This window comes from Rattus rattus, chromosome 16 (assembly GCF_011064425.1).
Source record: "Rattus rattus isolate New Zealand chromosome 16, Rrattus_CSIRO_v1, whole genome shotgun sequence".
Classification (NCBI taxonomy): Eukaryota; Metazoa; Chordata; class Mammalia; order Rodentia; family Muridae; genus Rattus; species Rattus rattus.
Genome location: NC_046169.1, coordinates 33,016,268 through 33,083,767, shown reverse-complemented (window position 1 = coordinate 33,083,767; position 67,500 = coordinate 33,016,268). Strand labels below are relative to the sequence as shown.

The 67,500-nt window shown below is 50.2% G+C and overlaps 4 protein-coding genes across 4 annotated transcripts in view; 1 reads left to right on the top strand and 3 right to left on the bottom strand.

Annotated features, from left to right (window-relative positions):
• Oas2 (2'-5'-oligoadenylate synthetase 2) overlaps nt 1-12,110 on the bottom strand; it is a 22,965-nt gene extending 10,855 nt beyond the window's left edge. Inside the window, exons 1-5 of the mRNA XM_032886750.1 lie at nt 11,734-12,110; nt 10,427-10,682; nt 7,783-7,961; nt 3,615-3,853; nt 1,913-2,054 (exon numbers count right to left, since the gene is read on the bottom strand). Coding sequence (XP_032742641.1) covers nt 1,913-2,054; nt 3,615-3,853; nt 7,783-7,961; nt 10,427-10,682; nt 11,734-12,015 — 1,098 coding nt within the window. The 5' untranslated portion in view covers nt 12,016-12,110. The remainder of the gene's footprint in view (nt 1-1,912; nt 2,055-3,614; nt 3,854-7,782; nt 7,962-10,426; nt 10,683-11,733) is intronic.
• Nucleotides 12,111-15,319: 3,209 nt separating this feature from the next.
• Oas3 (2'-5'-oligoadenylate synthetase 3) lies at nt 15,320-38,938 on the bottom strand. Its single transcript, XM_032886499.1, has 16 exons — nt 38,682-38,938; nt 34,854-35,136; nt 33,792-33,967; nt 31,891-32,126; nt 30,593-30,746; nt 29,788-30,291; nt 27,750-28,029; nt 26,370-26,545; nt 23,623-23,873; nt 23,187-23,331; nt 21,576-21,749; nt 20,577-20,862; nt 19,466-19,641; nt 18,563-18,801; nt 16,670-16,817; nt 15,320-15,436 (listed from the first exon to the last, which is right to left on the bottom strand). Exons 1-16 carry the CDS (start codon nt 38,853-38,855, stop codon nt 15,320-15,322), a joined length of 3,519 nt encoding a protein of 1,172 aa, XP_032742390.1. The 5' UTR covers nt 38,856-38,938.
• A 6,534-nt stretch (nt 38,939-45,472) lies between these two features.
• LOC116885293 (2'-5'-oligoadenylate synthase 1A-like) lies at nt 45,473-54,051 on the top strand. The gene is made up of 7 exons (XM_032886542.1): nt 45,473-45,711; nt 46,656-46,944; nt 49,589-49,773; nt 51,451-51,683; nt 52,310-52,463; nt 53,571-53,597; nt 53,744-54,051. The coding sequence occupies exons 1-6, from the start codon at nt 45,535-45,537 to the stop codon at nt 53,592-53,594; spliced, it is 1,062 nt and encodes a 353-aa protein (XP_032742433.1). The 5' UTR covers nt 45,473-45,534; the 3' UTR covers nt 53,595-53,597; nt 53,744-54,051.
• Nucleotides 54,052-57,436: 3,385 nt separating this feature from the next.
• LOC116885292 (inactive 2'-5'-oligoadenylate synthase 1D-like) lies at nt 57,437-66,429 on the bottom strand. Its single transcript, XM_032886541.1, has 6 exons — nt 66,225-66,429; nt 65,043-65,331; nt 62,774-62,970; nt 59,818-60,050; nt 59,021-59,174; nt 57,437-58,042 (listed from the first exon to the last, which is right to left on the bottom strand). The coding sequence occupies exons 1-6, from the start codon at nt 66,405-66,407 to the stop codon at nt 58,013-58,015; spliced, it is 1,086 nt and encodes a 361-aa protein (XP_032742432.1). The 5' UTR covers nt 66,408-66,429; the 3' UTR covers nt 57,437-58,012.
• Nucleotides 66,430-67,500: the final 1,071 nt, after the last annotated feature.

Sequence of the window (67,500 nt, the reverse complement as noted above, 5' to 3'; positions counted from 1 at the left end):
TTTGTCAGAGGACCCAGGTTTGATTCCCAGCACCTGGGTGGTGGCTCACAACTGCCTGTAAACTCCAGTTCCAGGGGATCTGATGCCCTCTTCTGGCTTCTGTGGGTACTACACAAATATGGCACAAAACATACACTCAGGCACACTGTAATGTGAAAACAATTTTTAAAAGGTGGGGTAGGAGAGAAACGAGAACTGAGCGTATCATGTGCCTATGGGTTGGAATGGGGGTCTAGGGGGTGCTCCTGGGGGTGACTGTCAGAATATGAACATGGTGCATATGTGTCTTATATTTCGACGGTACACGGACCTAAATTTTGCCTCTGACCACAGCCTGGTGGTTGTGGGAGTGAAGCACCCTCAAGCAGCCTGTGTGACACTCGGTCACCATCATAGTGATGAGGGTGAGTGGGCACACGTGCAGATGTCACCCAGCCAACAAGGGCAAGTTGCTGTGTGTGAAACCCGCCCAGGCATTGTCCATCCCTTTTGGCAACGATAGATTTTTGAAAGCTTGGATGGAGATGGTGGGAAGGGATCATCCAGTCCCTACCTTAGGATGCCAGGGAGGTTGTCACAAGGAAGTAAAAGACTCCCGTGAAACTGGAGACTGGGGTTGGGGACATAAGAGCCGATGTGGAGTCTATCTGGGGAGTGACCCCACTCTCAGGCTCTGCGTCCTTCTGTCCATCCCAGGTGACTGCATCGTAGTTACTGACTCCTCTGCAGATGGAAAGGGGACCCTGCCTCCCACACTTTGGAAATGAGCTTGTCCCTTGTCCATGAGGGCGCGTGCGTGCTCCACCGGCACACTTGCCCCTCTTCCAAGGTTAGCAAAGCAGACTTTGAATAGACTCACTGGTCTAACTTAGGGGTGCACTGACATCCTCCTCTGACAGATTTCCTCTGTTTTGCTGCTGGCTCATAACCATGGCCTGGGCTTCAGGGTTTGCTAGAGTGTCCCACAGGGTGTGGCTTCTCTGTGCTTCTAGGAGGCTCTGCCTCTCCTCCCTCCTCTCCTCCTCTCCTCCCTCGCCCCCTCCCCATCTCCGGATATCACTCCTGCTGAAGTAAATTCATCACTTTTCTGGGGTGGCGGGAGAACCCAATTTCTCTGCCCCCCCTTTTCTACCTGACACTCATCCTGTGGCCTCTAAGAGTTGGTTGAGTTGTGTCCCAAAATATATCGGGGTTTGGGTCTATAGTACCTATGACCATGACCTAATAGAAAATGGGGCTAATTAGGGAAGTCGTCATAACCGATGGACGAACAAGCAGGCATACAGGGTAGAGTGTGGCAGTGGAGGGAAAGGTAGTGTCATGGTTTGAATATGCCTTGGCCCAGGGAATGGCACTCTTAGGAGGTGTGGACCTGTTGGAGTGGGTGTGTCCCTGTTGGCGTGGGCTTTAAGACCTCCATCCTGTCTGCCTGGAAGTCAGTCCTCCACTAGCAGCCTCCAGATGAAGATGTAGAACTCTCAGCTCCATCCTGCCTGGATGCTGCCCTGCCTCCCATCTTGATGATGATGGACTGAACTTCTGAACCTGTAAGCCAGCCCCAATTAAATGCCATCCTTGTAAGAGTGGCCTTGGTCATGGTGTCTTTTCACAGCAGGAAAACCCTAACTAAGACAGGCAGGGTGATGGTGTCACAGGGAAAGGTGGGGTGGTGATGATGTCACAAGCCAAGCCAGGGATCGCTGCTGTCCCCTCGAACCTCCAGGGAGAGCCCAGCACTCTCCATTTCTTGCCATTGAAACTCTGGCATCCAGAACAGTGAGTGAATAAATTTCTGTTGCTTTAAGATACACTGACTGTGTGACCGTGTCACAGAGGTCATGCACAGGAAGCCAAGACACACTCTCAGATCAGTGTCGGGAGGTTCCTCCTTCCAACATGGAAACTCTCTTACCAGAACATCCCAACATGGTTCGTGTGCCGTATTCAGTCTGAGAGAGTTCAGCCACTCCTGGGCCTCTTCTGCCAGTAGCTGCCAGAACCAGTCCTCTTTGCCCACATTGTTGGTTGGGTCGGTTGGATCCAAGATGACCGGTCTAGAAATTTTATTAGATGAGAAAAAAAAAATCAGGGCTGGGCTTAGCAGCACACGTCTTTAATCCCAACACTTGGGAGGCAGAGGCAGGCCGGTCTCTGTGAGTTCAAGACCAGCCTGGTCTACAGAGTGAGTTCCGGGTTAGCCAGGGATACATAGTAAGATCCTATTTCACTCTCCCTCTACCCCCACAAGACAGGAATCTGGGACTGGGAAGATAGCTTGGCAACTAAGAGTGCTTAGTGAGCAACCATGAGGACCAGAGTTTTGGGACCCAACACCCATATAACAACATGGGTGTCCTTTAACCCTGGCTTTGAGGGGTGGGGTAGAGACAGTAGGATCTCTGGGGCTTGCTGGCTTCCAGCCTTGTTGGAAAAACACAGGAACTCAGGTTGAGGAAGAGAGATCCTGCCTCAGGGGGGATAGACGGAGAACACTTGATACCCTCTTCTGGTCTCTATGTGCAAAGCGGCACACACCCACTTCTGCACTCACACAGACACACAAATAAATCTTATTGGAGAGAGAGGGATTGGGCTGGGGGATGGGTCAGCAGGTGAAGTACCTGCTTCACAAACAGGCCCCGAGTCCCCAAGACTCACACAAAAAGCCAGACATTGGTGTGAGTTTGTAATCCCAGCAGAGACAGGTGGGTCTGGGGACTCCCTGGCCAGCCGGTCTAGCCTATTGGCTATTGAACATCGGTTGGGAGGCCCTGACTCAAAACATAAGGTAGGGGGTTGGGGATTTAGCTCAGTGGTAGAGCGCTTGCCTAGGAAGCGCAAGGCCCTGGGTTTGGTCCCCAGCTCCGAAAAAAAAGAACCAAAACAAACAAACAAACAAACAAACAAAAAACAAAACAAAACAAAACAAAAACACATAAGGTAGAAGGGCTGGGGAGATCCTTCAGTGATTAAGAGCACTGACTGCTCTTCTAGAGGACCCAGGTTCAGTCTGAGAACCCTAAGTAACCCATCTGTAACTAGAGACCCAGGGAATCTGACTCCCTCTTTTGGCCTTCATAGGCACTGCATGTGTGTGGTTCACCAACACAGGGAAAGCACCCCCCCCCCACAGTAAATGAATCTTTAAACACAGTGGAGAGTGAAGCACAGACATGAGGAGACACGTGATGCTAGCCCCTGGTCTCCACATGCATCTGTATACATACATTACAGACATACAGACAGACTCATAGGCTTGCATGCACCCGTGCGTGGTGGGGGAAGCTGGCAGCCCAGACTCTGAAGGCTATGGCCTCCCTAAGCTGCTGAGATATCCGCGGTACTCGGCACATACTGACTCCTCACCTTGTGTTTTTCAGAGACATTAGATCCCTCTGTTCCTTGCTGTGAACTCCTTTTCCTCTCCCAGCCCCCTCCTCCTGCCACCCATTGGTGGACAAAACCCGACCATGAGTTGGAACATGAAGTGCATTAGCTGAGTCTCCTCTGAGAGCAGATCCTCGGGTTCCCCCTGGCTCCCAGCAAGGGTTCAGAACTCGCTCTCAGTGGGGCCCTAGCCTGCGCAGCGGGAGAGATCTGGGGAAGCTGGGTACCTTGGGGAGTTGAGCTGGTGCAGAAGGTTGTTCCGGACTGTCTCATCCTCAAAGTTGTAATTGTCTAACCAGTAGACACACAGGTTTGTCGGCTGACTGATGAGTCGCAGCACAGTCCTGACACCTTGCGTGATGTCAAAGTCTTTAGTCTGGCAGCCCTGTTCCCAGGCATACACAGTAAGCAGCTCCAGTGCATATAGCAATGGCGGAGGTGAGGTTATTATCCACTTATCCTGCAACTGGGGCAAAAGACAAGACCATCAGGAAGCCAGAGTCAGCATCCCCCACACGTGGAAGTCAAGTTGTCTGTACCGTTCCAAACCGATGAAGGTGTGGAAGGAACCTCTGGAATGCTAACACTGCTTACCCAGAGTTTGTGTGTGTGAGTGTGTGCGTGTGTGTGTGTGAATGTGTATGTGAGTGTGTGAATGTGTGTGTGTATGTGTGAATGTGTATGACTGTGTGTGTGAGTGTGTGACTATGTGACAGCACATGTGTGTGTGAGAGAGAGTGTGTGAATGTGTGAGTGTGTGTATGTGTATGTGAGTGTGTGAATGTGTGTGTGTGTATGTGTGTGTGTGTATGTGTGAATGTGTATGACTGTGTGTGTGAGTGTGTGACTATGTGACAGCACATGTGTGTGTGTGTGTGTGTGTGTGTGTGAGTGTGTGTGTGTGTGTATGAGTGTGTGTGGTGAGTATATGTGTGAGAGTGTGTGTCTCTGTATATATGAGTGTGTGTATGTGTGGGTGGGTATGAATGTGTGTATGTGAGTATGTGTGTGTGTATGTGTTGTGTGACTGTGTATGTGAGTGTGTATGTGACAGCACATGTGTGTGTGAGAGTGTGTGAATGTGTGAGTGTGTGTGTCTGTGTATGTGTGTGAGTGTGTGAATGTGTGTGTGTGTGAATATGTGTGTGAGCGTGTGAATGTGTGGCTGTGTGTGTGTATGTATGTGTGAATGTGTGTGACTGTGTGGTGAGTATGTGACTATGTGACAGCACATGTGTGTGTGTGAGAGAGAGAGAGAGTGTGTGAATGTGTGAGCGTGGGTGTGTGTGTGATGGTAAACATAGGTGTCTGTGAATATGTGTGTGCATGTGCATGAGTGTGTGGTGTGTGTGCATGTGAAGATGTGTGACTGTGTGATTGTGGGAATGTGTGACAATGTGTGCATGTCTGTGTGAGAGGGTATAAATGTGTGAGTGAGTGTGTAGTGTGCAATTGCAAATGTGCGCGTGCATGAGTGCGTGGGTGTGAACATGTGTGACTGTGTGAGTTTTTGAGTGTGAGTGTATGTGAATGGGAGAATGTAAGTGGGTGTGTATGTGCATGAGTGTGAGTGGATATGTGTGGGACCATGAAAGGCAGCCTTGTTCCTGGTTGAGCTAAGGCTTGAAAACCCGGAGACCCTAAAGGGATGGTAGGAGTTTCACCTGTTCCTGGGCACCAGGCCCCTGTCATTAGCTGCAGTACCCACCCCACCTTGCCCAAATTTGTGGCTATCAGTCACATAAGAGCAATGCCCCAAGCCCCTCCACATGTAGAAGACATGGCCTGTGGTCATGTAGGCTCAAGACAGATCTCCCTTTTAATGACATAGCCAAAGGCCTGGAGGCTTAGCCAATAAACTTTCCTTCCCAGACACTCCTCCCTGCGAAAGGTATTTAATCTCAGGCCCATCCTGAGAAGGGAGATACGGTTTTACTCATCCATTTTCTGTCATGACAATAAATGCCTTAAAACCATGGACTGCCTCTTTTCATCAGGATCCGCCATGGGGAGCCATGGAGAAGGCCTTCACCTGTAGAGACAGTGTCTAATCTCCTGTAGCAGGACTCTGTGCCCCCAGCCATCGCTGCCACCAAGCCAAGCTCAAGCAAAGTCAAGGACTCTCACCGTGGGACAAGCCAGAGCTCCTCCTCTTTCTCCTCAGCCCCAGGCTAGATCCAGCTTAGGGTCCCCACCCAGTTCTCATCTCTTCGGCAGTCATTCAGCTGACTGAGATCCCCTCAGTCAGCTCCGGCTTTCCTGCACCTCAGACTGAGCTTCCCCATCCCTGGAACAGTGTCCAGCGGCCTCCCTATAGCCCGACACCCACCTGGCAACAGCATGGGGTAAGCGTGGTCAACTTCCCACTTCCTGCCTTCCTGAGCAGCTAAGCCCTATAGTAGAGCAGACACGGGACCCCCCCCTAAGCCTACAGATATGTGAGTATGAAAATGTGTGTGTGTGATTGCGTCCATGTGTTAGTGTGCAAGTGTGTGCATGTGATTGTGTCAGCATGTGTGTGAGGGTGAAGGCGAGTGTCAGTGTGTGAATATATGAATGTGTGCAGGTATGTGAGCGTGTGTGTGTGTGTGTGTGTGAGAGAGAGAGAGAGAGAGAGAGACAGAGACAGAGACAGAGACAGAGAGACAAAGACAGAGACACAGAGAGGAAACAGAGAGACAGAGACAGAGAGACAGAGAGAGACACAGAGAGAGACAGAGACAGAGAGAGACAAAGACAGAGAGAAACAGAGATACAGAGACAGAGAGAGACACAGAGAGACACAGAGAGAGACAGAGAGACAGAGAGAGAAGGCCAGAGATCAAGAGGTCAAGGACAAGTCTGTCTTTCAGTCATTCTCCACCTGGGACAGCATTTCTCCCTGAACCTGGAGTGCACTGAGTGCCTCCAGTAGCTGGCCAGTGAGCCCAGGGAATCCAGGGGATCTGCCTGTGTCTACACTGGAGTTGCAGGTGCAGTTACCCTTCTGGCTCTACACTGGTAGTGGGAAACCTCACTTGGGTCCTCGGGCTTAGCTCTCCAGCCTCTGGAAGAGTGGTTTAAAAGGTCTGTTTGGCACTCTACGGGAGCTAAATAAACACTCTCCAGTATGTTTCAAGTAGAGTCCATGTGTGTACACATAGACTTGTACGTACATACATGTTGTCCGGAGGTCAATCTGAGAATTTGGCAATTCTGTGGAGTCACCCAAGGAAAAGTTGACGTTCACAAAAGATAAAGTGGAGAACACCCATGACAATCCAATTCATAGAGAAATGACCCAAAGGCTCAACCCAGCAGAGAAGAGAGACACGGCTGTATTACCTCAACAGAATACAAGGGGAGGAAAAGTTACTGCTGTGTGATGACATGGCACAAAATTGGAGTTAAGTCAAACACCACGTGTGATGTGAGTCCATCTACAGTGTTCATAATAAGGGAGGGCCAGCAAGAGGGCTCAGTGAGGAAAGGTGCTTGCCACCAAGCCTGTTGAACTGAGTTCAATCCCCAGGACCAATACAGTGGAAGGAGAAAACCCACTCCTGTAAGCGGTCCTCTGACCTCCACACACATACTATACCCACTCCCCTTGTGTGGTGACTGATACTGGAATTTTAAAAATATGTTTAAAATATTTAAATTTTTTATTTTATCGTATGTGTATGGGTATTTTGTGTGCATGTTCTGGTACCTGCATAACCTGGAGGTGTTAGATCTCTCTGGAGTGAAAGTTGGTTGTGGGATGCATGATGTGGGTGCTGGGAATCCAACCAGGTCCTCTGGGAGACCAGCATGTGCCCTCTCTCTCTCTCTCTTAAAATATTTATTTATTTATTTAGTATATGTCAATACACTGTCACTCTCTTCAGACACAGAAGAGGGCATCAGATCCCATTACACATAGTTGTGAGCCACCATGTGGTTGCTGGGAATTGAACTCAGGACCTCTGGAAGAGCAGCCAGTGCTCTAACCAGTGAGCCATCTCTCCAGCCCACAATATGTGCTCTTAACTGCTGAACCATCTCTCCAGCTTCAGAACTTTTTTTTTTTTTTAATTTTATATATTTGGTTGTGAGCCTAGTCTTTAACGGCTGAGCCATCTCTCCAGCCCCCCCCTTTTTTTTAATTTTAAAGAAGAGTCTTACTATACAGTTAGGATTAGCCGGGTGTCTTCTCTTCTAGAGTGCTGGGACCACAGTCAGGCAGCCACCATGTCCTTGGGTTGAGAAAATAATATTCTATTCTGGTTTGGGGCTGAAGAAGAGATCAAGTAGTACTTGGGAGGCGGAAGCAGGGGAAGGTGGATCTCTGAATTTGAGGCCAGCCTGGTCTACAAGAGTGAGTTCCAAGCCAGACTGAGACCCTCTTTAAAACAAGGCAACAGCATACATTACCTGTTTATACCAGTGCTTGACCAATAGAATCAAATCCTTCAGTCTCCCGGGATATTTCTCGAAAAACCTCTGCTGCAGTGTGGTGAAGCAGTCTGAGAATTCCCCAGGTGATGCTTTTACTTGATCCATGGATCTTTTGAGATTCTGATAGACCTGGGCGCTGGGATTCTCACTGATGCCTGATGGGGAAAAAGCAGCAGAAAGGCTCAGCACGAGTTGGGAAGATCGTCTATTGTCTGATCTGCAAGAGGGCAGCTAGCTCTTTGGGAAGGTTAATGGTGCGGATATTCTCCTTGATAGGTAATAAAGGCTAAAATGAAGTCAGGGTGTGTGTGTGTGTGTGTGTGTGTGTGTGTGTGTGTGTGTGTGTGTGTGTGTGTTTGTGCACGCACACGCACGGGCACTCACCCAAGACAGAATCAGCGAGGCCACACAGCAATGAGGCAGTAAATTACCCATGAGAAATAAAGGCCTCAGATTAATACCAACACCAAGTATTTGTGCACAACTACATATGTCTTTGTCACAGAGTGACTTCTACTGATCCCTCTTACATAGCCTCGGGTACCTCGAGGTGACAGTAGCTGGGAATGGGAGAGGTGCAGGTACCAATTAGTTTCTATACTTGCTCGCTGAGTGCCGCTGTTTATAAATATATTTAGGTACCCAGCTTTGGTCAAGGAACCATATGGACTCCCCAGCAAGTCCCCAAGGTACTGGGCACATGCCCTTAGCATTTATTGACTGGTGACTTATACCAGACATAGTTGAAGTCCTTTATGCAACAATGTAACACATAAGTCTTATAAACCTCACAGGGGGCACGACTACCACAACTATAGAAACCATGGCAACAGCAGTCTACCTGACCTGGTAGAGACAAGTAGACCAGGTTGGTTGGCCTTTTATTTCGTAAAGGAAGAGGTTTCGGAGCCCCCCCCCCCCGTAGGGTCTTATTTTCTCAGCAACGTTTATTGCGTTCTTGTAATTGAGTCTTATTTTGGAAGATGCAAATCTATCGCCATCTGGTGGCATCATTCAGTACTACATGTGGAGAGTTCATTTTTCTCAGCATCTTCCTTGATTGGGTCAAGGCAGCAGAGGGTGGGCTGGGCTGGACTCCTACTACCAGGGCTCTGTGTAGGAGAAGAGAGAACCCAGAATTTCCTGCAGCCCTTTCAAGGCAGGCACGCAATTACAACTAAACGAACCTGTTAGCTGGTTGCTCTGATCTTAGATTTGGTGACAAGTGACCCATGGGGTCATGTGTCAGTCACTTTTCTGGTTGGAAGGGAGGTGTCTTTCTTATGGCTCACTGTTAGAACATATAGCCATCATGGTAGGGAAGATATAGCTGCAGGAGATGATGCTGCATGATCTAAGCAAACACAGACTGCAAGTAGGGTTGGAAGCAGGGTGGACTTACCACCCTCAAGGCTCACTTCCCAGTCCCCCACTTCCTGTCTACACTCTCTCAAATGAGTGCCACGAGCTGGGACCAAGTGTTCAAATACATGATCCTATAGGGACATTTCACCTTCAAACCCTAAGATAAGAAGGGCCCAGGGATGCTGCCTTTCTGGGACTGCCATCATGTGGGTGTATGAACATCTCCATCTTGTCAGAAAATGGTCAGGTGGGGGCTATTTAAGGGCCCAGTAACCCAGAAGCTTCTCAGAATTGTGGACAGCGAAGGGGCCCTCAGCTCAGAGGTCCTAGGCTGCCAGTCTAGTGGAGTCCCCTGTTGGCAGAGTAGCCATGATACTTTCCTGTGCTTGTTTTCCCATTTGTCTATCTGTCTATCCCTACATCCATACACTTTCCATATGTCTACACATCCATCTACCCATCCATCCTTTCATGCATGCATGCATCCATCCATCCATCCATTTTCCACCTGTTCACATATGCTTCCATCCATCCTCATACACATATATCTATCCCTCTATCCATCCATCCACACACATACACACCTAGTAGGACCCAGCTACCCACCTGTCCACTTTCTTTCCTGCCATTTGTTCATCTGCCCATCACTCATCCGCCCTCTCACCTATAAAAACTCCCCTTCAGGTTCAAGAGTTTAGAACATTGTATCCAAAATAAATGAGGTAGAACGAAGTTCTAGACAGAGTACACCTAGGGAAGGAGGCTCTTGTCTCTTGGGGGTTGTGATGGTTTGGATGAGAACGGACCCCAGAAGTTCATTAGATTTGCACACTTAGTCCCCAGTTGAATTGTTTGGGAAGGATTAGGAGGTGTGTCCTTGTTGGAGGAGGTGTGCTGCTGGAGGTGGGGCTTTGAAGTGTCAGAAGCCCATGCCAGGCCCAGTGTCTTCTCTCTCTTTCTGCCATCGGTATATGGATCAGGATATGAACCTTTCAACTACTGCTCCAACAGTATGCCTGTCTGTCTCCCACCATGATGGTAAGGGACTAACCCTTGGAAACTCAAAGCCAGCCCTTAGTTAAATGCTTCTTTTTATAAGAGTTGTCTTGGTCATAGTATCTCTTCATGGCCATCAACCAATGTCTAAGATAAGAATGTACAAGCCCCATTTTGGAAACAGCCTCAGCCCATGGGACCCCAGTGGCCTCCCAGGACTCCCAGAACACTCCCCCCCCCAAGTCCCCAGATCACTCACACAGAGGATTGAAGGTTGGAAGCAACTGCAAGAGTATACTCTGCCCTGGTATAGACACTTGTACTTCAAGGAGGCTAAGTTTACGTTTTACTGACTTCTTGTATTTCTCATGGCTTTTCAGCCGTTGTTCAATCAAGTCAAGGAGATTATCTTGGTATTTCTTCTGGTCTTGGAACTGTTTGAAGAGACCGGTGAAGAGAACAAGGGTACCATCGGAGCAGCCTCTTAGGACTGTTTTCCGACCATAGGAGCCACCCTGCAGGGAATGGAGGGGCAGTTGTGAGATCTAGACCTTCCATAGCTCCAGGTAGTGATATTCCTTTTTCTTTCCTCTTCTTTCTTTTTTATTTAAAGATTTATTTATTTATTTATTTATTTATTTATTTATTTATTGTATTCAAGTACACTGTCACTGTTTTCAGACACACCCAGAAGAGGGCACCAGATTCCATTATAGATGGTTGTGAGCCGCCATGTGGGCTGCTGGAAGTTGAACTCAGAACCTCTAGAAGGGCAGTTAGTGCTCTTAACCACTGAGCCATCTCTCCAGCCCATGACATTTTTACATCAAGTAAAATCCCCCAAATGTCACTGTCATTTTAAAGTCAGGTTGCCAGCACCAATTTGTCTCCATGTTTTGTATGCTAGCTCCAAACTGGAGTCAACTCGAAGGGCAATAAGATGAACAAATAACACAGCAGAATACCATGCAGGCATGAAAATAGATACAGTGGAGTACTATGCAGGCATGAAAAAAAATAGATACAGTGGAGTACTATGCAGGCACGAAAATAGATACAGTGGAGTACTATGCAGGTATGAAAAAAATAGATACAGTGGAGTACTATGCAGGCACGAAAATAGATACAGTGGAGTACTATGCAGGTATGAAAATAGATACACGAACAAAAATCTCACAAATGTGGAATCAAAGACACCATACAGCAAAGCCCAAATGCATGTAGTCAGTCTCTGGCAATTTACTGAGCACTGATCATAGCTGTCCCCGTGCATAGAGCACTGCATGCTTTACAACATCACAACACTATGAATTGGAGTCTAGGCTGACCTCATCCTGCAGATCTGGACACTGAGGCGCAGAGAGGTGAAGCACCCTGCCGGAGTCACGCAGCCAGGTGGAGGAAGAGCTGGCAGTAGCCTGGGCTCCTACACTGTGTGTCCTCAGAGGAAAGCCTTTGAAGTGCAATCCACGGGGCCTGGTGTGGAACATTGCTTAGCACCACCACCGGTGGGGACAGCAAACTTTCTTGGAATCCAGAGTCCTGAGCACCAACCCTGAGCCTCACCTTAGCCACTTTCAGCACATTGATCATCACATCATTGCACAGCAGGTCAGAGATGGCATCCACAGCCTGGTCTATCTGCTTCAGAGATTCTTCATCGGGTTTGAGGTTTGCCTGGATATATTCTTCTAGCTTCTGCGATGGCACAGAGGACACCTCGGTCTGACTCAGACATTTTTCATCTGGTTCAAGGTTTACCTGGACAGACTTTTCTAGCTTCTGCACTGGCATGGGGGGCACCCCCAAAGACCCACCGGATGACCAGCCAGGCAACCAGTTTCCCATAGTTGCTAGCTGGCCTTGTGAATGACAGAGGCAGAGCACTGTAGCTCAGGTCCTGGGGCTTCTGTCCTGCACCCGGGATTCTAGAAAGAGGAAATCAAGTCCAAAGCCCCACCCCCAACACAGCCAAGCCTGAGCTTAGGAAATCGAAACTCAAGTGCCCAGCAGCTGGTGTGTGTGTGTGTGTGTGTGTGTGTGTGTGTGTGTGTGTGTGTGTTTCCAGCTGACTGGTCAGTTCTAAGGACACCCCGGCTTAAACTTAAAGCCTCTAGAGCCTCAGGGGATACCTACACAGAGGCCAGTGTTTGCGTCCTTCAGTGTAGGACTGTCTTCTTGGTGCCTCCACCTATAGTTAGGAGAAGCTTGTCCCCCCAACCAAAAAAAAAAAAATCATTTGGCAGAAATCTGGGTGGCTAAAAGCTAAGCTAATTTGATTTTATTGAGGGTAGAGTCTGTCCATTAATGTAATGTCCTTTCCTATGTTTACAGTGGCCAGAGCATTCGGTGACAGACAGGGCAGACAGAAAGAGCTCAGAGAAGGCACTGACTTGCTCAAAGATGCACAGCAAGTCACAGGTGCCCTGACAGTCAGTTGTAGGCTTCCTTTTTGCCTTTGGGCGAACATAGGGCCCCAAAGGGTCAAGATTAGCGCGCGCGCGCGCGCGCGCACACACACACACACACACACACACACACACAGTGTTAACAAGTAAAATATTTAAAAACAAGGAGAAAGTTCACCAATTCAACACAATTATTTTGAGTTAGCATTGAGACAGAGCCTCGCTCTCTAGCCCAAACTGGCCTTGAACGGGTAATCCCCCTGCCTCAGCCTCTCATAAACTACTATGTAGAACATCCTCTTCCAAAGCAGGATGGCACATTGTGTGTGGCTGTCCTATGTGGCAGACGGAACCTTACTGGGAAAGGCACCATGACTTTGTATTGGGAAGTCACCTTGGACGGAGTCCAACGGAAGCACAGAATTCTTGCAGCAGCTCTGAGGGACCCTGCCTCAGCCTCCTGAGTGCTTGGAGTTGAATGCATGCATCATCTCATCAAGCCTTTGCTATGCCTTGCTTGGCCTCCTCCCCAGGGCTGTGGCCTGAATCAAGCTCAACTGTATCATTCCGTCATCACTGTGGGGGCTGCTCTGGGAGACTGTGGGGGCGGGGCAGGTCAGTAAGGCCTCTCTTTCTTCTGCTCTGATGGCCATCACCTCACTCCTCACTCTGACTCACAGTCACCCCAATTTTGGAGCCATTTTGACAAGAGAGCTCAGAGTCTGTGTAGTGGGGACAAGGGCTAGCATTAGACCTGAGGAGAAAAAAACATTCTTATTACTTCCTGGCTAAATCCAGTGCACAAGGGGACAGGCCAGATGAAGCCTTCCCCTAATTTGGGGTTTTCAGAGAGCAGCTCCTCACTGGTTTTTGAGGTCCCTTTTATGGGGAAGGGTTAGGGTTGATAGAAAACATCTGTTGAGTCAATTGGCTGTTAGCATTGGGACAGAAACGGGTGTCCGGACAGGGCTCAAAGCTGCCTGTGGGGTAGGTAAGTGCAAGAAGACATCACATGGGAATCATCGTGGGTGTTCAGGAGTTTAGCAAGGCAAAGGGATGGGTAGAAATCCTGGGCTTACAAGTTTGGCTTAGGTTGAAAACATGGTTTGTAGGATACATTAGGCTTAGGAAAACAAACTTCTTATAAGATGTGGAGACTTAGTAACAATGTATCACAATGTGGCTAAGGTATGGCGACTTAATAACAATGTATCACAGTGTGGCTCTTAACTTCCACCTGGATCCTCTTTTCTTTTCACACTAGGATGCTAGGCGGGTTCCCCATCTGCTGCCAGTCCCCATGGAAAAACCGGTCTCTGCTGGTCACATCAGTCTAGAACAGCGGTTTTCAACCTGTGGGTCTCTGCCCCTCTGGGAATCAAAGAATGCCTTCTTCACAGGGGTCACTGAAGATTATCTGAAAATGGTTAAGACCATTACTGAGATACCTCTCTTCTGTCTCCAAGTGGGTCGACCCACCTGCAGATAACACCCACCTGAGAGTACCCTGAACTATATTAGGAAGGTTGAGAACTACTGGTCTAGAGCTCTGAGAATAGCAGCCACCAGGAGACATAACACGGGGTCTGGTTCGAATCCTCACGAGTTGACGAGGCAAGATGAGGTTGGGACCAACCCTCGTGGGGTCTTGATGTTGCCTGGAGCCAAGAGCAGGAGGCACAAGTGGCGGCAGAGAGGGGATGTGGGAAACCCTTGGCCGCTCACTCAGGCTAAGCTGAGGAGACAGGAATGCATTGCAAGGACCAAGGCATTAGGAAGGCTCTGCTCTTCCAGCAGTCCTACATCCCTGTTGGTTTGTCCCCAGCAGTGGTCCAGGCAGAGCCCGGTTGTCTGAGATGCTCCTAGTGGGAGACGGGTTTGCACAGAGTCCTTTCTCTGATTCCTGTCACTCTCCTAGAGATGGATCAGTACCACGTCCACTCCTCAGGTGGTTCCTCTGGAAGATCCCGCTATGGCCACACTGCCCCTAGCATCTGCCACTTGCATTCTATGTCTCCGGGTTGAGACATTCATAGGATATGTCTCCCTGTCCTCTACTGTCCGGCCACTAGCTGTCGCTTACACACTAGAGGATTGGAGGCTTTTTCCCATGTAAGACAGACAAGTAGACGTTTGCCCTGGAGAAGTCCTGGTATCACTCTGGTCCTGATGGGGAATCAGGGAATGAGGGACAAACACTATCCAAAATCCACCCATAGTGTGGCAAAAAGTGAAAGTGAGAATTCTTGTTGGAAAGGGCTTGTAAACCCATTCCTTCTTGTCCCCCTCAGAACCCCTGTTTGCACTGCATTTGGGAACAACAGACATGAGGTGGGCAGGATGGTGTGGGGTGACCTTCCCTGGGGAGACATGAACAAATGTCTGTTTGTCTCAGACAGGGTACAATGACTGAACAAGGAAAAGATTCCACCTAGCTCTAAGTGGATGGCTGATGGGTTTATTAGACTTGCTTGTAGAGCATGGGTGGGGGGTTGCAGGGGTGTAGGTGACCTAAGCATCGTGTTATCCAAAGGCCTCTACTTTCACCAGCAGTGACTCAGGAAAGCTGCACTCTTGACTTCCTCCCGAGGGAGCTGGTGGAGCCACAGGCAAGGCCTGGGGACCCTTTCCTCTTCTTTGTTCCTGAGGCCCAGTTATCACAGGTTTTGCTCATTTCATCGTGGTGGCTGTGGGCCGGGGACTTTGTAATCATCATCACAACCTCAGCCCCAGGATGGCCATGGTCACAGCTGGACCTCAGCTGATGGGTCTCTGCAGGTGTAGGGGGTATACATGGGCTCGAGGGGCAGAGAGATGCCAGGGAGGAGTGTGGCTTCTTGGCAGGGTGGGGGCGCTGCTGACTGTGGGAATTGGAGCAGGGCTCAAGGTAGATGAACAGCAGACTGGCAGCTTTAAAGATGTCTGGTTCCTAGGATGTCTAGTGTGGGAGTCAGGGGCACTGGGATGAACACAGTAGAGGTCAATGAAGCCCCACGAAGTGGTTAAACAGTGGAAAGAAAGGGAGGGCCATGGCTGGGCAGGTGGTCAGAAGGGAGATGGTGTGAGAGAGCACATACATACATATATAACATATACACATACATAACATAAATACATATACATACATACATAACATGCATACATACATACCATACACACATACATTCCATACACACATATATAACATACACACATGCATACATACATATACATACATACAAACAAACATATATACACAGAGAGACATATAGACATACAAAGACATACATACATACACCTATAGACACACAGATACATCTACAGACACACTACACACAAACATACACATACACAGAGCCACATGAGCACACATACATACATACAATCATTTGGACAAAGCAAGTCACACACACACACACGTACATACAGACACACATAGACACCCACAGATACACAGACACACACCATAGACACACATATACACACATATACATAGACACACAGATGCACCTATAAACACACTACACACAAATACACAGACACATAAACACACATATAATCACACACACTCAGACACATATAGACACCCACAGATACACAGACACACACACACTCCACCACAAACACACACACTCATAAGGATACACCTATAGACACACTACACACAAACACACAGATGCACACACACAGAGACACATGAACATACATACATATATACATATATATTACATATATACAGACACATGTAGACACCTGCGGGTACACAGACACATACCACCTACAGAGACACACAGACACAGCACAGAAACACATATAGATAAACACAATACACAACACACCACACACACACACACACACACACACACATCTGGCCAGATATTCTGAGTATCCTTTGCTGAGGGCTGGTGTCACTTTTTGTCAGGTGTGTGACCACTGATCTTTCTGGAATTCACACAGCGGCCTGTGGGAAGGAAGACATACTGGTTACCTCAGTCTTTCCCTAGAGGTGAGACCACTCACCACACAGGAAGTGGAGGCACAGGGACCATTGGGGCCATGGCTGTCTTGCCCATGCCCACGTCTGCAGTGCCTCTGTCTGTCTCACATGCTCTCACCTTTACCGGCCATGGCTTGATGGGATTGCCGTCCTTGTCCATGCAGCACAGAGCAGATGTGTATGCTGCAGCCTCCTTGGCGAGCAGGTCCCAGCGGGCATTGTGGCCTAGGTTGCCTGTCGGGTCAGCTGGGTCCAGGATGATAGGCCTGCAATTGTATTTAGGGCCAGTCTTATCCCCACAGTATCCACCTGTGACACTGGGTGGGCTTTTCTCCACTCTCACCTAACACTACACGGGCCAGAGCCAGTACCTAAGGACTCCTCAGTGTCTCAGGTACACAGTCTAGGGTAGGGGTAGAAAAGAAGAAACATATGGAGTAGGACATAGTGGCAGAGGCAGGAGGATTGTGAGTTTGGAGCAGTCTGGGCTAAATAGTCTATTCAGAAAGGGTGGGGATGGGGGGACTGGAGAGATGGCTCAGTGCTTAAGAGCACTGACTGCTCTTCCAGAGGTCCTGGCTTCAGTTCCCAGCCGCCACATGGAGTAACCCACAACTTTCTGTGATTCCAGTTCTAGGGATCTGGTGCTCTCCCCCAGGCTCCATGGGCAACACACACACACACACACACACACACACAGAGAGTTTTTAAAAGAGGAAGGAAAGAAGGAAGGAAGGAAAAAGCAGTTGCACATGCACCACTTTTTTCATGCTGTGCCCAGGCAGACATTGCTAATCACTTTCTACAAGTGAAGACAGGCATTGCTAATCAACTACAGCACTGGCTCTTCCACCCTCCCTCCCAGCCTCCATGGTAGAAACTATTACCTAGCTAATGTATATCATGTACAACAGACTGTTTCTCAGTATAAACTGCTACTACCCACAAACTGTTAATGTAACATGAGTTCAGGGGACAATCTTGCTTACCTCCATCCCCATTTCAGAGGTGGGTAAGATGGTGAAAAATGTGTTTCTATAACCCAAAGGATGTAAAGCTTCCAGATCCAATGAATACAAATACTAGATGACCAGTTGAATCTGAGTGTCTCAGGACTTGTGAATACATTTAAGTTTTGAGGTGGGAAGCTTACGAGGTAGCTCAGGCTGGCTTTGAACTTGAAAACCTCCTACCTCAGCCTCTTGATTTCCTCTCATTCTTTTATGTGTATGAGTGCTTTGTCTGCAGGTATGTCTATACACATACGTGCCTGGTGCCATGAAAACCAGAAAGAGGACATTGGGTCCCCAGGGACTGGAATAACAGATGGTCCTGAGCCACCATGTGGGTGCTGGGAATTGAACCCAGGTCCTCCGGAAGAGCAGACTTAACTGCTGAGCCATCTCTCCAGCCCTTCTATCTCAGCCTCTTGGATAGTATGATTACAGATGTGCCTCATGGCCTCTGCAACTTTCTTTTTTTTTGGGGGGGTGTTAGGGTCTCACATAACCCAGGCTGGCCTTGAACTTGTTTTATAGCTGGGAATGATCTTGAACTCCTGATTGCCCTCTCTACCCCTACCACATCTACTATGATGTGGTGTGCATCATAGTCGTGCACCACCACACCCAGTTTATGTGGTGATTGGGATTGACCCCAGGACTTCTTGTATCCTGGGCAACCTTCTACCAGCTGAGCCATATCCCGGCTCTCATTAAATATAAAGAGCATATGCGTGCCCCAAATCCTGCATGAGACCCACTCAGACTAACACACTATTTGTTGTTTGTTCACACCTGAGCTGAACTTGGTGGCTTGTATTTATTTCATCTGGCAACCACATTCACAGGCGACCCAGAAACTGACTATCTCCTCAGGAACTAAAAGCACCACTCTGGGAAACCACCCAGTTCAAGAGAGTGGGCCCTGCCCTTTTGTCCTCAGCTTCTAGGAGGCAGAAAGAAGTGGGTACCATGGATCTGAGGTCGGGGAGTCTGGGGGGTGACCAAACCTGGGCTTCTGAAGCTGCATCTTCAGGAAGTCTCCGATGGTCTCGTCTTCTGCACTGTAGTTGATGGTCCAATAGACGCACAGCTGACGGTACTGGCCAATCAGCTCCAGAACTGTGCGGAAGCCCTCCGCCATGTTGAACTGGGGGTTCTGGCTGCCTTGCTCCCAGGCGTACACAGTCAGGAGCTCCAGCCCGTGCTGGGGGGGCAAGGCACCCTTCCCCTTGACTGTCTTGTTACACTGGAGAAGCAAGACACAGGAGACGTGTAGGTCCACGTTGGGAACACAATACCCAATGCCTCACACAGGTTAAGAGGGACCCCCGGACTTGACAGTCTAAAGCTTAACCGAACATCCCCGTGTGCCAGACGACTGGCTAGGCATCACCCTTGATACACGGGCATACTTCGTTAGCTCTACTCTTTGTTTGGGAGTGTGGGTGTGAGTTGGGGGTGGGGCTCAGAGCCTAGAGGCAAGTGCTCTATCAGCACCCCTCCAAGAATCTGTGTCCTGGCCTGTCACTTCTTATTTTGAGACAGGTTTTTGCCGAGTTGGCCAGACTAGCCTTGAGCTCACTTGCTCTGTAGCCCAGGCCAATCTTGACTTTTCCATCTTTCTGCCTCAGCCTCCTAAGTAACCGAGATGACAAGCCTGTACTAGACCAGGCTTGACCCCACTTCATGGATGGGAAAACCAAGGTCCTCCAGGTGGAATGTGACTGATCTCACAGGCTATGTTTGTGGCCAGACCCCTGTCTCCTCTAAGGAAATTACTTAGGGCACAGTAACTGGGACCCAGCCCAGCTGTGTGTGTGTGTGTGTGTGTGTGTGTGTGTGTGTGTGTGTGTGGCGGGGGGAGGGGGTTGGGGGTGAGGTAGGAGTGACCAACAGTCCCTGTGACTAACCTGTTGGTACCAGTGTTTCACCAGACGGATCAGACTCTTGAGTTTGGTGGGACGGGAGCTAATGAAGTCCCGCTGCAGCTCCGTGAAGCAGGTAGAGAACTCTCCCGCATTACTGTAGCTCTGGATGAGGTCCGTGTAGACCCGGGGATCTGGCCGAGAGCCGGACTTCAGCTGACCTGTAGAGAGGGAGAAGGCTAGAGTCACTCTGTCTCTCAGAGAGCCCAGGTGGGCCAGTTTAGAAAGCTGGTCTAAGAGACTCTTCATGTCCCTTGTCCAAGGGCGATTTGAGACCCTCTGGGCGATCACCAGGTGTTAGGGCGGGGCCATAGATATGGCACAGCTTAGCTTAGATCGCCCATGAGAGTGGGATTCTCTCCCTGGCTCCTTTTCAGCCAGCAGTCTATCCATCCTGGAGAGAGTTTAGGCTTAATGGTGTAATGTCTGTAACCCTCTCTGTTGCCTGCTCAGCCCTCTCAGGGAGGGGGCTCTGGTAGTCATAAGACAAAAACTCTTCTTTGGGTAACAGGGCTGCTGGGGTAGGGGCCCGATACCACCATGCTGGTCCTGTGGACCTAAATAGAAGCAGAGCAGACAAATTTGTGTAAGAAGAACCAGAACCTATATCATATCTAAATGCCTGCCTGTCTCATTCAATATGTAGGCGCTGGGAAGTGAACTTGGGTCCTGTGGTAGTTTGAATAAGAATGCCCTCCGTGGGGCTGGAGAGATGGTTCAGTGGTTTAAGAGTACTGGCAGCTCTTCCAGATGAGCCCGAGTTCAATTCCCAGCAAGGACGGGATAGCTTACAACCATCTGTAAGGGATCAGATGCCCTCTTCTGGCAGGCAGGTGTACATGCAGATAGAGCACTCATATAAATAAATAAATATTTTTAAAGACAATGCTCTCCCCACGACAGGGTCAAATATTTAAATGCTTCGTCTCGAGATGATGGAACTGTTTGGGAAGGATTAGGAGGTGTGGCCTTGCTGTTGTAGGTGTGTCCCTCGGGGTGGGCTTTAAAGTTTTAAATTCCCCCACTAAGCCCAGTCAGTTTCAATCTCTCCTGTCCTCTTCCCCTCCTCCCCTCCTGCCTACGTCTGGGACCTCACCAAGAGCATCGAAGGCTGGCAGCACATCAAAGTCCACGCTCTGGCCCAGCAGCGTCTTGGATGTCAGCGTGAAGCTGAGAACTCGGGGGTTCTTCCTCTTGGAGATCTCAAACTTGACATCGAACCTCTGCTTCTGCTGACACGCCTCCAGCTGAGCCTGGATCTCCGTGATGATCTCTGCCCGATGGCTACCTTGTTCAGAGAACTGGCGGAAGCAGCTGAGGAACACCACCAGGTCAGCATCCGAGCGCCCTTGTAGAGCAGTGCCTTTGGCAGAAGACCCACCCTGGGGAGGACATAGAAGGTGGCTTGAGGGGTTGGGGATTTAGCTCAGTGGTAGAGCGCTTGCCTAGCAAGCGCAAGGCCCTGGGTTCGGTCCCCAGCTCCGAAAGAAAAGAAAAAAAAAAAAAAAAAAAAGAAGGTGGCTTGAGCCCTGAAGGGCCCTTTACAACCTGTGTGTGTGTGTGTGTGTGTGTTCGAGCGCGCATGTGCGCATGTAGAGGCCAGAGGGCAACATTGATATCTCTTCCTCCTCCATTATCATATCATCATCACCACCACCACCACCACCATCATCATCATCATTTTGAGACAGGGTCTCTCCCTGAGCCTGGAGCTCACTAATACAGCTCTACTAACTGGCCAGCCGACCCTGGGGTCATCCTCTCTTGACCTCTGGAATTTGAGTATCACAAGCACTGCTCCAGCATGCCCAGTTCATACAGTTCTGGGGACGGAATCCAGGGATGCTTGGATGCTAGGTAAGCTCCCTACCCATCTGAGTGATGTTTCTCTCCGAGAAAAGCGAATCCTTTTGAGAGGTTTAGCACTACCAAGGGCTGCCACAAAGGGAGTCGTAGAAAGTCAATCCGGTTTTGCACATATTTGTGGAAATCAGATAGCTGGTTGTTGTCATTAGCGCTGCAGTTTTTTTTTTTTTTTGTGTGTGTGTGTGTGTTTTTTTGTTTGTTTGTTTGTTTTTTTTTTTCCCTGGGTCTCCTTGACCACCTTGAGCACCTTGAAGGTAGAGTTCTGGAAGCAGTTTTCTTTCAGGAAGGAACATATGGTGTCTACTGCTCTCTTCACCTGAGTCAGGAAATGGCGGTCAGGCTGGAGGAATTCACAGATGAACTTGTCCAGGTTCTGAGCCGGGGTCTGGTGAAGGAGGGCTGGCTGTGGGGAGAAACAGGTGGGGTTTGCTGAAGCAGCATGCTGGGGACACCCGCGTGTTGTCCTTCGGCATCCACGGAGGCTGATGCTCCCACAGTCTCCCACACCCCCTGTTCTTCCTCACTGGCTGGCATGTTGTGAGGCAGCCTCAGTTTCCCCATCTTTAAATGGGTACAGGCGTTCCTCTCCATCCCAGTGGATCTTACATGTTAAATGAAATAGCGTCACACAGGCTGTGGTCCAGATAGGATTTGTCTTTCAAAGGTTCGTGCACTGCATGCTGGGCCCTCTGTGGAGATGAGGGACCTTTAAAGACGGAACCTTGAGGAAGGTGCCTCAGGATGGGCTGAAGGTGGTCCTCAGAGAGCACTGCGTGTGTTCTGACAGGAAAATGTGACAAGAGCCAGCCTGGCCCTCGGTATCCCCGTAGTCTAGGTATCGCAGTGTCCTCTCACCTTGGAGCATATCTTATTTCAACACTTTTTCCCCCAACTGTGACAGCATCTATCATGGCATCCTCAACACAGCCCAGTTCACGCCAGTGCCATAACCTTGAGCTGCCTTCTCTATAAAGTTGCCTGGCTTTAGGTATTTTGTTAGAGTCACAGAAATGGATTGAGTAAGACAGTAGGCCTTTGGGAGCTGAAGGTGGCTTATGCCTTGGGTTTTTCTCCTCCAAATACAGAGCCTGACTATTTGACTGGGACTTTAGAAGATGGGGAATGTGTTGCTTTGTGTAGTTTGACTTTTAGTAGTCAGGTTTTGTCAACTTGATGAGCTAGGGATCATCTGAGAAGAGGGAACCTCTGCTGAGAAAAACGTCACTAACACACTGGCCATAGGCAAGCCTGTGGGGCATTTTCCCGACTAATGATTGAGGCTCGAGGGCCCAGCCCACCATAGGTGGTACCATCCCCTAGGCAGGCGGTCCTATGGTTCTGAGCAAGCCAGGAGGAATAAGACAGTAAGTAGGCTTTGCTTCCACTTCCTGCCTCCTGCCTTGGTTCCTGCCTTGTCTTCTCTCAGGGATGGGCTGCGATGTGGGAATGTAAGCCAAACCAACGGTTTGCTTTGGCTGTGGTGTTTATCACAGCAACAGAAAGCAAATTAGAACAGGGACACAGAAGAGGGCGAATGGGATGAGAAACCCAGGGTTCAGTCAGGCACAGGCTTTGGTCTCAGGGAGGTTGAAGAGTGGGGACTGCACCCCAGATAAAGGTAGTTGGGCACCCTTGGGCACCAGCTGGGATATGACCCACACACACACACACACATCACAGAATCACAGATCGTAAGTGGAGGTCAAAGGACAACTCTGTGGAGTCAGTTCTCCCCTCCCCCTTTCGCGTGTGTTCTGGGAACTGAACTCAGGTACTCAGGCTTGTGGGCAAGCACTTTACCCTTGGCTCATCTCAGTGGCTCCAGGGCCCGGTCTCTTACCATAACATCCCAGGGTGGCACCAGAGTCCCATCCCTACTCTGAAGGCAGACTTGTGACTCCAGGGCAGCCGCCTCCTGAGCCAGCAGCTTCCAGTTGCCCTGGTCCACGTTCCAGGTGGGATCTGCAGGGTCTAGGATTAGAGGCCTGGGGACAGAACAGAGGGGGGCAGGAAGGACAGTCAGGTGGAGTTCAGGGGCCAGAAGGAATGTTGGGTGGAGCCTAAACCAGCTCTTGGGGCCCTTGACTTTAATGGTGTTTAATTTTGTGCTAATCAAATGGGCCCTGGGGTAGCACCCAAGCCCATGCTTCTTCATCAGACTCCAGAGGCAAGCAGGGAGGGTGGGATGGGTGACTCAAAGCTTCCCACGGCCTCTTCCTCGGTCTCCAGGAGAGAGTAGGAAGAGGGGGCTGAGGTGGTTGCTGGGGAGTACGCACCTGGCTTTCCGAAGCTGGCGGAGAAGGTGTGCTCTGATGGCTGGGTCCTGCACACTGTAGTTGACTGTCCAGTAGATACAGAGTGACTGGTGCTGCTGGACCAGCCTCAGGACAGTCCGCAGGCCTTCAGCCATGCTGAACTTTTGTTCTCCGCAGCCTTGTTCCCAGGCAAAGACTGTCAGGAGCTCCAGGGCATAGGCTGGGGGCAGAGCAGCACCTGCTGTCTCTCCTCCTTCAAATCGAGCGGCAACCTGTCACCCAACCAGAGATCAGTCGATGTGGACACTTACTCTAGGCTGGCCCTTGGGACTTAGGAGGTGGTGGTTGGTTGTATGTAAAAGGGAGCCTCAGAAGAACTGGGTCACAGAGACTGCTGGATGATGCTGTGTGGTTTGCTGATGGGAAAGCTGAGGTCTGGAGGAGGCTTATGACCTATCCCAGGTCAGACCGTGAACAGGGAGGTGAGATTTGGGTGGTATTTTCTTTAAGGAGCGTGAGGAGCTGTACAGGAGTGGGGGCTGCAATGGGTATCGGGCACCATCTAGCAGGTGGTAAACATGGGTGCAGGAAGATGTTTGTAGAATACACAGCGATGATGAAATATGGCCCACCCTCAGGGCTGCTAGACCAATCAGAACTAAAGCCCGCCTTCAGGGCTGCTGGACCAATCAGAACTAAGGCTTTCAGGGCTGCTGGGCTTGCTGTGGGTCCAGAACTAGTCTGACTTAAGAATCCTTGCGCCTTGTCAAAAATCAGCTTTGACACCAGGGGTAAACTGAGGTAGGATATAGAGTCAGTGGACCAAAAGCTGGTAGCTCCTGGCATTTCGACTCTCTTATGCTCTTCTGGGGCCAGAGCTGATGGCTTCTGGCAATGAACTCTCTCTTACTATTCTGGGGCCAAGGCGGATGGTTTCTGGCAATTGACTTCTGCTGGTAGCAGCAGGGGATTATAAAAAGAAACTTAGTTACTTGGGCCTGAACTTCTCTGTGTCCAGGGAGACAATAATTTCACATATGCGCTATATACATATGTATGTGTATATGTGCACATGTGAAACATATTTACAGTTAAACGATAGAGCAAACCTCTAACAAGCGGGCTCTAACAACCTTTATTTTTTCTTTTAGCTTTTTATAGGTTTTCAAATGAAAGTTCTCTGTATAAGAGAAAAATTACCTCACAGATAAAGTGTTACACCAGAGAGAGCAAGGCGTTGATTAGAGTTCAAAGCAAGAGATGGCTCAGCGGTTTAAGAGTACCCTGACTGATTATGAGTTCAAAGCAGTCTGTTTCTATCTGAGACAGCTACAGTGTACTTATATAATAAATAAATAAATCTTAAAAAAAAAAAGTTCAAAGTTGTTTTATCTGCGACTCGTTTTATAAGCCCATTATAAGTTCAAAGCAATAGTTTTATCTATCAGTGGCCTTGCTCTCTCCTGGGGCACACCTGTGGCCTCTTCCTTGGACCTGACCTAGAATGAATGTTTTTCTTTGATAAAAAAAAATCTGTCCCGAGCCTATTTCTCTTCTTAGTACAGTTTACTTGCTTGTAGTGTATGAACTTACTGAACTGCTTATCATGCAAGTTTATTATTCTATGAAGAGGGGACACTTTCTATCCTTGAACTCCATTCTATCTTCCTGGCAAAACCACTAAAGCCATCTCCTTAGGCTTCCCATTAATTATTCTAACTTCCTAAAGTTATTTAAACCAAAGTCAGTAATCCTTGAAAAATCATCGATTCGTCTAAACACTATCAGCACAAGAAAGCATACCTTTATATCGATTCTGCAGGAAATCCGCCCAATAGAGTGTTAAAAACCCCAGGAAACAACAGGTTATGTTACGCAGTATGGGGAATGCAGCAGCGGCACATGTGGAAAAGCAGAGCAGCAGAGCAGCAGGAAGCGATCCCTGAGATGAAGTCCCTTAGGTCCATGCCTCTCCAGAGCTCACCCCTCGCTGCCAGGCAAAGCGGCGACCCATTTTCAGAAGGCTTACTCACCTGCCACAGTTTCCCTCGCATGGCTCCTGCCAGTAACCTCACAGGAAGCCCTTTGGGATGTGTCGACTTAACAGCTGGCTTCCACCAACCCGAAGGTTAGCATGGTATTGGTAGCAGGTGAGGCTAACGCAGAGCTCTCCTTTTTTTTTTTTTTTTTTCCCCATTGGGAGTCTCTCCTTTTGCTCTGTCATTCTCTCTCTCTCTCTCTCTCTCTCTCTCTCTCTCTCTCTCTCTCTCTCTCTCTCTCTCTCCCCCCCCCCCCCCCCTGTACTGTTTTTGGTACAGGGTCTCTCTATGTAGCCCTGGCGGTCCTGGGACTCACAGAGATCTGCCTGCCTCTGCCTCCTGAGTGCTGGGATTAAAGCTATGTGCCGCCACCCCTGGCTTTGTTTACTGTTAACCATAAAATGTCATGCATGAAACTGTCCCCACGGAACATGGGATTTGGTGACCTAAATCTGATGGTGTGTATTCCAGTCCATGTTAAACTAACTCCTACCCCTTTAAGGAGAGAGCTGGGTTTTGCTTTTGTTTAGGGGCACGGATGTGAGCTGGCCTTCAGAGAAGGGCTTGCAAGGAGGAAGGCTCTAGAAGCTGCCCACGGTGCAGTACAACTTGAAAAGAGGTGATGGCAGACCATCCTAGGCATTTTGGGGGGTGAAGACTGTGATGGAGGTGGCTTCCTGGGAAGGGGGTGAGGTGGCTTCTGGGAAGGGGGAGGGGGAGGGTGCTCACCTGGCGGTACCAGTGTTTGACCAGTAGCATCAGGCTCCTAAGTTTGGCAGGGCGAGTGTTTATGAAGTTCCTTCGGAGCTCTGCGAAGCAGGCTGCATGCTCCCCAGCCTGGCAGCCGCTGCTGAGGAGGGAGGAGTACGTCTCGGGTAGAGGTTTGGCGCCGGACTTCAGCGGCCCTGTGGAAGCACAGAACACCCATGACACCAGTTCACCCCGTACATTGATTAAGCTCAGCTTTAATGACTCAGTACTGGTGCCAGCTGTGTTAGCAATCTGTGTTAGCATTACTGTACTGTGTAGCCCAGGCTGGCCTGGAACTTGCAGCGGTCCTCCTGCCTCAGCCTTTTAAGGGCTGGGATTATAGGTATGTAGCATCTGGTTCACAGTTTGCACTACCTATCCCCACTCTGCAGTGAGCTCTGGTGCGAGACAGGCCTGGGTTCAGATTCATGCTGTGTGGATTGCCTCTCGGCCCCAGTCTTCTCTGTGTAGAAGGGGTTTATGAGGCTGGAGAGATGGCTCCGTGGATCCCATTTGCCCGTGGAGCTCTCAGTAACAAGTCACAAACGAGGGAGTGCACCAGTGGGACAGAGAAGTCTCAGGGATGGGGGATTTAACACTTTAATAACTTGAAACTGGGGACTGGAGAGATAGCTCATAAGTTAAAAACACTTGTTCTTGCAGAGGACTCAGGTTCCATTCTTGACATACACTGGGTGGTGCAAACCTTGTGACTCCAATCTTGGGGGATCTGGCACCGCCTTGTGGCTCCTGCAGGTACTGCATGCATGTAGCATTAAAGGTAAGCACACATGAAACAAAAATTAAGGGGGGAAAAAACCAACAATTCAAAACTGGTCCCACATCTATGATCCCGGAAGACTTGGGAGGCTGAGGCAAGGGGATGGCACTCGGCCTGCACATCAAGACCCAGTTTAAAATAAATAAATGAGTGGGTGAATCAAGAGAACAGTGGAGCTAGGGCTGATGGCCCAAGAACAGAGAAGAGAGAAAATGGGGCTGGAGAGATGGCTCAGTGGTTAGGAGCATTGGCTGCTCTTCCAGAGGTCCTGAGTTCAATTCCCAGCAACCACATGGTGGCTCACAACTGTCTGTAATGGGATCTGATGCCTTCTTCTGGTGTGTCTGAAGACAGCTACAGTGTACTTATATATAATGAATAAACCTTTGGGGAAAAAAGAGAGAGAAGAGAGAAAACAGAGTGGCAACATTCAAACAGCAGCACTAGGGGCTGGTGCTGGGGAATGTTTGATGATTGCTTTAAGATCTCTGAGAGGTGGTTTTCAGTGCTTGGTGAATCCCAAAGGAGTATGACAGGTGCCTCTTGTTCAATGGTTCCCGGTTCCACAACTGTCTTACCCACTGCATCAAAAGCGGGCAGCACACTGAGGTCTACCCGGTTGCTGAGGTCAGTGGGCACCAGCTGAAGATGCAGAGCGTTGGGCTTCTGTTCAATAAACTGGAGGCTCAGTCCAGGTGCTGGGTTCTGACACCAGCGCTGCAGCTGGGCCTTCATGTCACACAGGATCTCTGTCTGGTGTGAGTTCTGGCCCTTGAAGTCCCCGAGAGTTTTATAAAAGATGACAAGCTCCACATCACATTCGCCCCTGAGGTCTGTGCCACGGCCAAAAGAGCCACCCTGTGGAAGTAAATGCAGCTCAGACCTTGTACTCTCCAACCCTCCAGGAACCAGGAGCCTTAAGAGCCCAGGGGCCTTAAGAGCTCAGCGGCTAAGAGCACTGACTGCTCTTCCAGAGGTCCTGAGTTCAAATCCCAGCAACCACGTGGCGGCTCACAATGGGGTCTGATGCCCTCTACTGGTGTGTCTGAAGACAGCTACAGTGTACTCACATACATAACATAAATAAATCTTAAAAAAAAATAAAAAAGGAGCTGAGTTATATCTGTGGAGCCTCTCTCCAGGTCTGCTGTGTCAGACCAGTGTATGGCTGCTAACTCAGGTGGAATTGAGGCAGTGACCTATACCATCCCCTTCTAAGCACATCTAAGTAGCAGGAGGTGGAAGTCCATATCCTGGAGACCAGTGAGGCTGTGTGTGTTCTGTCAACCACTCAGCTTTCATCCACATATTCACTCAGGAATTTAATTCATTATGGTTGGTAAACAGAAAGTCCCTGGCTTTGGGCTTTGCTTAGTGCCTGCTAGGGCAGGATGGGTGCTGGACACTGGATACACTGGCTGGTGTATGTGTGTGTGTGAGAGAGAGAGAGAAAGAGGGGGGAAAGGGAAGAGGAGAGGGGAAGGGAAGGGGAGGGAGGGAGAGAGAGAAGAGAGAGAGAGAGAGAGAGAGAGAGAGAGAGAGACTCCATCTATGTAGTCCTTGCTGACTTTGAACTCAAGAAACCCCCTGCCCCTGCCCTTCAAGTGCTGGGATGAAGGCTGTATGCCACAAGGCTTGGTGAGACTAACATAAAAAAAATACCATGGCTAGACATTGGACAGGTCTTATCAGAGGGGAGGGGTGTGAGAAGCTAAGGCTGAGGGAGGGAGGGAGAGCATGTTCCAGGAGAGAAGACCTGTCCACAAGCCCCCTGACAAGCCTGAAACCTGTGAAGGAGGTCAGTGTGAGGCCAGAAAGTGTTAGAAGCAACCAGAACTGGCCCCACAGCCCTCAGGAGAAACACAAGAAGATTCTGAACTCAAGAGGGGAGGGATCCAATTGTTTTAACAGGGATTTTAAACAACAAAATGCTAGACACCTTATTGGTGTATGTGTGGCGGGGGGGCAGTTGGAGGGTAGCTCGGTGACAGAGCAGTTGCCTGGGACAGCAAGGTGCAGGCGTCAGTCCAAACCACACCAGGATGAACAACAAAACTGTATTGTTAAAAGCAGAACAAGCCAAATGTGGTAGGCCATACCTGCAATTCCAGTTCTAGAGGCAGGAGGAGTGTCTGGAATTTTGGGCTAGCCTGGGCTACATAGTGAGTCCCTGGATAGCCTGGGCTACATGGGAGACCCTATCCCTCCTCAAAAAGTTCCAAACATTGAAGAAGAGGACGAGGAGGAGGAAGAAGAAGAAAGTAAAAGCAAGCTTAACCGGCTTGGCTTTTGATGGCATGGAAACGTGGCCACAATGCTGGATGAACATGCACAGCATGGGAACACCAGAGGGCAAGCCAGGCTAGCCATGACATAGGATATAGGGAGTTGCCAGAAGTTACAAACAGAGCTTTGATTTACACTATTTCCAGCTTAAAGTAGGATGTGATGTGACTGCATTTTAACCCAAGGAGCGTCTGTTTGTCTATACCCAGCCAGCAAGCCACACCTAGGACATCTAGTTCCCCTGACCAAACTTGGCTCTGTTGAGGACCCTCCCTGACCACCGTGGTTCCCCAGGGGCATCCCAAATGGCACCTTCACCTTAGGACTTACCTTGCTGACTCTCAAGACTTTGTCTACACACTTCTCCCGGAGGCAGCACAGGATGGTGTCGATGGCCTGCCTCACCTGCTGCTGGAACTGGGAACTCGGCCTAAGGTGGTCCTGGATGAAGGAGTCCAGCTCCTTGCTGGGGATCTGTGACAGATCTGGGCCCATCTGTGACCCAGCGGTGGACATGCTAGAGTGGCCAGGAGGTGTGTTTGAGGATGCTGTACTCTGGGTGATCCAAACATGACTTGAGGGATTCACCACTGTTTCACTGACAGTCTTTGGGTGCACTGATTTTTTGAGGCTCTTGTGGGTTTCAGTGACCACTGGGTCTGGCATAGCGGAGATCTTGGTGGCTGTTTCTGGGAGTCCTCGGGCTGGATTTGATGGCTGTAGGCTCTCTTTCATCGGCTGAACAGCAAGGTGGCCATTGTTGTCTTCAAGGGCATGGTTAGCTCCTTGTTGGATAGGGTGACCCAAATCCAAGATCCCAGCACATGGAAGGCCCTGGAAGGTGGTAACCAAGCCTTATCAGCCAGAGCAGAGGTGTCTCTCACCACCTAGCCTTTCTCTCAGCCTGTCTGGCCACAGCTGAGGTACTTGAGGCTTGGGGAGGGGGAGGGAGTCATGAGAGATATGAACCTTGGTGTACAACAGGCCAGGCGCTCTGCTGGAGAGAGAGCTATGAGGAATTCTAGGTGGACAGACATATCCAGAGAGCCAAGGACACCACAGGCAGCCCCAGGTTGCCCACACAACCTTGGCACATCAGCACAAAGCCTGTGGTCCCCAGTGTTCCCTCACTCACCGGCCCCTCCCAAGGTTGCACAAGGGCTCCTGAGGCCTCCTTGAAGCACTGCTGGTTAAAGCTGTATTCAGCCTCCTTGGCAAGCACATCCCAGCACCAGGTTGTCCCATTGCCCAAGTCCCATGTTGGGTCAGCTGGATCCAGGATCACGGGCCTGTAATTCCAGAGACAAGAAAGCTCCAGGCAGTCTGAAGGGTCAGAGTCAGGGCAGATCTGACACTCATCTCAGCTTTGCCCTTCCAGACTCACGGGGAGGTTTCCTTATTTGCAAAAAGATGACATCACCTGCTTTACCGGAGCCAGGTCCTGAACTCCAATGTGGTGGTCTGAATGAGAACAGTTCCCCAGAGATTCACATATTTATTTAAATATTTAGTACCCAATTGGTGGAACTATTTGGGAAGGATTAGGAGGCGTGGTCTTGCTGGAGGAGGGGTATCGCTGGGCATGTAGGTGGGCTTTGAGTTCTCAAAGACTCTCCCCTCCTCATTCCTGTCCCCCTCACCCCCATCCTGCCTGTGGATCAGGATGTAAGCTCTCTGCTACTGCTCCAACACCATGCCTGCCTGCCTGTTGCCATGTTGCCTGTCACGATGGTTCCATCCCCTGGAACTGTGAGCCTCAATTAAATTCACTTTATAAGTTGCCTTGGTCATGGAGTTTCCTCATAGCAATAGGAAAAATAAAATAAAATAAAAAAGAACCCAAAACAGAACTATGGCTATGAAGCAGAGGTATGGGAGAACAAACAGCACCCACCCCAGGGACTGTAATTCATGACACATTCTAGGCCTGCACATTCATTCGTTTGGCCCATATGTACCGATGCTCACATAACTGTCTCTAACAGCCCTGTTCACGAATGGGACTCGCGGCGTGACAAATTCACACAAGAGAAATATTTCTCACGAACCACGAAAGAGTGAGTCACAACCCTACGGCTACATCACCGAGACTTAATGAGAAGGAAGACCAGCCAGGCCCAGCAGGGCAAGCTGCCAGATTCTCTCCACTATAGCTAAAGACCCACTAGGCAGGACTCTGATGACCGGGTGCGGTTGCCTGGGAGGGGCCCGCCAGCATGCTGGACATGTTTGGTGGCCTGAGAGGTGCCTTCGAAGGTGTGAACTGCCATTAATGTATGATTGTCCTGTGACGACTAAACAGGCACAACCACGTGATCCCTGGGTGTGGTTCTGTTTCTAAACTCCCCCAAGTGTTAAATTAGTCAGGACCAATTCGTTCCCCTAGTATAACAGGACAGGAGAGCAGACAGTGGGAGCTGAGGGAATGAATACCTGGGTCTCTTAAGCTGCCTTCGCAAGAACTCCCCAACTGCAGGGTCTTCGAAGCCGTAGTTTTCCGTCCAGAAAATGCAGAGATGCTTGTTGCGTTGGATCAAGGCCAGGACAGTCCGGAGTCCTTGGGCCAGGCTGAAGGCATCCTTCCTACAGCCCTGCTCCCAGGCAAAGATGGTGAGCAGCTCCAGCGCGGAGCTAGGGGGCAGTGTGGCTCTCACAACCTGCGTCTGCACCTGCGAACCCAACGGCAGAGAGGGCTGGGCTCAGTGAGAGGGGGACACAGCTGGGGCTCCATAGCACCCACAGATTGCTTCCTTAGCTAACCCCAGGACCCAGCAGCACCCCAACCCCCTACACCCAGTCTTTCCCGTCTGCCTACTGTGGGGTTTCAGACTGACATGAGGGAACCCGAAGGAATGAAAGTCAAGCCCCAGCGGAAAGGTGGCCAGAGAGGAGCCAGCAGGGAGACGGATGTTGGTTGGTTCACTTTTCCCCCAAATTAAAAGAGGCGGGTCTGGGGCTCAGTGAGATTGGAGATGGCGCGGTACCCAGGGAAAGGGTGCTAAAGAGCCATGCTCCTTCCTGTGACGCAGTGTAGACTGAGCGGCCGTGCTTCACACATTCCTCCGGGCCCTGTTTCTCACTTCTGAGTCTGTATTGCGTCCTTGGGACCCCACGCACTAGGGAGGGAGGAGCCCACACTCTTAGAGGAGACGAGGTGGCTCTCCAGACGCGACTTGTCTGGGTGGAAGCGCCCAGCAGCCCTCCCAGTACATTCCCCTCGTCTCTGGGTGTGTGGCACAAAAGTCGGGGCACATGGGCACCCACCACTCAGGTATTAGAAGAATCTTCTATGCCTAGCAAGCGCAAAGCCCTGGGTTCGGTCCCAAGCCCCGAAAAAAAGAAAAAAAAAAAAAAGGAAAAAAAAGAAGAATCTTCTAGAACCTAGGATGCCTGGCTCCATAGTTGCTCTGATGTTCTCCTCCCTTCCATCCTCCCTTCTTTATGAAAGAGGGTCCCAGGTAGCCCAGGCTGTTCTGAGGTTTACGATGGAGTCCCAGGTGGTCTTGTGCTCAAGGTCTTCCTGCCTCCCACTCTGAGAGCTGGGATTACACGTGTGTGTCATCATAGCTGGGTCTCTTTGTTTGTTTGTTTTTAAGAGAATCTTGCTATGTGGCCCACATAGGCTTCAAATGTCCAATCTTCCCCCTTCTCCTCCTCCCAAATTAGGGTTCAGAGCCATACATTTACTCATAGAGACTCCTCCTTATGTGTGAGGAACCCCAAGACTTGTATGTTCCTTTATGGGGAAGTGGCAAAAACAGAGGGCCAGAGGAGTCTGAGAATTTGCCCAACGTCAAAGAGCAAATGAAAATCAGAATTAGAACCCAGAATCTTCTCACACCCAGACCTGCCTACCACAAGTAGTTTACTGGAGCCAAGGTATGTGGCCCTGGATTTGAGGGGAGCTTGTTCGCTCCTCTCCAGGCGGAAGCACAACCCGCCTTTCCATCAGAGTTGCTAAACAAGCATGAATAGATCAGGAAGCCATTCTGAGTCTGGGAAGAATCTAAACTCATTCCTACAGAACGAATCATTCAGAGAAGAAATGATTATACCTGCTAACATTGAAATCCAACTATTCTCAGTGAGAAATGGTTTTTAAAGACAGCAGAGGTATAATCCAGACTTGGAGACCACATCCTCATTATTGTAAATAACGATCAACTCCGTAATACGTAAAGAGCACCCATAAATCAACAAGAAGTCAGCTCACAAGAGAAAACCACAGACAAAGAACACAGCAGGCACTTCCCAGAAACAGAATAAGATGGTCACTAAGAAAAATAAACCAACCAGTCTTAGGCTGCAGGAAGGACCCACCCAAGCAGCCTCACCTGGCGGTACCAGTGTTTGACCAGCAGGATTAAGTTCTTAAGTTTGACTGGGCGAATATTCACAAAGTTCTTCCGGAGCTCTGTGAAGCAGGCTGAGTGTTCCCCAGCCTGGCAGTGGCTGCTGAGGAGGGAGGAGTACACATTGGGTGTTGGCTTGACTTCAGAGTGGAGCTGTCCTGGGGGCATCAAGGACAGCAAGTTAGAAAGACACAGAGGACACTGTGGGCACTGAACTCAGCCCCTCTCTGGAGCTGGGGGCGGGGGGAGGGGCTTGGAGATAGGGATGTGGGGGCTGAAAGGAAGAATAGGACTTTCTTTCTCTTCTTCCTTCCTTCCTTCCTTCCTTCCTTCCTTCCTTCCTTCCTTCCTTCCTTCCTTATATGTAAGTACACTGTTGCTGTCTTCAGACGCACCAGAAGAGGGCACCAGATCCCATTACAGATGGTTGTGAGCCACCATGTGGTTGATGGGATTTGAACTCAGAAGCTCAGGAAGAGCAGTCAGTGCTCTTAACCACTGAGCCATCTCTCCAGTCCCAGAACAGGATTTTCAAGATGGCTAAACAGAGAGGAGCCTCTAGCTAAGGCATGGGTGTCAGGGGCCTGGCTGCTGTGGCCAGGAATTGGTCACAGCAAGGTACAGGCAATGGCCCCATACCTTTGTCCTCGTTCACAGATGGGGCCAGAAGTGTATTTCAGGATAAGCCTAGCATGTTATAGGTGGAGCATCTTAGAGAATTCCAAATTCTTAACAAAGGCTTCAAAAGAGCATTTTCACTGGGTCATCACAAAAACCTTTTTTGCTTTTAGGGCAGAGGGAGAGAGACTGGAGCTGCACGGTGAGGACCAGTCACCCACCCCAGGACCACAGAGCCAAGGGAACTGGGCCTTTCTGGCTGCTAGGTGTCTAAAATCAATATATTTAGGCAAGAAACCAAGAACCAGAGAGGGCTAGGGGCTCTCCTTGGTCACACAGCAAGTGGGGTAGAAGGTCAGAATGCTTGACCAGTCTTTCTTCTAGTGATGATGCCACCAACTCTGGACCAGGCCAGGGACCCCTTACCTAGGGCATCGAAGGCAGGCACCAGGCTAACATCTATCCAGTTTTCTTGGTCCGCCGATGCCAGGCGAAACTGTAAGATCCCAGACGCCTTTGGCCCAGAAAACTCAAAAGTCAGGCCAGGCCCAGGGTTGCACCCCCAGGACTCCAGCAATGCTTGTATGGCGCCCAGGGTCTCTGTGTGACAGGTCTTCTGGTCACGAAAGCTCCGGAGGCAGTCGAGGAAGATGACGAGTTCGACATCAGTGCCACCCCTGAGAGCTGTGCCTCGAGCATGGGCTCCTCCCTGTGAGGAAGAGAGACAGCTGAGGACTGTGCTCCAGGACTCCCATGGGAGCTCCTGATGGACTGGGTGGGCCCTGTAGGGGCCCTCAGGTAGCTATTGGCATCCAACACCAGGCAGAACCCAGGTTCAGCTCACAGCAGCCAGGCTTGAGTTTCGGAGAAAGATTTTAATCCATAAAAGCACACTTGTCATTGATGCTGGACTCCAGCCCCACCAGCCCTGGCCTATTTAAAAAATATTTAATTGATTTTTATTTCATGTGTATGGGTGTTCTGCCTGCAAATATGTATGTGGTGTGTGTGTGTGTGTGTGTGTGTGTGTGTGTGTGTCTGTGTGTGTGTCTGTGTGTGCGCCTGGTGCCTGCAGAGCCCAGAAGAGGGGTCCTGGGTTCCCCTGGAAGTGAAATTATACCCAGTAGTGAGCTGCCAGGTGGGTGCTGGGAAATGAACCCAGGTCCTCTGCAAAAACAGCCAGAGGTTTGAACCCTTGAGCCCTCTTTCCAGCCCCCTTTTTGGTTTGCACATGCGTGCATGGGATGCATGTGCCCATGTGCATATGGGGTACACGTACAAGTGCTAATGTGTATTGTGTGTGTGCGTGTGTGTGTTTGTGTGAGAGTGTACATGTGTGTGTGCGCATGGGGTATGTATGTACCAGTGCTTGTGTATTTGTGTGTGCGCATGTGTACATGTGTGTGCGCATGTGTACATGTGTGTGCATGTATGTGTGCATGTGTACTGGTGCTTATGTGTATATGTGGGGGCATGTGTGTGCATGCATGTGTGTGTACATGTGTGTGTTTGCATATGTGCACATGTGCATGCATATGTGTGCATATGTGTGTATGTGTGTGTGTGTGTATGCATGCCCATGAGTGTGCATGTGTGTGTTCGAGTGTGTGTGTGTGTATGTGTATGTGTGTGTGTGTATGTGTATGTGTGTGTGTGTGTGTGTGTATGTATATGTGTATGTGTGTGTGTGCTCATGTGGAGGCCCAAGGCTGATGTCAGGAATCATCTCCCTCACAGCAGTAGGATTCCTGGATCAGACCCAGAGCTCTCCAACATGGCTGGTTTCTCTGGTTCAGCTTGCTCTAAGGATGCACTGTTGTCCACTTTCTGAGGCCTGAACCATAGGCTACCACACCCACATGTCATTTATGTGAATTCTGGGTATTTGACCTCCAGGCCTCATGCTTGTTGGGCGTTAACCACTGAGCAGTCCCTCTGGCTTCCATTCTCAGCTCTTTAGAGCCGAGTGTGGTCAGGAAGTTGACTCTCTCTGTGGCAACAAGTACAGAAGCATGCTGTGACAGGCCTAGTGTCCAGACCTTTCCGATAGTGTTTGGTCTCAAAGCTTCCAGTCTGAGGACTCTGGAAGGCGACTCCCATGACTCTATCGCTGTCAGTTATCTGCTCTCAGTACATAGCTGCCCTGGTGTGGCCACAAATATGGTGGCAGATACGGGTACGTGACCCCAATCATAGGACAGGAAGAGTCAGATAAGGCTTGGGCCCCATGCAGTCTGGGGCCCCCACTGATGATGCCACGCCCCTCACGGCTGATCCTCTCTATGGCGTGTGGAGAGATAGGAAGTAGTAGAGGAAATAACCACCGGGTAGCTTCCAGTCTCACACATGAGCACCTCCCTAAGGATGCTGGGAGGAAGGTACTACCATTCCCTCACCTTGCAAAGGAAACATGGCAAACCAGGGGAGGGGACGCTTCCATCTCTCTTCCTTGAAGCCAAAAGAGAACAGGAGTGTTGAGGTTTGGTCTTGCTGGCTACCTCAGTGCTAAGTTGTGGGGCCCGAAGACCTGGATTCTGCACGCAGACCTATACGACCCTGACCCCAAATTATTTCTGGTTGGTGAATAAAAATGCCAGCAGCCAATCGTCATGGAAAAGAGACATAGGTGGGGTTTCGGTTTCCTGGGCTTGGGGTCGGAGGAGAACCACATGGAGAAGAAGGTGGCGGTAGAGGAGGAGAAGTGGCCACGGGTTAGGTGATCCATAAATACGTGGCCCTGAGGGCTGGCCAGTTGGAGTTAAGAGCAGCCCAGATGAAACATGGTAATAATAACTCAGGGTTATCGATAGGAAAGTGGATTCTAACAGCATAAAGGGTAGGCATCTGCCCAGCTCTTGTGCTGCTTAAGGCTTATTATAATATAAAGGCTGTGTGTGTGTCTTTTATCTGGGAGCTAAATGGTCAAAGGCGAGATAGAAACCTTGGGTTTGGGATTAAAAATCTCTACAACAGAGGAGGAGGGGGAGTGTCCCAGCTGGTGCCTTAGTGGCATAGTGTGGGTCTTGCCAACCCATCCGGTATTGAGCTCAATTTTGGTTTTTGAACCCACCCCATGGGGAGTTTAAAGAGAACTTGTCCCCATGAACCCTGCTCCACCCCCCCCACTCCCCACCCCATCTTCTTTGTGTGGCTGAAAGGAGACTTCATAACCTGTGGTGGCCTCTGGTGAACCACACTTGTAACCTCAGTACACGGGAGCCAAGTCTGAAATAATGGCCTGGTGATTGCACTCGCTGCTCATCCACCCTCCCCTGAGGACCTAGCGACTCCCTAGTGCAATTCTGCCCCAACTGCTCCTGGCCTGGGTTGTATAGCTCTAGTGACTGGGGGGAGGGGAGAGCCTAGGCAGCTTCCAGAAGGCCTTGTCCCTGCTGGTGAAAACTTTCCAGTGGGGCCCACTTCCCTAGGCTCAGTCAGGAAAAGCAATAGATTCATTGTTCCTCCAGAGTGACCTTTGGTGAGACTGTTTTTCTGTTAGTCCCTGGGACCTTAGGAGGAGGGACAGACGTTGCCCACATTCCCCCATTGCCTGGAAGGGATTCAGCCACACCCGAGATGCAGAAGGCAGGCTCTGTGTCTCCCAGGCCACAAGCCTCCTTCCACATCTCCAGCTCAGAGGCAGCCTCAGGAACTGGCCAGTGAGCTGAGACCTACCCAGGACAATCTCAAGTCTCAAACCTAGGTCCCCATGATGCCCCTGCCTCAGCAGGTTTACCCAGGATTAAGGCAGCTCACAGTTTGTCTCTCCTGCTCTCTGAGCATCCAAAGGTTATAGGGACAGCCTGGCAGGGTGCTCAAGTGACAAGGTGTGGCTTAGAGCAGTAGCTTAGCCGCACTCAGCCTCAGGTTCCCCATGCATAAAGCTGGCAGTGATCCCTACCCCCGGAGCCATGAGGTTTGAGGGACTCTGTGTGGTTTAACCAGGTCATCTTCTTTTTCTCAAAGGCTGAGCCCCAGTGGGTGTGAGTGTGTGATTCCCCCAGCCTCAGATCAGCGAGGCTCAGGCAGGGTGAGGCCCAGAGGCTGAGTAGGTGGGCCAACGAGACAGCCTTTAAGAGAGAAGAGGAAGCAATCAGGTGACCCGGCGTGCCCCTGGTTGTGCCTTTTCCCTGGATGTGTAACTTGCTGTTTGATTCCTCAGTTTCCCCACAGACTGGCTCATTACAACAACGCCTGAGCCGTCCCTCCAGAAGACCCTGAAGGTTTCTGCCTTGGGGTGCCCCACCCTCTCACCTTGATGATCCTTATCACCCTTGGTCTCTGTGACCCTCCGGCTCCGTTCTTCCTTAGGACGTTGTCCAGGGACCCCAGAGCACGCCGCACAGCCGCTGTGAACTCAGGGGCTGGGTGCAGGCTGTGGGCCACCAGCTTGTCCAGAGCTCCGGCTGGCGTGCGGTACAGGTCCATGTTGACCCATGCCCTCAGGAGAGTTTCGTTTCTCCCTAGGCTTCTTGGGGTGCTCCTGAGCTGACAACGGGGTGTGTTGCCTGTGTCACCTCTGTCATCCTTTCACTTTCGTTTTCTCCTCTCTGCCGAGTTCCTCTCTTCCCTAAGCTCAGGGCGTTGTTGAGATTATGTTTATGGTTGTGCTGTTTCCTGGTGTGATTTCTGACCCTTTAGGCAGCCTGGGAACACTGGGGACCAGGCTCACAGGTTCCCTAAGCCTGCTGAGGCTTCCTGACCTCCTATTTGGGGACCCAAGACAGGCTGCCACAGAGTACCTCAGAGCCAGGCCTGAGTTAGCAGAGCCTCTCATTTATTGCCAGCTCTCATTTCTTGTTCTGCGGTGCTGCCTTGTGTTAACCTCTCTGGGCCTCAGTTTTTCTGTAAAATGGGGCTATATTTATCAGCCATCATTAAATGCCTGGTGACGGTCTAAACATAAACGTCCACTCACTCAATTCTCTGAAAAGCTTACAAGGTAGGGTGGGATACAGCTGTCTTCATTGTAGAGACAGGGCGGCAGAAGGATGAAGAGGTTGAATAAGTCACCTAGCACCACACAGCACGACTCAGAGTTAGAATTTGAACCCAGGTCTTCCAGTCCCAGGCACCCTGACTTTTTGCTCCTTGCTTTGCTGAGGCACAAGGTTGCTCCAAGAGGAGACACTGGATGGATGAGTGTGAGGTCCTTGGCCAGGGCTGTACACAGGTAAGAGATGGGAACTGCTGTGCTTAGCATCCTGTTTGTGGGAGGAGATGCTAAAGGCAGAAGCAAGGGCAAATCCAAACTTTCTGTGTGTGTGTGTGTGTGTGTGTGTGTGTGTGTATGTGTGTGTGTGTGTATGTGTGTGTGTGTGTGTGTGGTGTGTGTTTGCCAGCCAAAAGTATAAGTGTGGGACAGAGTCGTCTTGGTCTGATATTGGGCTCCTGTTTGTGTGTGTTGAGAACCTTCAAGTGCTAATCACAGCTGACAGAAGGTGTGTGTGTGTGTGTGTGTGTGTGTGTGTGTGTGTGAGAGAGAGAGAGAGAGAGAGAGAGAGAGAGAGAGAGAGAGAGAGAGAAGACAGATAGTCTGGGTTTCACCAAGCTGTGCTTGACCCACATTCTGTTTGGGGGGTACAATTTGGGCACTCCAGGACAGAATATGGTTTTAGGAGACGGTTTGATAACGTGGCTGTCTATACCCACCACTACCTCAGGCATCACACAGCTTGGTTCTGTTCACTGGAAAAGGCCGTGGCCCTGGGGATTGATAGAAGCCAAAGGCATCCTTGGTCATCCTGTGGACACTTTAGCTGGAGAATAAAGTAAGGGGGTTGCAGGCTGTGCAGAAACAATCAGGAGGTCAACGATATGGGGGACAGCAAGTGTCACAGGCACGTCCAGCACCTGGGAGCCCTGGGGGATCAGCCGCTAGTGCAGGCTGACACCCTGCCCACTCTTAGCATCTCTGCTTCCTGTAGGACTTGTTGGGTCCAAGGTTACTACTGATCTACACGTGTCTAGAAGGGACTGAGGAGCTGGGATGTCCCCACCCCGCCTTTCTCCAAGAGGAGGTAACTCTCAGGACCTCCAGGTGCAATCTTACTAGGAAAACGGGGCTCTGCTAAAAGATAATCATTAGTCAGGGTCCTGACCTGAGGCAGCTGGACTCCTCCTGTGATGGAGTCAATGGTCAGAGTGTGCTGGGAAAAGTGGAGGCAGAGAGAGGACGGCAGGACCCATCTGGAGGCAGAGCCCCACCTGCAGCATGGGAAGGGATCCGCCTGCTGATGTCCGGACTTGGGCTTTCTAACCCAGAGCCTCTCAGCTCTTTAACCCCCCCTCCCCCGTCACTTTGCCACAGCCATATTTACACAGTTTGTCCCCACAGCCCTGTGGAACGGACCAAGCCCCTTGCCTTCTCAGTGACTCTGCATCTGTCTCCCACACACAGTGTGCTCCTTCGTTTCTGTTATTGCCTGGAGGTCCTGTGTTTTTCTATCCTTGGCTAAGAGGTACCTGCCTCAGGCAGCAACTCAGGAGCCCTTTCCAGGCTGCCCCCTGACTCCCACGGAGTCTTAAACATTGAACTTCCTGAGAATGGGGAGGAAGAGGAAGAAGAAGGAAGCCACGGGGGTGTTAAAGACTCTACAAGGCTGAGTAACTAATCAGAACTCAGGGATGGAGAGTCGGAATGTTGCAGAACCAGAGCCCAATTATCATAGGCTTCTCTTCAGCACTTTTAGCAGTCAGTCAGTGCCCACCATTGGGTCTGGCCTAACATCTTGGAACAATGAGGTCAAACCTGTGGAATGTCGTTCTGGCAGAACTTCATGCTCCAAGCTAAGAATATCTTCAGACAACATTTCCTGTTTGCAGTAACTGGCCTACCTGCATTCTACCCACATCCCCACTGAAGTATTTTGGTAAAATGCCTCGTTTTATGACTTCTTTTGTTCTGTAACTGTTTCCAGGTCAGACACCTTCCCAGGAGAAAAGTCCTCATCCATGTCCAGGGCTGTGGTCGCTCATGTTTGACTCTAGGCAAACTTGTTTCCATCGGGATAAGAGCTGGGTTTCCATGGACTTCTTCACTTCCTACTTAGGCCCCCGGTAAACAGTCTGTGCCACTTCACGATTAGAAGTGAACCAGCCCTGCTAGAGCACGCCTGTCTCCCAGCACATAGGTCCTCGGCTCTCTGGGGTTTGTCTCCTCAATGCTGAATGTGGGACACGGCCTGTGGGAAGCATTCAGTGTGTGTGTGTGTGTGTGTGTGTGTGTGTGTGTGTGTGTGTGTGTGAATCTTTCTGTGTGTGTGTGTCTATGTGTTTCTATGAATCTGTGTCTGTGTGTCTGTGTGACGTATCTGTCTGTCTCGGTGTCTGTGCATCGGCATTCATAACAGTCTCAGCGTGTGTGTGTGTGTGTGTGTGTGTGTGTGTGTGTGTGTGTGTGTGTCTGTGAATCTGTGTCTGTCTGTAGACATGTGTACGTGTGTGTGAATCTCTATGTATGTGTATATCTCTATGTGTGTGTGTATATCCCTATGTGTGTGTGTGCCCATATATGTGCCCGTATGTGTGTGTGTGTCTGTGTGACTCTGTGTATCTTTGTATATGTATATGTGTCTGTGAATCTGTGTGTGTGTGTGAATCTTTGTGTATGTGTATCTCTCTCTCTCTCTCTCTCTCTCTCTCTGTATGTGTGTGTGTGTGTGTATTTGTCTGTCTGTCTGTGTGCCCATGCATCTGCATTTGTACCAGTCTTTCTGCATGTGTGTGTCTGTCTGTCTGTCTGTGTGGTGTATCTATCTGTCTCTGTGCATCTGCATGTGTACCAGTCTCTCTGCATGTGTGTATGTGCATCTGTCTGTCTGTCTGTCTGTGTTCACTTGTCGAGGTCAGAGGCCAATCCTCTCTCATTTTCTCTCTTATTTTTTGAGTCATGCTCTCTCACTGAACCCAGGGGTTAGGTGTGAATAGGTGTCTGGCAGTCCCAATGGCCCTTCGTTCTGTCTCTGCCTTCCTCAGCGCTGGGGCCACGGTACCTTTAGCCACACCCAGCTTACATGGAAGCTGGGATCCAGCGCATGTTCTCACACCTGCGAGGCAAGCATTCCCATCTCCCCAGAGCAGGAACACTTTATGAATAATCACCAGTTACGGCCCAGCTACTGTCTCTCGGTGTGAATGACCCCGTTGGCTTTCTGAGGACATTGTAATCGGGGCTGGAAGGACACTGTCAAGGGTGAGAATTGCCCCTCAAGAGGAGTTCAGCTTCCAGTCAAGTAGCTCACCACTGCCAGTTCTGGGGATCTGTGTCTCTCTCTTCTGGACTCCTCAGACACTGCATGCACACGCACGAACCCACACATAGACATACACTCAAATAAAACATTAAAAAACAAACCTTTTACTTGTTGGTTTTTGTTTGGTTCTTTTTTGTTTTGTTTTTTTGTTTTGTTTTGAGACAAGGTTTTTCTGTGTAGCCCTGGCTGTCCTGGAACTTGCTCTGTAGATCAGGCTGGCCTCAAACTCAAAGATCCACCTGCCTCTGCCTCCTAGTGTGCGGATGAAAGATGTGTACCACCACTCCCTGGTTATAAAATAAATCTTAAAGAAAGCCATAAGGTCTAGTTCTTTCCAGATAAACTGTGCATTGGGCACCAACATAATCCCAAGCGTTTGCTCATTGGTTTAGTGAGCCATTAAGTCTATCCCCAAGGCTGGGAGGGATAGCGCATACCTTTAGTCTTAGCACTCAGAAGACAGAGGCTGGAGAATCTTTTGTGAGTTTGAGGCCAGCCTAATCTACACAGAGAACTCCAGAACAGCCAGGGCTACATAGAAAAGATCCTATCTCTAAAACAATAACAACAAAAATCTTTCCCAGAGTCAGGGGGGTTTGACAGAGAACTCTTTGCTTCCCTGCGTGGTGGATGGAAAGGGTGTTGTTCAATGTCACGGCCTCTGGGAGGGTTTAGAAGCCGGATCCAGGTCTGACCTACCTAGAGGTAGGCTTGGTGCTGCTGTGCTGAGAATTCAGTGTTTCCCAGCAGAGCTGTGTGTGCACGTGTGTGTATGTGCCAGGGTTTGTATGAAGACAGGTCAGATGGAAGAGCCCACCCTAGGTGTCAAAATCAGTAGCAGGACACATTTTGAGCTGGAGTGTGTCAGCATGTGGGGCTCATGAGGTAACTTCCTGTCCAGGCTTCTATGTTCTAACTCCCTGCAGGAACACCACCCTCTTCTCAGTTGTTTGCACAGTTTATAGACCTGCGTTCTGTTTCCTCAGCAGATAGGGGTTCCCAGGGGACTGTGCCTGTGAAATGTCCTGGTATTCACACACCTGCCTCTCTGAGCCAGCAGCTCCTGATCCCCACTACCCCAATGCCTCCAGGAAGCCCCTACACAACAAATGTCTCCTCCTTGGTTGGTTGGTACTGCCAGGCAGTGGGGTGGGAGAAGCTTCTGGAGGCGAAGCCTCAAGGAAGGGCTTTAGATCATTGGGGATGTGGCTTCAGAGAAGGCTTACGGCACTCCGTAGCAACAGAACAAATGGCCAGAAATTGATATGAAAGAAGACCCGAGAGATGCCTGCAGGGAGACGGTCGAACCCCTCTGCAGAACCCTTGGAATCAAGCAACACCAAGATTCGAGTTAACCTTGGGCTGTGCAGATGTCAGCCATGAATTGACGCCTGTAAGGCATGGTGCTGGGGTGGGTTGTTACAAACGGAGTTTAAACATGTGGATAGAGATTCGTGTGTGTGTGTGTGTGTGTGTGTGTGTGTGTGTGTGTGTGTGTGTGTGTGTGAGAGAGAGAGAGAGAGAGAGAGAGAGAGAGAGAGAGAGAGAGATCTAGCCTTGTCCTCACACAGATATCTCCCTGTCTCTGCCTCCCCAGTGCTGGGATTCAAGCATACACCACCACCTCCAGGCTGAGCAGTGACTTCTGATGGTGTTAGAACAGAGCTTCCTTCAAGGCCAGGGTGAGCATGGGGTTCAGCTGTCAGAGTGCTCTCCCAGTGTGCAGTGCCCTGAGTTTAACAGCCAGCATCAAACTCTGGCCCCCGTGCATGTGCTCAAATATGCATGCACACACGCATACATAGCCAAGCGCATTATTGAAAAAGGCAATGGAAGTCCCCTCATCCTGACATTAAAGTAGACTCCTCAAGGATGTAGGTTGTGAATAACTTAAGATTCTCAGCTTGATATTAAGAAAAAGAAAAGGAATACTCACCCCAAAACTTAACACACACTTGCACACACACACCACACATGACTTGTATCTATCTATCCATCAATCTATCACCTATCAATAATCTATCTACCTATCATTTATCTATCTACCTACCTATCTATTATCTATCATATATCAAACTATAATCTATCATCTGTCACCTATCAACCTATAATCTATCATCTCTCTGCCTATCTATCTATCTATCTATCTATCTATCTATCTATCTATCTATCTATCATCTATCTATCTTATTTGGACAGTTTCGCTTTCTGCTTGTGGAAGGCCCCTGGCACCTTTGAATGTTGCAATCTTATGCATCTGATGGGAAAAGATGAACATCGCGTCCTGTGGCTGTGGTTACAGTAAGCATCGTCACTTTCAAAGCAGAACTCAAGAGAGCTACAGAAGCTATCAGAATGCATCTTCATTCCCTGCTTGTGTTGACCCACAAATAGGCAGAATGTGACCCTACAATCATGCCACATCATGAGTGTGCATCTGAGAACCCACAGAACTGTGAGACCCCAAGTCTGACCTTCAAGCTAGCTGTGACCCTGCAGACAGCTCATAACAATATCCAGTATGGACCAGTCCCCTGTGACAAACCCACCACAGCTGTGCTGGAACTGCCGCCTGCATTCTTCTGGCTTTCTCTCACTGACTCTCCATGTTTTAGTGAGGTGTGTGTGTGTGTGTGTGTGTGTGTGTGTGTGTGTGTGTGACGAGGGTTCGACGATCCAAGGAAATGCCAGCAGGTAAACAAACCCCAGAGTGTCAAGGAGCCCAGGAGACAGCTGCAGAGGGCTGATATGCATAGCCCCGCCCTTCCTGAGAAAGAGGAACCAGCTATGGATATAAGGGGCAGCCAACTCCAGAGGCAAGGCTGCAGTCAGCAAACATTTCTGGCCTCAGGATGGAGAAGGATCTCAAGAGTACTCCAGCCTCGGAGCTGGACAAGTTCATACAGGATCGCCTTCTTCCTGACACCACATTCCGTGATGAGGTTAGAGCAGACATTGACTTCATATGTGCTTTCCTGAAGGAGAAATGCTTCCACGGTGCCGCCTTGAAGGTCTCTAAGGTTGTGAAGGTGAGCCCTCCTCATCCCTGAGCTGACCAGGATGGGGTGGGAGAGAACTCTCAGAAGGGAGGCTCCAGTCCTTAGTGGGGGCATGAGTTACCTACCTGCTCTGTGACTGGTGTCCTCATGTACACCCCAGCTATGGCACAGGGCAGAGAACAGAACAGAGACCCCACCATGGATGACTGGTGACTGATGGAATGAAGCTCATTGCCCATGTTTCCATCTGTCAAGTGAGATTTTATGATGACAGTTCCTACCTCACTCACTGTGAAGGCTGCAGAAACGTTGTTGTGTCATGTCCACTCGTCTATGACAGGGTTGCAAATGTGTTAGTGATTGTGCTCAGCATTTTATTTAGGGAGGACCTCTGCAGTATCCCTTATTATTTTTTTCTCAAATTTTTTTCTCTGTGAATCCATTTTCTTAATTTTAAAACCTGTTCTGTGACTTTGAAATATGATAACGACTATCTTCATGCAAGCATAGTGTACTTTTAGTTTATTCTTCTTAACATTCTGCTAACATTGGGATTAGGACAACAGTTTCAAAAGTGTTAATTTACTCACAGTCTCCTCCTATGCACTACCATCCTACTTCCTTGTATTCCAACATGATCTCCCTGAGAGAGTTCTCTTTCTATCACACACACACACACACACACACACACACACAAACACACACACACACACACAGAGTTCATAAATAAAGCAGGGATGTTCATTATTCTGTACCAGGAGGAGTTCCAGAACTTCTACATATTTTCCTACATAGAGCCTCATATTATTCTTCAGGGCTGACTAGTATTCCACTGCACATGTGACAGCTTGCTCTATCCATCCATCCATCCATCCATCCATCCATCCCCCTCGGTGATGGACTCCTACTCTGTTCAGCATCTGGATTGCCGAACATGGCTCTCCTTGTCCCTTGTCATTCTCCTTGTCTCTCAGGGTGGCTCCTCAGGCAAAGGAACCACGCTACAGGGCAAGTCAGATGCAGACCTGGTGGTGTTCCTTAACAATCTCACCAGCTTTGAGGATCAGTTAAAGCGACGGGGAGAGGTCATTGAGGAAATTCGGAAACGCCTGTGTCAGTTGCAGCACGAGAAACAGTTTAAACTGAAGTTTGAGTTCCAGACCTCAGAGCAGGCCAACTCCAGGTCTCTGAGCTTCAAGCTGAGCTCGCCCAAGCTCCAGCATGTGGTGAAGTTTGATGTGCTACCAGCCTATGATGTCCTGGGTAAGTCACACAGCAGCAGAGTCTCAGCCTGCCCTTCCTCACGCCTGAATCCTCCCTTCTATTTCTCTCTGTCTCTGTCTCTGTCTCTCTGTCTCTGTCTGTCTGTCTGTCTGTCTCTCTCTCTCTCTCGGTGTGTGTGTGTGTGTGTGTGTGTGTTTGTTCTGGGTTTGCAGTTTTATTATGGAAACATTTATTATGTTAATTAGGGCTGTGGGGGAGGGGTTGCCTAGTCTCCTAGAAGTGTCTGTAGGCCATGAGTCCCCAGCTGTAAACAATTATACTCAGACAAATTCAGGACACACTTGGGCTTCCTCCACCCGCTACGGGACAGGCAAGTGTGATGGCTGGTTTGTTTTCAGATAGGTGGGTGGGCCAGCTTCATGTCCACCTATCAGACAGTGAGCCTGAGGAGGAATTCTCCTGTCTCTACCTCCCCAACACTGAGACTTCGGTGCGGACCCTAATGTTCCTCAACCACAGCTTTTAACGGGGTCGCTCAGAATCTGATTTTGGGTCCTTGTCCTTCTCTAAGAAGCATTTTACTCACAGAGCCATCTGCCAGGCCCTTGGGATATCCTACAGAACACGTGCATGGTGAACAGCCCTCTACATGGCTGAAATTGGGAACTGTGGGTCTCTGAAAGTGGGACAAGAGATAGAGCGAAAAATAAACACTTGTAGCATCTTCTGTCAAAGAATGAGAAACCCCAGGCCTGTGCAGAGGCCTGGGTGTCTGTGCATGGGTGGCAGGGTGCAGGATGCAAAACTTCCCTGTGGGGCTCTGGGCCCTCCTGGAAAACTGGAAACCCAGCACACACACACACACACACACACACACACACACACACACACACACACACACACACACACACACACACACACACAACTTACCATATACACACATGTGTTATATAATTGCACATTAACGATCCTCTACATTAAGATCTCTCATACCAGGCCTGACTGACACTCCATGTGTCTCCAAAATTACACATTGCCCAACTCTACCCAAAGGCAGTCAACCAAGTATACCCTCCCCTCAAAGATCAGCATGGGCTTGGGTTGCTTAGAGAATACTTGAGGGATACTTTTGGGGAAGCATAGCACCCCCTCTTGACCACTGTGTGAACTGCTACTATTTACTTAGAGACAAGGCCACTAGCCCTTGGCTTAGGACAGCCATGGACACAGTCCAGAGTCTGGAAGTAGGACCAGGCCATTAGACTGTGGGGAGCTGCAAGAAGCTTAGAACCCTGCTCAGTGGAGGGGCTCAGAGGCGTGTGCACCAGAAATGATTTGGTAGGGCCTCTCCAGCAGAAGCCTGTCTTGCTCATGGACCTCCCCATTCTGAGGCAGCTTTCTCATGGGGGAGGGCCCTACCACAGAAGGACCACCTTGGGAATGCTGGTGTGGTTGACAGCCCAAAAGAGGACCCCGACCACAATTCTACCTCAGCTGACTTAGCAGGCAAGACCTACTGTGCACTAGACCCTGAAATAGAAAATAAGTTCTTGAGACCTTCCCGGGTCACTGTGGGACTGGGCTTGTCTCCGGCTCCATCAGTGAGTGATTTTGCCCTGGGCCAGCACCACAGCCTGATGGTGTGGCCTGTTGCAACCACAGCCATACACGTGGACATACCTAAGACACAGTCTGCTGCCTGACTAGCCTTCTGAAATGTACACACACATAGCCACACATACATCTATTCCATAGCTGCCCATCCACCCTACAAGTGCGCGCGCGCACGCACACACACACACACACACACACACACACACACACACACTCACAACAACCACCACCACCACATCCTTAAGCTCTGAGGAACTGGACAATCAACACCACGTGACGTTAAGTTAGGCACTGCAGAGATTCACGCACTGCTGACACATAGTGCCTGGGGAGACACCTCAGCGGATAAGGGCGATTGCTGCACAAGCCTGAGGATCTGAGTTCAAATCCCCAACACCCACCTAATCTCAGGAAATGCCACACATTGACCTGTAATCCAGGCTCTACTTGGGGCAGAGACAGAGGAATCTCTGTGGCCTGCTGGATGCCCACTAAACATGAGATTCCCAGGGAGACCCTGCCACGAAGGGCGAAATACAAGTACACAGAGAGACACCTTATGTCCTCCTCTGGCCTTCAAAAATATGTGTGTCCGCCCTCCCTCCCAACCCATACATCATATACACAACAGGGCAGAGACTCTGTAAGCATGAGACATGACATACAAGTTCAGCACACTGCTCCACAGTAAACTTTGACACAAGCAAGAGTGCACACAGTTGACACGCACCGGGCACTCAATCCCGGATACCAGAAAGTGGTCGGCCATTATTAGATGATTGTGTACCTCTCTCCCGTGTGACCACAAAGTCCTGGTTCCTGCCATCACTCTCTCCAGACCTGTGAGGAAGGCACTGCCCTTGGACCAGTTGGTGGTAGGAGTTTTCCAGGGACCTTCTATAAAGTCCTGAGGTGTGGCGGGGCACGCGGCTGTACGGGCAGGGATGCTTGCTGCCGACAAATCCTGCCCCATTCGCTGAACCCCATGGCCAGTGATCGTCACCCCAGAGAGACTGAGGAACCTCAGAGAGGGGCTGAGGTGTTCATCTGAATGAAATCTTCCTAACAGGTCATGTTAACATCAACAGCAAGCCTAACGCCCAAATCTATGCCAGTCTCATCAGGAAGTGCACCGACCTGGATAAGGAGGGCGAGTTTTCTACCTGCTTCACGGAGCTCCAGAGGAACTTCCTGAAGCAGCGCCCAACCAAGCTGAAGAGTCTCATCCGCCTGGTCAAGCACTGGTACCAACTGGTAAGGCATCTGGCCTGGTCACTGTGGGCCCATGTGGGAGGAGGGTAATGAGAAAGTTGAGAGCTGAAGGAGGAACATCAAGAGAGGGGGGTGCTGAAGGATAGAGGAGGGATGGGAGGGAGGACTAGGAGGAGGGAGGACTGGGAGGAGGGAGGACTGGGAGGAGGGAGGACTGGGAGGAGGGAGGACTGGGAGGAGGGAGGACTGAGAGGAGGGAGGACTTGGAGGAGGGAGGACTTGGAGGAGGGAGGACTGGAGGAGGGAGGACTGGGAGGAGGGAGGACTGGGAGGAGGGAGGACTGGGAGGAGGGAGGACTGGGAGGAGGGAGGACTGGGAGGAGGGAGGACTTGGAGGAGGGAGGACTTGGAGGAGGAGGACTGGGAGGAGGGAGGACTGGGAGGAGGGAGGATTTCCTATGCTTGTTATGAGTGATTTTTTTCTAGCCTCATAGTCAACTAATTCTCTCTTTACCTGCATCTAACTCGTCATTCACGTGTGTTGTAGAAATTATTTAAACCCTGGTCAGGGGTTTCTACCTAAACTTTGGTTATTGAGTTCCAGGATGAAAGACTCACTCCAAGGCTTTATATTTTTAATAAGCTTTCATCCGCACAGTAACTGGGCAGCTGGCTACCCTCCATGTTGTTAGAATCTCCTTTCCTATTTGTAACCCAAGCTGTTACTATGTTTCACCTAGGCTGCTCTTAGCTCCAACTGGCCAGCCCTCACGGCCAAGCTCTCTTGACACTTTACCCATGAAGGCTTTCTTTCCCTCCTCAATGTTCTTCCCTCTCCTCCAAGCCCATGAAACCCAAACCCCTCCCATGTCCCTTCTGCCCTGCTATTGGCTGGTGGCATCTTTATTGACCAATCACAATTAACTGTTGGGCAGGGTCACATAGCTAGTGTCTAAATGCAGACTCCCTCCTCACCGGGACAACCAGCTTTGGAGACCCGAATTAGCAATAGAGGAAAAACAGAATCAGGCAAACCCACGACACGCATGCCATTTTGATCCTTGCATTTCTCCCCATTTTTCTCCTTGCCTTTCTCTTCTCAGTGTAAGGAGAAGCTGGGGAAGCCCCTGCTCCCGTAGTATGCCCTGGAGCTGCTCACAGTCTATGCCTGGGAACATGGGAGTAGACACTGTGAATTCAACACAGCCCAGGGCTTCCGGACAGTCTTGAAACTGGTCACTAAGTACCAGCAGCTTCTAATCTACTGTACAAAGTATTATGACTTTCAACACCCAGAGGTCTCCAAATACCTGTGCAGACAGCTCAGAAAACCCAGGTAGTCTGTCCCACTGCTCCCCATCAGTACCAGGCTGCACTTGTGTGGAAAGGGGAGGTGGGAGCTCATGAGAAAACTTCCATAGTGAGCACTCTCTATGTCCCGCCCCCACCCTTACTCCTAGCTGTCACTCATGGTGTCTTGATTCCTCCTGTGCCTGCTAGTGAATGCTGTCTTTGTGGAGTACAGGGTGTCCATCTCAACGACTCAGATCTTGGCTATAGCACAGGAGGGGCCACAGTCGAATGTAAATGACTGGGAGTGGTTGTGTGACAATAAACCTGTAAGGACACCATCAGGTGGCAGCTGAATTGAGCCTGAGAGAAGTGGCCCCCACACAACAGCTGAGAGCCCCGTTTTTCTCATTGCTTTTCTCTTCTCAGTGTAAGGAGAAGCTGGGGAAGCCGCTGCCCCCACAGTACGCCCTGGAGCTGCTCACGGTCTATGCCTGGGAGCGTGGGGGTAGAGACTGTGAACTCAACACAGCACAGGGCTTCCGGACGGTCTTGGAACTGGTCACCAAGTATCAGCAACTTCGAATCTACTGGACAATGTATTATGACTTTCAACACCCAGAGGTCTCCAAATACCTACGCAGACAGCTCAGAAAATCCAGGTAGCCTGTCCCACTGCTCCCCATCAGTACAAGGCTGCACTTGTGTGGAAAGGGGAGGTGGGAGCTCATGTCTATGAAGCATCTCCTGCACTGGGCACTGTCCTGCTGTCACCTGATTGTCATGAGGCCTTACAGCTCTGGGAGTCAGGGCTAGGCTCTCCTGTCTGCAGATGAGGAGATCAAGACACTGACATTGTCCGGATTAAGCAGCAAAGGAAGGGGAGTCCATGGGATGGGATCTGAAATATTCCAGCATTAATCAAAGTCACATGGTTTGGGAAGCTATAAATAGTAGAGTACTATGTCACCCTAGGCTGTGACGTGTCTTGATCCTGTGTTGTGTTCAGTTTTCCCATGAGACTGGCTAGTCCAACTCTCCCCATCTCACAGATCAGAGAACCTGAGGGACCTGCCCCAGGACACACAGCTACTAAAGGGTAGAGGATTTGAACCCAAGCCTTCCAGGTCATGACCAAGGATCCCTCCAGTCTTGCTGTATGCTGTGGGGCAGGGACAAAGCAGAGGCTTTAGATAGGGGTTCTCTGCTGGGCGACTCTCTTAGCCCTGTGCAGTGTTGCCTGGGGCACTGGAGGCTGAACAATTTCTGTCTAAATGTTGCTCTGCAGGCCTGTGATCCTGGACCCCGCTGACCCAACAGGGAACGTGGCTCGTGGGAACCAAGAAGGCTGGCAGCGGTTGGCCTCAGAGGCGAGGCTGTGGCTGCAGTACCCATGTTTTATGAACAGGGATGGTTCCCCAGTGAGCTCCTGGGAAGTGCCGGTGAGACCCTGTCATCATCCTGTCCCCTTGCACACAGCTTCGGTCACTCCACATATTGGGAGAATATTCTCAGTGAGGCATGATCTTTTTCTAAAGGTCTCCACACCCCACTGGAGTCCAGCAGCTTGCCTGGTTTTACCGCCATTTAAGCACCATTCACAGATATCATGGCCTGGCAGGATGGCTCAGTGGGTAAAGGCACTGCCAACTCTGAAGACCTAGGTTTGATCCCTAGAAACCCTATGGTAGAAGGAGAAAAACAAATCCCCCAAGTTGTCCCCTGATGTTCCTCTCCGTGCTGCTACACACGTGGGCATGCACACACACAGTCACAGAAACTCACACAATACACACTCACCCACATGCACCCACATTTACGCTAACTCAAACACTCATACACACATACAAACACACACTCACACAAAACGCTGACACGCACACACACAACATGCTGACACACGTGGAGACAGTATAGCGGAGATTCAGAAGTGAAGCCCCTGGCTCAGCTAAGGTGCATCAGGGCTGGGATCCTGTGGACTCTGAAGCCTTCGTGGTCAGGTCCACGAAGCATCCTGTCTTCCCTGTCTCACTGTCATGTGGCCAACGGGACACAGCAGGACTGTGTCACAGCCACAGAGGCACAGAGGGACCTGCTCTTGAACCTGTCCCCTCCTGGGGCCGAGTCTGCCTGATGCTAGGGAACCGATGATGTCACATGTGACCTCAGGGTGGGGAAGAACATGGATGCCATGATGTGGGAAAGAAACCTCAGAAGGTCAGGAAGGAAGGGAGAGGGGCATGGAGGGAGGCAGCTGTGAGAACAGTGGCCTGCAGTGCTGTCCTGCAGCAGAGAGGTGGCAGGGCCACATCCCATTCGGCAGATCTGTTACTGAAGAAGCAGCCTGCAGGTGGGGCCATGTGTACCCTCAGAAGGCTAAGCCATAAAGGTGTCCTGATGGCCATCTTTCCAACCTGGGAATGTGCTGGCCCTTTTTTCTGAGAGCTCTGGCTGGCCAGTCATGGTACCCATCCCCTCAGGGCTGAATTGCATCCCCTTGGGTGTCGGAATGCAGGCTCCTGACATGATTGTGTGTCCTTTCATTACAGACGGAGGTTCCTGTACTTTTCTAGCAGGTTAGTTTTTTTCCCTTTGTTTTGATGTGGCTTTCTGCTGTGTAGCCCAGGCTAGACTGGATCTCGCCATTCTCCTGCCACAAAGCAGGGATGACTGGTGTAAGCTTGATGTTTCTGACCATGCCCTGCCTTCCCTCCATCCCGAGGTGAATGAGGTCATGCATCCTGCTGTGAACCCAGCAGCACCAGCCCAGGAGGCTCCGGAGTCAGGGGCACGTGCTGCTCTGCTGCAGGACCTTGACACAGTGAGGGAGGGCCCCACTCGGGATCACAGTCCATGCTTCTGATGCCCGCCACCCATGTTTGAATACTGTCCAATCACAGACAGCCTTCCTCAAAGGATTCAGAAGGGGCGGAAAGAACTCAAGCTTGACTTCCATCTGACTGTCTACCTGTTGGGAGGTTCTGTCCAACCATGTCTGTCAACAACAATAAAGTACAGCAGGTGCCATAAGGGTGTGTGTGTGTGTGTGTGTGGCACGCGCGCGTGTGCACTTGTGCCTGTGCATGGTTCAATTAGATGAATTTATTGAGCAGTTATTAGACTCTACATGGTCCAGGCCTTCAGCAGTGGTTAGAGCCAAACCAAACTGCTACAGTTGTTGAAGGGCTTAGGATCCTTCCAGGCCTCTTGTTACACATAAACTCAAGAGAGGAACCCTTGTATCTTCTGTCCATGTCCCCAAGACTAGATGCTAGCCATGCCCTATCTGACACAGAAACTATTCCCTGGCCGCACATGGACATGGCATGGTGAGACTGTGGCCTGTGTACTCAGGTTGCCCTTGAGTGGCTACACCAGGCAGGCTGGGTTCCATAGGTGTGGGGAGAATAAAAGTGTCCAGAATTATTGACACATGTAACTTTGAAGCATGGTCACTGATGGCAGTGACCAGCTTTGATGCACTGAGTTAAATCACAATGATTGTGGCTTCCTTTCTCTCTATCAAGACATGAATGCAAGATGTGACACATGCTGACCTGGAACTCACAGGAATCCTCCTGCCTCAGTCTCTCACTCAAACTCTGGAAACACACACACACACACACATACCACATGCACACACACCACACGTACACACACACACACCTCCACACAGAGACCTAATGGTTCCATCCATTAATGTTGTGAACCATCGTTTCATTTATCAGACTCAAAGGACTCACATGTGCCCATCCTCATTAAGAGTTCAAGGCATGGGTTGGGGATTTAGCTCAGTGGTAGAGCACTTGCCTAGCAAGCGCAAGGCCCTGGGTTCAGTCCCCAGCTCCGAAAAAAAAAAAAAAAAAGAATTCAAGGCATTGTGCAGGACCACCAGCTCCCAAAGCCTTCTGTTGCTAACACCCACACTCTGAATAACCCTGTGTGTGTGTGTGTGTGTGTGTGTGTATGTGTGTGTGTGTATTCTTCCAGCCCCAGTTCATTCAGTTCTTACTCAAGTGGCCCTGACAAGGAGGAATGCCAGTGTCCCAGATGTAAGAAGGAATGTTTCCGTCCCACAGGACACGTCACCCGCTGCCTTGTGCTTTATCTGAGCCCTCAGGGGACCAGCGTTGCCGATCTATGATTCCAGTGTTGCCCTTCCTGAAACATCTCCAGATACACACAGAGGGTGTTAGAAACAACGGTCAGGGCTTCCAATGTCTCCTGCCAAGCAGAGGGGGAATCAATATGTCAGCTTTCAAGTCCCCATGAGAAAGCCCACATGTGATGTGCAGTGGCCATATCCCATCTCTCCATGATGAAATGACCCCTCATGTGGACCTCTGAGAGCCTCCCCAATGATAAATAGCATGGAGTATAACAGCAGGGTCCAGAGTTGAACAATGGGCAGCCAAGGGAGGAGCCTCATGGTGGCTGGGTCGTTTCCATGACAACAGTGATACAGGGTCTCTCAGAGGGAGAAGGATGTCCACAGTTGACACTTCCATATCAGAGCATCTGACTGCCATGCTGTGCAGCACCTGGCTTGCTCCAGACTGGATCTGCACAAGAGCCCTTTGAGGCAAGTGGCTCATCCCTGCTCTTCCTGAGGGATGCTGTGTGGTGCTGACAGACCATCCGTCCTGGGAAGGGAAGTGGCAGGGCTCGACACTTTGGGTTTGCAGGCCCTGTCTGCAACTTTGACCTTTTGCCAAGGCCAGGCGCTCCCTTCTCTCCAGGGCTCACCCACTCAGTAAGCAGTACATGCCCACTGAGGGAACCATCACTCCGCCCACCATGGTCCCACAGGGTTCTGTTCCCCACGAAGCCTCTTCATCTGCACTCAGGGGTTCCAACTCTGAGGCTGGATTCAGGTAGCTGGGGGAGGGACCTGCTGTGACTGCCCTCAGCCCCATTCAACCCTCAGGGATCCTTCCAATAATCCATGATGGTTCATCTTCATGGCCAACTTCTCTAGCCTCAGATCCTAAATGGAAGTACACCTCTGGGTGTGCCTGAGAGCACATTTCCAGAAATGTCTGCAGGCTGCTCCCCAGTGCTCTGTGTCCACCTGTCAGCTCTCCTCATGTGAGGTGATTTGTCTGCATTCACCTGGGCCGCGTAACATTCGGGAAGATCAGATCTCGGGATGGTCAACTGGGGCCTGAGCAGGGTACCGAGCACACAATGGAGGGCAGAGGCCTCTTGGGCACGACTCGGGAAGCTGGTGATCCTCTGACAGGACAGAAAGCCCATCCTCACCTCACACTACATACACACGCCATCCAAAGGCAAGCAGACGGCTCCTGAGAGAAGAGAACCGCTTAGCCACGATGGTCTTGGTGGTTTACTCGGCTCTGACATCAAAGCCACAGGCAACTCAGGATGATTCTCTTTAACAGTCCTCATGCATTCTGGGTAAGCACCCTGACATGGACAGACAGACAGACACACACACACACACACACACACACACACACACACACACCACACACACCCACCCCTCTCCCTCTGTCAGACACTAGGCAAGTCCTTCCCTACTAAGCCATGCCCACAACTGCCATCTTTGATCTTAAAGATCCACACGGAGGGGGAGGATACTCCAGCATGGAGAAATGGGAGGCAGCCATTACAGATCATGCATGGAATTTCATTAATGTGGGGTAGTCGAGGGAGGACAGAATGGGTCCACAGCTTGGCAGGGGACCACAAACCATTGTTTACTGAACCCTTTTTGTATCTTGGGGGTGTTTCAGAAGGGCAAGACTGGAATCATAGAGCAGCATCACTGGGTCCCCCCACAGCTCAGATAATGTACAAGGAGAGCGTGGTTTGCCCTATGGTCCAGGCTCAGGCATCCTCTCCCAAGACACTGGGGCCCTTGGTCCCCAGGGCTGCTAGAGGGAGAACTGAATGAATGGGGGACAGGGAGATCCACCTCTTCCCCTTCACAGAGTTTGAAAGTGGACAATGGGGACAGGAGGAGGGTCTGGGGACAGGAGGAGGGTCTGGGGACAGGAGGAGGGTCTGGGGACAGGAGGAGGGTCTGGGGACAGGAGGAGGGTCTGGGAGCTGGTAGTCCTCAGCCATTCAGTGCATTCACAGTGAGAAGGGGCCCAAGTGTAGACTGCAAAAGTGGGCATTTTACAGTTAATGTATTTGTGTATCTGTAAGACTGTTGGCTCAGCACATTGAACTGTGGGAACATTATCCTCTGTACAAAGTGGTGTGTGTGTGTGTGTGTGTGTGTGTGTGTGTGTGTGTGTGTGTGTAACTCCAGAACTTAAGAAATTCGAGGCAGGTAGAATTTTGTGAGTTTCAAGTTTAGGGTAGGACATATAACATACAGTTGCAATGAAGAAAGGCAGGCAGAAAGAGAAAGAGTTAGGGAGAATAAAGAAATTCACTTTAGTCCTTTGCATTTTACTTTAATTCAGGGCTTCAAATCTCATCCTCACACGCACACACATCTAAGTTTTAAGGCCCTAAGTTTTAAAGTGCATACAATTTTATTTCCCTGCACTGCCATACCCCCAGCTCATACTTTGCCCAACAGTGCACCTCGATGCACACTGGCCAGATCCCCAGCGTTCCAGGGCCACGCTCCTCTGCTGAGCAGTTCCTATGTGGGCTGAGGACTCACCCCTCCGAGTGCACACTCCCTCAGGGATTGCTGTGGTCGATTGTTGATGATCAGACATGTTTGTGGACAGAGCCTCCCCACGGGTGGACAGACAGAAGCCACGTTTGAACTCTTCTTTCCTTCAGAGTCCGACTCCCAGAGAACACTGTGGGGGATAAGGCGGGTGAAGCAGGCTGTGAGGAAGGCTGTCCCATGGGCAGGACGGGATCAGAAGCCTGGAGTTTGATCACAGGTTGGGTGCCCCTCACTGGAGCCTGGTGCACCAAACTGTTCTCTCCAGGACGAGGTCTTGCAGCAGAGGAGTGAATGCCCCTGACTCCAGAGCCTCCTGGGCAAGGGCTGTGGTGCTCACTGGTAGACACATTCTTGTTTCTGTGCCTGCAATGAAAAACGCAATCATCTCAGGAGTCTGCATTCCATGGGGGTATATCTGATGTAAACCAGCCCAGAGGGTGGTTACCATGACTGTACATGTGGCGCTCTCAGAAAGGGGGCCCAGCACACACGGAGGTTGGAAAGACAGCCATCAGGACACCTTTACGACTATGCCCTCTGATTGTACACATGGCCCCGCAGGCAGGCACTACATTAATAGTTCAAATGGGAGACATGGCCTAGCCACCTCTCTACGGGAAGGACAGCACTGCAAGCCACTGTCCCCACAGCTGCCTCCCTCTATGTCCCCTTCTCCCTTCCTTCCTGACCTTCTGAGATTTGTTTCCTACATCACTAAACCGGTCCACGTTCACCCCTACCCTAAGGTCACAAGTGACATCATCAGTTCCCTAGTATTATGCAGACTCTGCCCCAGGAGGGGACAGGTCCAAGTGCAGGTCCCTCTGTGGCTGTGACACAGCCCTGCCGAGTCCCATTGGCCACAGGACAGTGAGACAAGGGAAGACAGGATGCTTCATGGACCTGACGGTGGCTTCGGAGTCCCGGGAATTCCAGCCCTAACACGCTCTAGCCAAGTGTCCCTGAGCCAGTGGCTTCAGCTCTCAGAGTGTATGTATCTGTTTGTCCGGGTGTACCTGTGTACATGTGTGTATACCCACGTGTGTAACAGCACGAAGATGAAGGTCAGAGGACAACTTGGGGGGGGTTGTTTTTCTCTTTCTACCTTATGGGTTCTAGGGATCAAAGCTCGGTCTTCATTGCTGGCAGTGCCTTTACCCACTGAGCCATCCTGACACCCCATAGTATCTGATTGTCACAAAAATGGCTGTAAAAGAAGGAAAGCAACTGGCCACCACAGGAATGTAGAGACCTTAACACAAAGACCATGTTCTCAGAGAGAATAATTCTCCAAAGAGATGGAGTGACCCAAGTTTGTGTACAAGGGGACAGGGGTCTCACCGACACGTTCCAGCTGTTGACGAAGGTCATATCACTGTTCCTAAAGAAAGACGACTGCGCCCAGGCCGCAGCTTCTTTTGCTAGCACGTGCCAGGATTGGATGTTTGAACCAGCCACGTTCCTTGTTGGGTCAGCAGGGTCCAGGATCACAGGCCTGCAGAACAGCATTCAGGGAGGGAATTGAGCATCTGGTCAGTGCCTCAGGTGCCACTTGACAGGGTCAGGGGAGCCTAGTAGAGCATCTTTATCCAAGTTTGTCCTTGTCCCTGCCCCACAGAATACAGCAAGACTGGAGGGATCCTTGGGCATGACCTGAAAGGCTTGGGTTCAAATCCTCTACCCGTTAGTAGCTGTGTGTGCTGGGGCAGGTCCCTCAGGTTCTCTGATCTGTGAGATGGGGAGAGTTGGACCAGCCAGTCTCATGGGAAAACTGAAGACAACACAGGATCAAGACATGTCACTGCCTAGGGTGACATAGTACTCTAGTATTTGCAGGTAATTAGGCCACTACAGGTCTTTGGTGCCTCACAGCCCTTATGAGATGCTGTTACTGTTGGGAGATCTCAGTTCCCAGTCCATGTTCTCCCCTCCCTTTGCTGCTTGAACCCAGACAATGTCAGAGACTGCTCTGCAGACAGCAGACACCTCCCCATACTCCAACGCCCAGGGTATTATTAGGACAGGTGACAGCACCCACTGCAGGAGATGCTGCATCCACACAGAGCTCCCACCTCTCCCTTTTCACTGCATTGCAGCCTGACACCCACGGGGAACACAGCCACGTGGGGACAAGCTACCTGTCTTTTTTTATCTGTCTGCTCAGATAGTCAAAGGTCTCTTTTTTGAATTCATAGCACCATGTCCAGTAGATTCGAAGCTTCTTGTACTCTGTGATCAGATCTAAGACACTTCGGAAACAGCGGCCTGTATGTAGTGCAGGGCGGTCTTCCAGCCCATGCTCCCAGGCATAGACCGTGAGCAGCTCCAGGGCGTACTGTGGAGGCAGCGGATACTTCAGCCTCTTCTTACACTGAGAAGAGAAAGGCAATGAGAAAAACGGGGCTCTCAGCTGTTGTGTGTGGGCCACTTCTCTCAGGCTCAATTCAGCTGCCACCTGATGATGACCTTACAGGTTTATTGTCACACAGCCTCGCCCAGTCATTTACATTCACTCTATGGCCCCTCCTGTGCTATAGCCAAGAGCTGAGTGGTTGAGATGGACCCTGTGTGCTCAACAAAGACAGCATTCACTAGCAGGCACAGGAGGAATCAACACCATGAGTGACAGCTAGGAGTGAGGGTGGGGGCGGGACATAAGGAGTGCTCTCTCTGGAAGTTTTCTCACGGTCTCTGAAGTAACTGGGAAGGGGGTAGGGAGATGGCTCAGGGGTCAAGTGCCTCCCTCCCCATGCATGGGTGAGAACTAGAACTCAGATGCCCAGCATCTACATGAGTGGGAGGCTCTTGATGAAGCTGACTCATAATCCTAGCTTAAAGGGCTGGAGATGGAGTTTCCAGGGGCTGCAGGACTGTCCAGAACTGCTGATCCAGCACACAGTGTGTCACGTATGAGACACTGACTGATTATATAAGGTATGGAGTGACCGAGGACCAACCCTCACACTCCGGCCTCCACAATCTTATGCACACACAAATACAGTGCGCTCCCACAAACAGGTATATACACAAACACCACACATACATTGAAAAAGGTAGTCCAGAAAAATATTGAGAAGTCACGCACAGAATGAGGTAATATCTGGAAATGACAGGGAAATAGAAAGCTTAGAAAGTGACATGAAGGGTTCACTGAAGAACAAAGCAGGTATGCAGAGACTCAAATGAATCAGCAGCCATAATACACTGGATTAGACACGGCTGAAGAGAGAGTTAGCAGATTAGAAAGTGGACTAGAAGAAATCACTTAGAACAAGCACGGAAAGCCATCCATCCCCATCCCCTCCCCCTCCTACAGCAGCACTGTCGCCTGCTGTTCCCCCAAACCCTGGTATCTCTGAACCCCTCTGTTCTGCCTCTCACCACTTTTCCTCCTCCATTTTCTATTTTCGCACCTTATGCCATTTTTTTTTCTCTTTGTGAACATGACTGTCCTGGACAGATGGTCTTGAATTGTTTTTAAAACACAGACTGATCTCCCAAGGGCATCAGGCAGGTAACAGTGCTCCTCCATGGCTTCTGCTTCCCTCAGTGATGGGGCGTGGTGCAGGAATGTGAGACAGATAATCCCTTTTCCTCCCCAGTTTACCTTCCAGCACCACCTTTACCACTGCAGTGAGCACAGACTAGGACAGAAACTGGTCCTAGGGAGTTGTTCTTTGGGAGGATTGAGAAAGGACCTTGGAACTATGGGTAGAAAAGGTGTGGAGATCTGAGAGCCTAAGGGGCCGTTTGTGGGAACATGGAAGACAGGAGGGCTGAGAGGCAGGCAGGGGGCAGAGGCTGGAGTGTGAAGTCTCAGAGAAAAGCAAAGACTCATCTGGGCTGTCTGTGTGCTGTGTTTGGATTAAGAAACAGTGGTTTCTCATCAGCTGGGGCAGAGAATCAGCTCAAATAGCTTAGAAACAGCAGGATGGGGCCAAGGCTTCTAGGAAGAGTTTCCTCATGGTCAGCAAACAAAAGCCTTTGTGCGGGGGGTGGGGGGGCAAGACTACATCTGCAGGTTGTCAGCCACACCTGGAACTGCAGAGGGCTCTGCCTGGCTCCAAGCCCCCATGAAACCTGCAGGTTTGGAGCCATCATGGGGAGCAGCTGAGCCCTGGCACTGAGAGAGGCCAGGAGGAGCCATTGGTGAAAGTGTAGCCTCAGTGGCAGTGGAGACCCAGAGACACTGGACTTGCCCTGAGCAGGAGACGACTGTCAGGAACAGCGCAATATGAGAGCAGAGCTGGCCTGAGCCTGAGACCCACTGTGTGAGCTGAGACCTACTGTGTGAGCTGAGACCTACTGTGTGAGCTAAGACCTACTGTGTGAGCTGTGGATGCCAGAGCCCGAGAAGCTCAGGGAACTGTGAGTCCCAGATATCAGATACTGAGCTTTTTCCTATGATTGTGACAGGGACCTGGTTCTTTCCTCTTGGGGTAAGAAAGACTTTATTAACTAGTGTTGTTAAATTTCATATGAGACCTCCCTCGAGAGACTAGTCTTGTTACATGTTAAAATTTAAAAAAAATATTTTTAAAGCTAGGTTTATTTTATTGAATGATATCGATATATCATCTTTGCACAAATTCAAGAAATGTAAGGTTATGGTTCAATAGAGGTTATGGTTGTGTGAGCATCAAGTTGAAAGTGGGTCAATTTTAAAAATGAGTGTCGGTCAACTAGACATAAGGTAGGGTCACTGGGCAGGAGGCAGCCTTAATCGAGACAATCCCTCAATCGGTCTGGTTCAGGGTAGTCTGTGCGGACATGTTCGTGACCAGTGATGGATGTGGTTGGTGCCATGCCTGAGCGTGTGCTCTGTGGAATAGAGCATTCTGACTGAGCCACGGAGATCAAGGCAGTGAGCAGAGTTCCTCCATGGTCTCTGCTTCAGTTACTGTCCTGACTTCCCTCAACGATGGGCTGTGACTGGGATGTGTAACCATGCCAGACCTTCCCTCCCCAAGGCAACCTTGGTCATGTGATAAAGCTATCATCGTCAAGAGACAGCAAGCTAGAATAGACCTCTTATCTGTCCTGAATCCCACTCTCTACACATCGGGTCCATAGTGTCTGAACCACATGCCTTACCAGTTGATACCAGTGCTTGACCAGACGGATGATATTCCACAGCTTGGGTGCACGATACTTCAGGAAGTTCTGATGAAGGTCCGTGAAGCAGACGGAGAACTCGCCCTCCATCTCCAGGGTGGTGCTCTCACGGATAAGGCGGGCATAGATTTCCCTGTAGTTATCCGGGTTAAAGTCGTCCTTGTCTCTTAGCTCATCTATAAAGAAAGTTTCATTCGTGTTTGGGTTCAACCCTGATATAAGAGTCGTCTGCATTTCTAGGGTCACGATCGCCGTCTGTGGGGCAGCAAGCATCACTCTCCATAGAGCTATGAGCCCACCACACCTTAGAATGGCACACACGCATCGGTCCTGAAAGCCTGTGCCACTCACTGCTGACAGTGGGATGCCTTTACAGCAGGGTCTCTTTGTAATCATGTTGCTTGGCTGGCATCCGTCAGGCCACAGGGATTCTCCTGTCTCTGTTCCCATAGCACCAGGGGACAAGTTAATGTGTGGAATTTCCTAAGATTAGGCAGGCATGGGGGATTTGAACTCAGGTCCTGGTGCTTGTGCAGCAGTCACCCTTATTCACTAGCTGTCTCCCTAGGCACTGTGTGTCAGCCAGGCATGAATCTCTGTAGTGCCTAACTTAATGTCATGTGGTTTTGATTGTCCAGGTACTGATAGCTTCAGGATTTGGTGATGGTGGTGTTTATGGTGGTGGTGCGTGTGTCCTGTGAAGTTTCGCAATGGATCAGGCTATGGAATTGTGTGTGTGTGTGTGTGTGTGTGTGTGTGTGTGTGTCTATGTGTTGGTGCGTGAGCACATTAATAGTCTAGGAGGGTGAAGGCTGTGCCTTGGGAGTCTGCAGGTGTGTGGCCATGGTTGCAGCAGGCTATACAATCAGGCTTTGATGCTGGCATGGACCCAAATCACTCACTGATGGAACTTGGGACAAGTCCAGTCCCTCAGTGTCCCAAGAAGTGCTCAAGACCTTAATTGCTATTTCATGACCCAGAACACAGTAGGTCTCATTTGCTATGTTACCCAGGTTAGGGCTGTGACTGGGGTCCTCTTGGCCACCATCCCCATGAGCATTCCCAAGATAGTCCTTCTGTGAAAGAGTTCCAATCCAACTGAAAAGCTGCCACAGGCTGGGCAAGTCTATGAGCAAGACAGGCTTCTGGGGTAGCCCTCTCCCAGCTCCTTTCCGGATCACTCCCTCTGAGCCCCCTCCACTGAGCAGGGTTCTAAGCCTCTTTTAGCTTCCCACAGCATGCTGCCCTGGTCCTGGTCCCAGGCTGACCCTCTCAGTCCCTGCTGCCTGAGACTGCACTGTTTCCAGGGCTCTCCTAAGCCAAGGGCTAGTGGCCTTGTCTCAAAGTAAATAGCAGTTCACACAGTGGCCAAGAGAGGGTGCTGTGTCCTCCAAATATAAAACCTCAAGTGTTCTCCAAGGTCCCGAAACCCATCCTGGTCTTTCATGGGTTTTCCTAATAGTCTTTGGGTAGAGGTGGGCAATTTGTAATTTTGGAGACACACTATGTGTCTCTAGGCCTGATATGAGAGATGTTAACGTAGAGGAACATTAATGTGCAACTACATATGTGTGTGAATGTGGGAGTTTGGGATGTGTGTGCAGGGAGTCTACACCTGAAATCCCCGAACTGGGCAGGTAGAGACAGGAGAATTCCTCAGGCCCACTGTCTGGTAGGTGGACATGAAGCTGGCCCACCCACCTATCTGAAAACAAACCAGCCATCACACTTGCCTGTCCCGTAGTGGGTGGAGGAAGCCCAAGTGTGTCCTGAATTTGTCTGAGTATAATTGTTTACAGCTGGGGACTCATAGCCTACGGACACTTCTAGGAGACTAGGCAACCCCTCTCCCAGCTCTGTGCTGTCCCTAATAGACATGCTGAGCCTCCAGGTGCCAGAGACTCTGGGTTCAGCTCCCTCAGAGCACACACCCCACCTGATCCCAGCTCCCTACTGCAAGAGCCATGAGGTGGGGCAGCAAACTCCAGGTCAACCTCTCAACCAAATTATCTTCCTTAGTAACCAGCATGCAGGGCTGACCTCTGGTCATTACACACTGGTGCAAACATGTGCACTTATATCATGCTCCCTCCAACACACACACACACACACACACACACACACACACACACACACACACACACCATAGACAGAGACAACAGAGACACAGAGAGAGACAGAGAGAAATAGAAGGGAGGATTCAGGGGTGAGGAAGGGCAGGCTGAGGCTCTGCTGCTGGCTGACTTACACAGGACATCATAGGCTGGCTGCACATCAAACTCCACCTCCTGCTGGAGCTGGGGCGAGCTCAGCTTGATGCTCAGAGACCTGGAGTCGGGCTGTTCTGTGCTCTGGACCTCAAAATTCAGTTTAAACTGTTTCTCTTGCTGCAACTGGCACAGGTGTTTCCAAATTTCCTCAATGAACTCTTCCCGTCGCTTTAACTGATCCTCAAAGCAGGTGAGATTGGTAAGGAACACCACCAGGGTGGCCTCTGACCTTCCCTTGAGCATGGTGTATTTATTGAACCAGCCACCCTGAAAGACAAGGATGAGAGTGACCAGGGACAGGGACAGCCATGCTGGGCAGTCCAGATGCTGAACAGAGTAGGAGTCCATCCCTGAGAGTGACCCTTGGGCTGAGAAAGCTGACCCATGTGTAGTGGAATTCTATTCAGCCCTGAAGAGTGAAATTCGGATCTCTGGAGGAGAATAGACAGTCCTGATCTCCTTATGGTAGAGATAAGGCAGACACAGTATGATGAACATCCTTGTTTTCTCTATTTCTATCCAGATTTAAATGTTTGTGTCTATGTGGTAGTGATGGAAGAGGACTTTCTGGGGAGGTCAGGTTCAAGTACAAAGGCCTGGGCTGTAATCAACAGAGAAGACTGAGTAAATACCACAGACATACTAAACTGTTGTCATAATCCTCTTTGTTAGCAGAGTATTAAAAGGCATAGACCATGTCTGTAACAATGATAAAGCTCACAGGGAAAAATGTTAAAATTAAGAAAACTGAATTCACAAAAAGAAAAATTTTGAGAAAATAATTAACAAGTGATATGCAGAGGTCCTCCCTAAATAAAATGCTGCGCAAGATCACTAACATACTTGCACCCCTGACATAGATGAGTGGACATTACAGAATGACATTTCTGCAGCCTTCACAGTGACTGAAGTAGGGGCTGCTGTCCTAAAGTCCCATTTGACAGATGGAAACGTGGGCAATGAGCTTCCTTCTCTCAGTCCAGTCAGCCAGCAGGTGGGATCTCTGCTCTGTTCTCTGCCCTGTGCCATAGCTGGGGTGTACATGAGGACACTGGGCAGAGAGTAGGTAGGTGGCACTTGCTCCCCACTAAGGACTGCAGTCTGGCTTCTCAGAGTCCTCTCCCACCCCATCCTGGTAAGCTCAGGATAATGAGACTCACCTTCACAATCCTAGAGACCCTCACAGGGTGGGTGGCACCTTGGAAGCATCTCTCAGTCAGGAAAGCACATATAAAGTCAATGTCTGCTCTGACCTCAGTAACGAAGGAGGTGTCAGGAAGGAGGTGCTCCTCTATGAATCTGTCCAGCCTCCAGACTGGGGTTCTGGAGAGTCGCCTCGACATCCTGAGGTCAGAAATGTTTGCTGACTGCAGCCTTGCCTCAGGATTCAGCTGCCCCTTATATCCATAGCTGGTGCCTCTTTCCCAGGAAGGGCGGGGCTATGCAAATCAGACTCTACACCTGCCTCCCCTGGCTCCTGGGCTCCCTGACACTCTGGCATTTGATTACCTGCTGGCATTTCTTTGGATTGTCAAACCCTCCTCATAGTTGGCTGTGGACCAGGAGGCAAGAAGCATCAAAAAGATAGTTTCTGTTGTTCTTCCTTCTTGATCTTGAATTGTTACTAAAGAAAAATCCTTTGATACACACACACACACACACACACACACACACCTCACTAAAACATGGAGAGCCAGTGAGAGAAAGCCAGAAGAATGCAGGCGGCAGTTCCAGCACAGCTGTGGTGGGTTCGTCACAGGGGACTGGTCCATACTGGATATTGTAATGAGCTGTCTGCAGGGTCACAGCTAGCTTGAAGGTCAGACTTGGGGTCTCACAGTTCTGTGGGTTCTCAGATGCACACCCATGATGTGATCGTCATGCAAGCCACCATCAGAGACAGTCTCTCTGCCCTCTACCCCCACCTCCATCTGTCCTCGATAAAGGACAGAGGTTTCACATCTTTCCTTTCAGATGGGATCTCACTCCTTTGCCCAGGATGGATGTGAACTTGGGGATCTGCCCATTGTCCTTCCAAGTGCTGAGATGACAGGGGTGTGCCTCTGTCCCCAGCTGTAGTCACCTGGGTCATCAATTGTCACTCTCCACTTCAGTAGCATAGAGTATTGACTTGTGCCCAGGACACACCCTCATGAGGGGGAGCCTGTCTCCATGCCAACCTCTCTCTGCCCAGCAGGAGTGAATATTCATCATGGCAGGATGGTCCACACCTGTGATCCCAAGCCCTGGGAGGTGAATACAGAAGGTACAGAGTTTGAGGCCAGCCTTCTCTATGTGATGAGGGTCTATTTCTTTTAAACAGGAAAAACAAGGCTCTCCACACACATATGTATACATCGCACACACACACACACACACACACACACACACACACACACACACAAAAGTGCCATGATCCACACACCTAAAATCACT

Excerpts from the sequence above, each read along its gene's own strand:
- Oas3 (XM_032886499.1), bottom strand. The coding sequence starts at position 38,855 with ATGGACCTGTACCGCACGCCAGCCGGAGCTCTGGACAAGCTGGTGGCC. Across the intron at positions 28,030-29,787 it reads AAGTCTTGAGAGTCAGCAAG|GGTGGCTCTTTTGGCCGTGG; the intron begins GTAAGTCCTAAG and ends TTACTTCCACAG. Across the intron at positions 15,437-16,669 it reads TCAAGCCATGGCCGGTAAAG|TCAGCAGCGCCCCCACCCTG; the intron begins GTGAGAGCATGT and ends CAATTCCCACAG.
- LOC116885293 (XM_032886542.1), top strand. The coding sequence starts at position 45,535 with ATGGAGAAGGATCTCAAGAGTACTCCAGCCTCGGAGCTGGACAAGTTC. Across the intron at positions 45,712-46,655 it reads AGGTCTCTAAGGTTGTGAAG|GGTGGCTCCTCAGGCAAAGG; the intron begins GTGAGCCCTCCT and ends CTTGTCTCTCAG. Across the intron at positions 51,684-52,309 it reads AGACAGCTCAGAAAATCCAG|GCCTGTGATCCTGGACCCCG; the intron begins GTAGCCTGTCCC and ends GTTGCTCTGCAG.
- LOC116885292 (XM_032886541.1), bottom strand. The coding sequence starts at position 66,407 with ATGTCGAGGCGACTCTCCAGAACCCCAGTCTGGAGGCTGGACAGATTC. Across the intron at positions 65,332-66,224 it reads GGGTCTCTAGGATTGTGAAG|GGTGGCTGGTTCAATAAATA; the intron begins GTGAGTCTCATT and ends CTTGTCTTTCAG. Across the intron at positions 60,051-62,773 it reads TCAAGCACTGGTATCAACTG|TGTAAGAAGAGGCTGAAGTA; the intron begins GTAAGGCATGTG and ends TTCTCTTCTCAG.